We start from the raw sequence: 72,089 nt of genomic DNA, 5'->3' as shown, positions 1-72,089 counted from the left end.
TGTTACGGTGTTTGGTCCACGGTAAACAGACGGCTGGTAAGTGATAGGAGTCTGGAAGTGCATACATGTATGTACACATTATGGTGAACATTAAATTTTGTGTGGAGTATATAATGATTAGACATAGCCAGCACTGGTAAACATATATGTTCACATGTACACATTAACATATTTATAAAAATTCATAGTAAGCGCGATGGCCTAGCGCAAGCGTACCAAAAATAACCTGGATTAATCGAAAAGCCTTGGCGAGTACGGTGCCTGCATAAAATTCTATGTAATCGACCGGGACTTGCTGAACGCAATCAAAAAAGGCGAAGGCGAAAGTGCGAAGATGCGACGGCCAGAGTGCGAAGTTGGGAAGGAGCGATAGTAGTATCACTCCTTCGCCTTCGCACTTTAGGCATCACATCTTCGCGCTTCGTCGTAGCATCTGTGCACTTTCGCTCCTTCGCCTTCGCCTTCGCACTATCGCCTTTGCAACTTCGCATCTTCGCCCTATATTAAGATCGGAGTGGCCCTATCGGAACACCATAGATATATGTAAATGTAATTGTTAAAGGGGCATGGTCACGATTTTGGTCAAATACTATTTTTCTGTTTTCATTATTTACAATGCTTTAGAAAAGCATTTCTACTGATCAAATGAAATTTGAGGGTCAGTTGTAAAGTTATAAGCAAGATACAGGGCTCACAATTCTTTGTCATGTAAACAAGGCTCGTGCCCTGTTGTTGTTAACATAGGTTCAATATACCAGTAAAAAATCTTTTTCAAGCTGATTTGTCTATCTTCTTATTCATTTTAAGCACAAATAAACAGTTCCTTACGTTTAACACATTTATTAGGGTTCACTTCAACATTCAAAATGTAACGAATGACACTCAAATTTTGGTTGCCTATTAAAAATGCTTACTAAAGCATTGTGAACATTAAGATCGGAATTTTTTTTTTGACTAAAATCGTGACCATGCCCCTTTACATGTAAGATGACAATCATACCCCGATGCAATACGTCAATGTCTTGTTATAACGGAAGGATTTTTATTTTCTAAGCTATACCCCTTCTTTTACTTTAAGTTTATTTGAATATGAATGATAATTTCTGTTACTTTCTGTAAACTGCAGCAGTAAACATTACAATAAGACTGTTTCACAAATACTAAAAAATATACTGAAAAACTTTAATCTACAAGGGGGTCATTATTTCTTCATGTGGAGTGTGCTCATTTTTATGAAAATGACACTTATTCTTCAGGCAAAGGGGTCACTTTTCTACGTAGAGTAATGACCGGGGGTCATTTTTCTGCGTTGAATAATGACCGGGGGGTCATTATTCTACGTAGAAAAATGACCCCCGGTCATTATTCTACGGGGGTCATTATTCTTCATTACACCGGCCGATTTCAATGTATCGTTCCCCCTTTATAGAGTGACCATAATTTCTGTCACTGCATGTGACCTTAAAACCACTTTCATCCATAAACTTAAGTTGTCTTGCCGTCTTTCGTTTACAAAAATCTATATATGCCTGGGTATACAGCATATTATATTGGGTAAATCTGATACCTTTTGGGCGGCTCACACGTTTGTACGTATGGTTCACAGTGGCGTAGCGTACTATAAGGCAAAAAGGCAATTGCCTACACATAATTTTGTAAAGCAAAATTTAAAATTTGTGTACAATTTTAAATTTAAAACAAAGTTGACATTAACTTTGATTAGTTAAAAAATCATAAAACAAATCGAAAGCAGTAATTGTCATACTTGCACAGGGTCGGTTCTTTAATTAGCATTAGAATTATACTTCCGATTTAATTTCCTTGAACTCGAGGGAAAATGCAAAAAATTAACGATTTTTTTCATCCCAAACTTAAATCCTTGGTGAATGAAACTCAGAGTCAACCAGTTACCCAGAGTGCTGGGCCCTTCGAATCTATCAAGATTACAACCCCATACAAAGACCCGTACTCTCTGAAGCCGTTATCCATGACTGATACAGAAAAAGTTGAGTTTCTAACAGCAAAAAGGGAACCCTTTGATGTTTTATTCCCGGCCAAGTATGTATATATTTAGTATATTTATGTTAAAATTCACACGCACTTAGTTTATAACTTAACTTTTCACATCAAACGTAAACTGTACATTATCAAAATGGGCGGATCCAGATATTTTTCATGGGAATGGGAGTGACTCTCCAGACATAAAATAGTTTTCTAAAAAGGGGTCGAGACCTCAACTTCATCTCCCCACTAAATCCGCTCATAGATTTAAACATCGGGAACAATGTCAGTTGTTTAAAAAAAAAATATTAGATAGGCTTATGATAATCAAGAATATTTAAAATATCCGTATTCAAAAAGAAAGATATGTGATGGTTCATTTCTTTTGTTTGCATGTTTTTTAGGTGGAAATTATATGGGGGTTTAGTATGGTTAATGATACGGTGTATATTTCAATAACGAAACATATGTTTGGTTTGCTTTTATTTCGAAATGAATGTAGTGACTGAGAATAGGAAAAAAAATATTTTAAAGGACTATATATGATAAGGGCCTAAAATGGCCCCCTAAAATGAACATCATCATTTTACTATCATTCTTTTTTTTCTTAGTACAGATATGTATGTGATGTGTTTACATAATATTCATTTTGGTTCAAGTGCCCACAATTTAGAAATATGACATTGTAAAGACAACCTTTTCCCGCCATTTTTGCATTTTTAGCGTAAAACAGCTTGTTTTTAAGCAGTTTTTCCTTTCGAAAACATAGAGCGCATTCTTGAACAAATAAAATATTTTAATCAGAGATGTATCTAGCCAAGACTAATAAGTGACAAAAAATTTTTCCATGTTCAAGCATGCGCTCTATATTTCCCATTCGTAAATATATAAGAAAAATGTCAATTTTTGGCTGATTTTGATTGAATTATAGAAATGCTGTCACTTCTGACGTCATATACTGCCAGTGAGTGCAAATAAATCAATTAAATAGATGAAAAATATATTTTATATGAACTCTTCTAAAAAATTTGTTACCATTTTACTGTACCCGAAACACTTAAAAAATGGCGAATTATGGGGGCCAAATTTTACTCTTATCATATATGGTTCTTTACATAATGTTCCATAAAAACACTCATAACTAATTTGCTACAATTTTTTACTCTCAAAAGTGGTATTTTTGCGTCCTTTTTAAAAAAATTTCTAGGGGGAGGCCCCCTTAAACCCCCCTCCCCCCTGCAGGGGGGGGGGGTACCCCCTCCCGCACCTACCCCCTTTCGCGCTTTGCGCGTCAGTGAAGCCTTTGGTTTCAATTTCTGCCTACACTTATATTTGGGTCACGCTACGCCGCTGGTTCAGTTCTTTCGAAAGGGTCCTATAGATGGTTTTTACAGAAATATCCTCTACAAAACAAATAACAAATTCAAAACACACAAAAAGAGCTAAAAGTTAATTATATTATTATGAATTATTGATAATATATAATGTTTTTCAATTAACCTATTTAGCATGTTAGAATCGCTGAGATGGATTGAAAACACACTTCTTATAACTACAGTTTCAATCCAATGTTTACTCAGACGTCCGCGTCGAGTTGTACCCGCCCATTTCAAATGTTTTGACTGAACACAGGTGAAATTGGCGTAAGCTGTATTATTTTCAATGTTCCGCGGTCTAAGTTTATATATAAAATTTTGTAACAGCATTTATGAATGCGATTTAAAATAACTAAAACAAGTTTTAAAACATAGGTACCTGAAACAGGAGAGTATCTTTTAATTCTATCTTGTTTTTCTTTTCCGGTCATTGTTGGCGACTCTTTTTTAAAGAATTCGATCATGTTTACATCTGGAGGTGTCAGTTTGGGACGACCATTCAAATGTCGTGGTGTCTCCTGTACGTTTCCGTTGGACACATACCTTTTCCACAGCTTTGAAGAAGTCATGGATGAAACTCGAATTTATCAGCAACAATAGTAAAAATACCCTTGGGAACATCACCGGTCTCCAGGTTTCCTTCATGTTCTATTATTTCTACAAGTCGCAAGTCTTTGCTTGTACCGACGCCGTTCTTGTATTCTCTACCTTTCGTGTTCTTTGTAGTTACCATTTTGTATCTAAACCGAACTTTTATACATCACTAAAAAGCGTCAAACAGCTTTGCATAATTAATATATTTCAGCGCGAAACTCTGGAAGAGTCCAATATCTTTTATATATCAGTGAACACTCCTCTATAATATAAACCCCATATCTGACTACGTAAAAACTTGTTACAACTTAAATCAGAATCGCCCAAACTACATGTCTAGAAACAAGATGGAGGAGATTCAAGTGCAGGTGGAATATGGACCTGGGAAGAAAATCAAGTTCAATGTACCAGATAAACCTTGTACTTATGAAGGGTTAAAGTGTGATATACAGGCAAGAATTAATTGTTTGAAGAACAAGGCTTTTTGAATGCAATATCTCGACGATGATGCTAACTGGAAAATAGCAATCAGCAACACGTGCATTGGCTAAGCATTCAGGTGCGCCGTTCCTGTCGCCGGATCGTCCATGCGTCGGATCAAAATGAGAACTTTTGACGGATGTTCCCCCCAGCCAGTATCCTCGCAATCTCAGGTAGCTACCAAAACTCTGAAACCGAAATCATTATTTGTTGAAGAGCAACATGATTCACCTGATATCACTATCAATGTAGATCTTCATGAACATGACCTGCGCCAATTACCAACACCTATCTATAAATCACCACTACAAATTTTGATTGATGAATTAGAAGATGACGTCGGCGTAAAGTCGGTAGAACTTGATAGCGCACGGGACCATCTATCTCATCTAGGGAATAAGTTTAGTAACCCAAATGTCAAAATTGATAAAACTAAACTCCAATGTGGAAACTGTCACTTTAGACTTGGACACACAAAGCGGAATTGTTCTTTAGGGCCATAGTATAGCGGAGATATTGAGAAGCATGACTACGAAAAGAAACAAGTTATTGATGCCCAAAGTGCCGTGAAAGTTTTGTCAAGAGATTTGGATAAGTTAAAACAAAGTATGGCAATGAAAAGAACCGCCTTCGAAGAAACATGCGACACTTTTTTTAGCAAGGTTTTGCCTTATTTGGTTAACACAGACATCGACAAGTATTACCCCGTAGGATATTCTGAATCGCGGGCACTTGCAATGGGTGCAATCCATCCAGATATTGCTGTTCTTGAAAAGTATTTCCGAGGTGTGATACCTAAAATTTTAGAAGATGCATCGAAAACATTCCAATACATTCTAAAATCTCAAAAGTCGACGCATATTTCATTTGAAAATAAAACATGTGAATCCTGTAAGACGCCTTCGTGAGGAACAATGAGGGCAGTTTCCAAATTTCAGCGATCCTACCAGTACCCCGATTCACTACAGTAGCTCACAGTATCCAACACATAATACCATGCCACCAAAGAAAAGAAGACTTTAAGAACCAACCATGCATAGCCATACTAGTACGCTGTAAAATTGTCATTTGGATTTTCAATTTTTAGCCAAAAAGTCTCAATTACGTTATGTGAGAAAATCACTTCTTTTTAATGTTTTTTTTTTGTACGTAATACTGATTTTTCTATCATTAAACATTTTGCAGAATAAATAATCGTTGTTACATGTATATAGAATCATGTAGTATATTAAACACTTATAAAAGTTGTTAATATTAAATAGAAGACATTCTAAATAAGATTTACTGACTGAAAAAAGTGAACTTTTAAGTCATGAGTTCGAATCCCGCAAGGGTTTTTAAAACTTTAATCTCTTCAAATATTTTAAAAATGTTTTGTTAAATATGGTAAAATTTTAAAATTCTAAACCGGTGAAAGTAATTTAATTATAAAGTACTTTAATCCACATTAATATCGACAGATGTCCCATTCCACCTCAAGTACGGACATCCACGGGAAAAATTGGTTCGGGGGGTAAATAAATGGCAAAAATCGTTCTTCATTCAGTATAAACAGAAATCATTATGAATTTTGATTGAAATATATGCTATGAGTTTACTTACCCCAAAAATCATGCTTCAAAACCATTTCGTAGTTCTTAATTTGATGTCTTATTATATGCATTAAGCATTGTTTAATTTGCTTCAATTAGTGCAGGGGAAAAGCAAAGTAAAATATGCGTTTTACAGATTTGTTACATCAGCAATTTTGTCAAAATTCGTGAAATGAAATTTTAATCCAATGTTTTCTCCGACGTCCGCGATGAATAAAAACCGCTTTTTTTGTCTGCTGTCCACGTGGCGCTATTTTTACTGCATCGCGGTAAAAATAGATAGCACGCTGATGTTATGACTCCGCCTACAACGATCTGATTGGACACAACTCAGTCAAAACATTACGTAGAAACTTTTCTGAAGTTACCGCCTATTAAACGCTTCAATGTAGTTTGCTGTAAAAAACCTCACAAGCAACAAAGGCATTCTCTTTCCACATGTTAAAGTTTTATGGATATTTCCCGAACAGTATCCGAAAACGTTGGTGTTTGTTTTATATTTGGGTTAAAAAAAAATGAAAAAGAAACAAAAACAAAACAAAAAAACCAAAACAAAAACAAGAAACAAAACCCTGTGATCATGAAATCTATTAATTAATATTAATAAAGTAAAAGTGAATACTCTTTAAACTAATAATGCATTGCAAACCTCTTTATGGTTAACGCTATTGGTCTAATGTTCGAATCTCATACTGAGTCAAGGGCTTCGATGAAATCGGATTTTCTTTTGGAAAACCCGTTAAAACAGATGAAAGTCTTGAAAATAATTAAATTTTTTGCAGTTCTTTTGAAGAATTTTTTTATTGGATTGACAAATATGTGATTGAGAAAATCAAATTTTCAGATTTCATATACTATGCATTAACATTAAACAACTACAATTTAAGCAGTGTTTTGTGGAACAAAAACTTCTGTAGGATTTTGATAACTTATTGGTTATTTTTAATTTTAAACAACGTTAAACAACTACAATTTAAGTAGGTAAAAAAAAAAAAAAAAAAAAAAAACTTCTGTAGGATTTTGATAACTTATTGTTTTTTTTTACTCTTAAACAATAAAATGCTACCCTCCTCGGCCTTCCCTCGTTAATAGAGAGCATTCGCAAACCAACGTGTATACATTTGCAGTGAGTCATCAGTTTTCGTAATAGTTAATTTTTACACGATTGAACATACAGGTAGATTGTAGAACTTGAAGCTCATATTTCCTTGTTGGCAATTCATATAAACACGTGTTTATTTTTCATATGCATGGATATTTCATGCGAGTAGTGTGACCAGGAAACATAAATTTTCGTTAAAATATTTATGTTATAAATGTTTTAATACACTAATCTTTTCTTACAAAGCATGCGATAGCTCTCTTTTTATAATATGTGAAAAATATACAAATACGAAACAATGATGATTATTTATATTCACGCATGCACTCCTCAATTTTCGACTGTGACTAAATGCATTTGAATGATACGAAATATCTAAAATAACTTTTTAAACATTAACAAATCCAAGTTTACGTTACAACTGCTGAACAAGAAAAGTCATACAAACTAGTATGGGGGTTTAAACTTGTAACCTATAATAGTACAAGTAAGTATACCTATAACTCTTCTAAATTTCTCTATTGTCAAAGAAAGATCTAGAAGCTACGAAACGCTTTTTTGTGATAACAGACAGCAAGCTTTTTATCATAAAAATAGAGTTGGGAATTTACCGGGGTATTTCAGAAAGGGGTTTCCCACCATTAAGGAGAGTTCAACTTTGAAAATTTATTGTCATTGCCAATCATCGTTTTGTTATAATCGTGAGTAAAAATATGATTTTTTCTTATCTAATTCATATTACTTAATCAGTATGTCCTCTGTTGTATCTTAATATCAGTGAGATTGCTTGTAATACATGTAACTTTGATGGGTCATATCTGCGTTGTTGAAACGTTGCCTAAAAACATTAATTTTTTGGCCAAAGAACTATATAAAATATATATATGCAATAGTATTTAGTACTTAGTCTATTTTTTTATCATTCAATATATTTAATGTTATTAGATAAATGTTTGATATGGTGTATATCAGGCTTGGGGCGAATTACATTGTAAAGTAATGCATTACATTACCATTACTTCATGAATTTGGGCATTAAATTACCATTACTTGATTTTCTTGAAGTAATGCATTACATTACCATTACATGAGTAAAGTAATGCATTACCATTACCAATACTTTTTTTTTAAAGTAAAGCTAACACTTTAAGACAAAAGATTGCTGTTGCACTTTATGATCGAAGTTTCAAAGGGTTCATCTTTTAACTGCATTCATCTTCCGGGCTATACTGAATAAATGTTTTACAGGAGCAGTAGAAGCTTGGACTGGAAAATACTGTTTGATGATCTTTATCTTAGGATAAATTCAGTGCAATAATAGATTAAATACATGAATCTTGTATTTTCTGTTAGTCCAAACTAATGTACAGTGTAATTAATATACAAGAGAGAGAGAGAGAGAAAGAGAGACAGACAGACAGAGAGAGACAGACAGACAGAGAGAGAGAGACACAGAGAGAAAGAGAGAGAAAATAAGTAAGATTATTTTCAAATGGGTTATAATATTGGAGGTGATATTGATTTTCATCATGGATGGACAGTGCATTCATTTTGCTTTTAAAGGTGCATGTTTGTCTCCTATTCTATTGTGACATAGCGAAGGGAAGGGGATTGGGGTGTTTAGCACTTCTTCTAACAATTGATTGTTTAGATTATCCTGGGGGCATAGTGTGTTGTTGACACATTTCTTATTGAAGTGCAAACTAATATGAGTAAATTGTTTAAATGATTAAAAACTCTTAATAACAACACTCTTAAAAATGTTATGAAATTGTGCTGTTATCTTAAGTAATATTAACAAATCAAAAATGAATTTTAAAAAACCTTTTTTAATAATACATGTACAATTAAAACATTTTTATCTCAAGAATTATTTCTTTCTTTTTAAAAATAAATTTAATCAAATTCAATTTCAACTATTCAATTATTCATCACATTTTTTAAATTGAACATGCATAAATATGCATAGTAATGCAAAGTAATGCCATGTAATGCCAGCATTACACTAGATTTGAGGAAGTAATGAATTACATTACCATTACTTGTAATGCTAATTTTGTGGCATTACTCATTACTAGCATTACTTTGAAAACATGTAATGCATTGCAATGCATAACCATTACATTTAGCATTACCCCAAGCCTGGTGTATATATTTACAAGACTTGCAGAGTCAATATAACAATTTCAACGAGTTTGATAGAGCATATATAAAATCACAAAATTATAGATGTTATATTTATCTATACAATTTAAATTATAATAAGAAGTTTTTGAGACAGCCCCTAACTTGACAAGAGTTGTTTTTTAGGCTAATCGATAATGCAAGTTAATGTCGAGACCTTGCGCAACACACGCAATTTCGGAGATAAATATAGCAGTTTAAAACTGAAAAGACATTGAAATAAGTATTGATCTCTCAATATTTGTTTTTTCCTAAAGCTTTTAAAATCACTTAAAATGAAATACTTCCATAGTCAAGCCTGTTGACACATCGTTGGTTCGAATCAGGAACAGTTGTTAATGTCTTATTTAAAAACAAATACTAATGGCTAAAGGTATTGATTAAGAATGCTCATTGGTGGCGAAATATAAGACTTGGGAGGCATGATTTCCTTATACAAAATCAACCAACTCGTTCTGTTTTTATCGCGTCGTCAAGATTACCTCCTTAAAAGCTAACATGATTTGCAGGTTTATTAACTTCACACCTATGTGTTTTCCTTCATTTTTTGTAATTTGAATCTTCGACAAAATCCATTTTCCATTATAAATCAATTTTGATAGTACAATAGTAGTAGAAAAGTCAGAAAGATTTTCTACAGCTAGCCAGCTGAAACGTGGAAGCAAAGGGCTGTGTTAAAACTAGTTCTGACCAGAAGTATTTGATAACGCATCACCCGTTGATAGAGCAAAAGTTTATCACACGGGTAATAAACACCACACGTATGAGGTGAATTTAAATAAGTTGTTTAATGACGCAAATAACGTACTGTTGAGGCGTATGCGTGGTTTGCAGAATTATATGAAATGACAGTAACGTAAAGGGTCTATAATTTAATATTTTTCAAACAGTTACTGCAATGTACATAAAGATAACAAGAAATCATTTGCATTTTTACCTGTCATGAGCTTTACTTGCGTTCTTGTGTCTGTCAGTCCGTCTGTACTGTATAAACTTTTTTGTTTTCCGAATTGATAATTTTAATTTGTTTAAAGGAAAAACCAAGCCCTCTTTTAAGGGGAAATACTTAGGAATTAAAATATTATTGGTATTTTTCAAAAACCTTCTCCTCAAAACCATTTGGTCAGAAAATTTGAAACTTGTGTTAAAGCAACCTCAGGTGGTGAAGATTTGAGTTTGATCAAATCATGATCCCTTGGGGATTGAGTTTGGTCACAATAAGAGGATAGGAGTTTATAAAAAGGAATATAAACAGATAAAAATTGAAAATCGTCCTCTCAAAAACCATTAAGCCTGAAATTTCAGGTAGTGTTAATTCAAGTATGTTCAAATCAAGATCCCCAGGGGTAGGGTAGGGCCACACTTCTATAATACTACTTAACCAGAAAAGCTTGTTAGAAAACTTGTTAGGAAGCATCTACAGGTGAAGTAGATTCCGGTTGATTCAAATCTTGGGGTAGTGTAGGGGCGCAATCTTTTTCGGGGGGGGGGGGGGGGGGGCAACTTTACAGAGGAATATCGAGTGAACATTTTTAAAAATCTTCTCCTCAAAATCTAGTGCGGAAGTATCATTAGGTAGTGTGGATTCCAGTTTGCTCAAATCATGATCCCAGGCGAAGGGTGGGCCCCATGGTTGGGAAGGGTTACTAACATTTTACATAGCTATGAAAAGAGAAAAAAAAAATAAAAACCTTGAAAAGTTGTGACTTTAATGAAAGCAACTTTAAATAGTGTAGATTAAAGTTTGTTCAAATCAGGATTTCCGGGGGTAAGGTGGGACCCACTTAAGATGTAAAATTTTACAAAGGAAAAAATTAAACTATTTTCAAACACTCTAATGTTTGATACATAGGATTACTTATATGCAATCATGCTGTCATATTGTTGATTCCTAATTGTTAAGACTGTGGCCTCTGGAAAAATCTAGTGCTCTACATTGGATTAAAAGTTTGATGTAAGTTTATATGATTTTGAAAATTACAATGCTTAAGTTGTTAGATGTTAATACCTCTTACATGAGGTATATCCAAAGAAAATATTGAAAATCAATCTACGGTAACAGAAAATTTATTCTACTTTATTGTCCAGATATTTTGTATATGCTTCAATTAAGCTGGTATCATGACTGTTGTTGCTCAGGTGAACAATGTAGCCCATGGGTCTCTTGTTTGAATTTTGAGGGGATGATTAAGAAAATTGAGGTAATCAAACTTATTATTAAGCAATGAACATGCCTCTTTGGATTCGATCACATTATATTTCTCGAAGAATGATTCTTTTCAACTTAAAAAGCGAAACTATAAAATTAAAAATATTGCAAAGCATGAAATAGGTCATCTTCTTTTCTATCAAATCAATCACCAAATGACCGGAAAACATTTTAAAAATCACTAGATTTCCAATGGTCATAGTTGATGTAGATATAATATTATAAAAAAGAGTATGTGTTAAAGAATATGTAAGTTTTAACATAAACAATGTAGATAAAATACTGTTTCAGTATATAAAAAAGCTGCATTGTTCTATGCAACAAAGATAAGATTTTTATGAATTTTCTAGATTGGGAAAGCTTCTAAAATAGATATTGAAAGTGGAATTAATATTTTATCAAAATAATGGCAAAAACCAAAAAGAAAACTACATCGAAGGAACAAAACCGGGAAACTACACAGGTAAAGAAAAGAACAAGTAGTCAACTCAAGAAAAAAACCCCAAAGCAAACTCCACAGAATACGAAAAGGACTCCAAAGGCAAGAGGACGTACGGGTGCAAAATATGGAGCCGGTCGTAAGTACTTTTTAGACGACAATGCATTTGTCATCAAACAGAATACAAAATTAAAATGATAAAAACAAGATCAGTTAAATATTAACAATGATCTTGAACGAGGTCATTTATAATTGTTTCCCATGTTTATCGTCGTTTATATCGTTGTTATTTTGATTTGTCAATGCAGTTGCTCCAGCTAGAGAGAGGATGATAGACCCGACAACACAAAGTATCAAAAAAAGGCCGAAACCAGCAAGTCCGCCATTACCTCCCCCACCACCACCCAGTATCACGTGATTCTACGGTGATAATAACCAACAATAACGATGAAGAGCAGAGGCTATAAAATTTCTAGTATCAATTGCTTGCTTTATATTCACTTTTATCTAAACATAGCAGCTATCATTTTTTAAATTTGGATGAAAGACAATATAGAACTCATGCATATTTTTATTTAACAAATATGATGTTGTTTGGTATCTTGAAATTAAATGAACGATTTCTATTTCGCAGAATTTTCAGGCATGCTTATTTGTAAATCAAATGAGGTTTTTACAATTGTTCGTTCTTTGAATTAAAGAGTATTGCTATGACTTGAACGCTACTATTTTGAATGTTTCTTATCGGGATTATCGACATCTTCTAAGCGAACCCTGTAGAAATAGTGATAGTGATTGTTTGCTTTAAACATTAGTTGAACACTCTTATCATTCATTTGTTATTGCAGTCTAAAAGTTTACTTAGTGCAGTTTTATGATAACAATTCAAGCAATTCGATTTAATTCAAGTATTCGGCTGCTCTGCCTCAGCAATTAAAGAAATATGTAAATATACTATACATTTCTCAATCAAATATTTTAATCAATAATCTTTACAATATCCCACACTATAATGGACCGTGCGCGCTTTATATCAACCTTAACAGCTATCACAAGTTCATACAATAGCAAAACAAGTCTCGAAAGCCTTATTCAGGCACATGAAACTTCTCCTAATTCCAAGGGTTTGTCTTCACCTATTACGAAGTGAACGTCTTCCACTTCAGACTGCAACTGACTAACAACCTCCATTGTAGCCACTTAAATATATATACTCTCAGAAGCCACGTGATCAACGCGGATCGAAAGGGAGTAATAAACCTGAAGCGCTTATTACTCAGCTCCAGTAAACAGAATGAGATAAATGATCTCGATTCCGACATTTGTTTCATTAGCAACGCCTCAAGCAAATGCGTATCGCATTTACATCACTAACCTGGTCTAATTACCATGCACTGCACATAATAAAAATGAAGACTATCACAAAAGACTAAATCCAGACGACTTTCAATTATTCTGAATAAATCAACAAATTATTGACAGAGTGTGCTCTTTGAACAAATAAAATCAGCAAAAAGAGTCATTGTTATAAAAAGTAAACCGTCATATTACAAATCAGGAAATGATTTATGAATAGCGCAAATGCCGCTGTTTTAAGATCACAAAAAATGTTTATTTCAAAAGATTTTAGTCAACAATTGGCAAAACGTTTTCTTTAAAACCATTTATCTTCCTCGTGCATTTTAACGACTGTTTTTCCGTCTCTTTGATAAGTCTCCTGCACTGGATCAAGTTTTCGACTTTTGTGTCCTTCAGTGTGCGTACTCACATCTTCAAACTGCCTATTAATCTAGCATCGACAATTAGACGCTGTGTCTGTGTATTGGCATCGCGTGTTAGAGATAAATCCGTTTCAATGGATAAGCGTTTTCTTGGTCATCGGGTGTCGAAACAGGGAAGGAGCGCGTGGCGTCAGGAGATCCTGAGAAATGTTTGGCTTTATTGTTGGCGCACAAACAGGCGTCGGCCTTGTCGGTTTTTTTTCGACAACTTCGTCAACCAAGGGCTGCTTTGATGTACTACCACATGTAACTACATCCGACATATTCCCTGGGTCCAGTTGCCCCCAAACATCAGTGCCGCTATCAGCGTTTACTGAGACAGTTTCATTATGTCGAGTGCGGCGATGTCTCCCTATGTCACTTTTCTTGTTTGTGGCATAGTCACAGTCGGTGCATTCGCATTCAAATTTCTTCTGCCTTCGCTTTCTTTCGCATTCCACCACATGCTTTTCCCACTCGTCCTCATTTGCAATCCTGCCATTACACATTGGATACCGATGGTCTTCCATCCTTGGTGTTGTTTTAGTTTTAACCATTATCTACGAAAAGAGAAAAAATGTTATTATTAGTCTAATTTCAAAATTTCAACACCTCATTCATACATTTTTACTTGTACTATCAAATATTTAAAGCTCTAAGCGCTGTAATCGACTTCAAAGTCCTGCAATTATTTAGGAAAGTTTTGATTGCGCTGCGGTCTACTGGTGTCGCATGCTCCACTTTCTTCTTATAAGTCGCATGGTCCATCTGCAACCAGAACATTGTCTTGATATTGTTCCTCAATAATATGATCCTCGTCTCTCTCAACCAGGTCTACCTCAGTTTCTACCTGAAGGATATGAGGTTGACATTTTCTCATTCTATCACAATGTATTACTGTGTTTATTCCTCGAGAGCCGCATGCAACCGTGTAAAGAACATCAGACAGTTTCTTCTGTACTTTGAAAGGTCTCCTCAAAAAAGATTTTAAATTTGAACTTCCTTACTGAAAAGTATACATAAACCAAACCCGCTGCCTCGAATGACGACCAAGACTACTTAGTAGCTAAAGCATGATATTTCTTCTGTCGAAGCATTTCACCTGGCATATATTTTCTCTCACAACTGCATGCGCGATTTCTAAGCGCTCGCGCAAAACCCAGACCCATTAATGCGCTGGAATGTCTTTCATCTCTATTGGCATTTCAAACATTTGATCTAGATGTGTTGTTGCCTCTTTTCCAAGCAATAGCATATTTGGAGAAAAGTTGGTACTCTCATGAACTGTTGAGCGATACGCCATAAGGATCTAGGGAAGATGCAAGTTTAGTCCCAATCCTTGATTTTCTTGAACATAAGTGTTCAACATTGATATCAGCGTTCAGTTAAAACGCTCAACCATCCCATCCGATTTAGGATGGTAGATAGTAGTCCTGGTGTTTGCTATCCCCAACAACCGACACATCTCCATAAATAGTTTGCTTTTATACTGGTGGCTCTGATCTGAATGGATTACGCCAAATCTTACTATCACTTTCTCCATGATTGTGCGGGCGATAGCTTTCGCCTCCATATTCGGTAGAGCAAACACCACGGTCCATTTCGTGAAATAATCTGCCACGACGACAACATGGCGATCTGTTTCGGGTAATTCGCACAGAAGATATCTGAGGCCAATCTTTCCATTGGCACACCAGATGCTAGAATCTGCATTGGAGTCCGACGCTTAGGGATTAAATTCTTTCGTCTACTACAAGCATCACAGCCTGCTAGGTACTGATGGACGTCCTATCCTGGTCAATAATACATCTGTCTAATTCTGGACAATATCTTTGTAAGACCTAGATGACCTGATGTCTTTTTGTCATGGTACATCTTTAATACATTCCTCCTCTCTGAGTCTGGTATTATGACTTAAATTGGCTCTCGGTTAGAGGGAAGCAAAATTCATCGCCTTACTAGGAATCCATTTCGAATGCTCAATTTAGTTACATAATGACGTCACTTCATACAGTACCGATCAGACCAAACCTAACAGAAAGTAAACCCAAACTAAACCATGGGTTTACTTTTTGGGTTTACTCTTGGTTTACTAGAGTGGACCCAGAGTAAACCCAAAGTAAACCAAAATGGACACAGAGAATATACCCAAATCAGAAGTATACCCCTGAAAGCAGACGCTACATGTGTATTCGGAATATAGAGGGGCAGGATTTACAGGCTGTTAGGTGGTAAGATAAAATACAGGTCTGCTTCACACTTCAGTGTGTACAGTTAACCCCAAAAGCAATTCCCAAGTTAACCCCAAGTGGACCCAAATTTTCAAAAAGTAAACCCAGAGTAAACCCAAAGTAAACCCAGAATGTAACCCGGGTATTAGTTAGGGTTTACTCTGGTGTTATGTTGGGTCTGATCGGTACTGTAACAATATTGTGTCACATCAGAAAATACTGGTCTTTTGCCATTTCCACTGGCGCACTAGCTGAATATCTTTGTTACCTCCTTGCAATTTCAGGAGATATCCGTTTTCTTCCTAAGAGTCCTCTTTATGGAGTTTTGGAAACGCTTGCAAAGTTTTCACTAATGGAAGAGGTGAATCTTCCCAGTTAGAGACATCTCCACATTGATTGCAGGGTATCCTACTAAGCGCGTCCACATTTCCATGTTTCTTACCTGGGCGATGCTCAATCGCCATGTCATACGTGATGATGACCTCGGGCCATATAGTCAACTGGCCATCTGGGTTCTTGAATTCAAGCAACCACCTAAGCGATCCATGGTCTGTTCTAAGGAGGAACTGCGTCTGCCGTACATATTATGGACGCAGTGTTTAATGAAGTGTACTTTAGCCAATAACTTTTTTCGAGTCACACAATATCGTTTTGCATAAGCTATCACACGCTCCTTTCCATATATTTCTTGAGAAAGCATTGCGCCCATTGACCACTTGCTAGCGTCTCTGTCAAGTATAAATGGTTAAGATATGTCTGGCAGTGTTAATATTGGTGCAGAAATAGCCTGTTTCGAAGACTTTCGAATGAATCATATACCTTTTCAAGGTAACAAAGCATATGGTCGAATGATTTGCCAATAATGATAATATCATCAAGATATACAATACATTTGTCCCTTTGTAGACCTGCAAGGACCGTCTCATTTCGAATGTCGCAGGCGCACAGGTAAGACCAAAAGGTATTACCTTGAACTGGAATAAACCTTTGCGAGTTACAAATGCTGTTTTACTCTTATCATTATCTTCCATTGCAACCTGCCAGTAGCTGCTTATGAGGTCAAGCGTAGAAAAAAAGTATACCCTGACATATGATCAATGCTTCTTCAGTTTTTGGAAGGGGGTAAGCGTTATTAACTGTGACTTCTTTGAGTTGTCTATAATCCATGCAGAAGCGCATCGAACCATCTTTCGTGCGCATGAGAACCATAGGTGAAGCCCAGGGGCTATTAGAGGGTACCTCTTTCTCCAAATTTCGTTCACATGTTTATCAACTACTTGCATAAGATGCAAAGGAATTCTTTGTGCCCCTTGTTTAATTAGTTTCTCTATATGCACAGTGTTGATTTTTTGTTTAACCACTGAGGTTCGACCTAAATCAAAGTTCGAAGAAGCAAACAAAAGCCGATACCTTTGTAGGAATTTCTCGGCCTGCATAGCTTGAGCATAAGATAGATTTTTCTTACATCGATCAAGCAATTCTCGCAAATTAGTTAGTAGTTTTGAACTACTTACTACCACTGTTTCTTGCGGATTCTCTTTATCAACAGCCGTCATGTTTGCAAGCAAAGTTCCCGTGTATATTTGCTGAGCAACGTCTGTAACATTCATTAGAAATACAGGCACCGTTTCACTGCCCTTAATCAATGTCCTATTTACGAAAGCACATCCCTTCTCAAGAAATTTCTCTTCCGGCTTGACATATAATCTGAGGCTCCAAATGTAATCTGTCCTGGAATTTTAGCTTCTATAATCATTTCACCCCTAAGAGGGATACAAATAGTGGTGGCCGCAACGACACGAAAACAACGCAAGTTCCCCTACAAGAAATGAGATGTCGTATTGTAATAGATTTGAGATCAATAATACTCCTGCTCTTCTTAAAAAAGTATAGACCAAGGATTCCATCGACCGTAATATTTGTAACTATCGCTGGGATAAATGATTCAGACTTTCCATTTTAAAATATGATATTCTGCTTCCATAAAGAGAAAGTTGGTTTCCACTTGCGTTAAACACTTTCTGTCCATTCTCCTGTAGTGCTGAGCGTTTTTCGTCTGTTATTATATCATGCATCCTTTTTTAGATCAACGTTAATGATACACCCATAACAATCAACATTTTTGACCGTACTCTATTTATCTCAGCTTCAACAAAAATACCAGATTCAAAGCAACCCCTGTGCTTACTACAAATCCGCCGCGCAATACCATCTTTCTTCGCTGATGCATCACTGTTTTTATTTGCTTCTTTATTTTTAAGTTTCGGACAATTCCTACGAATTTGTCCTTTTTCCTTGCAATAATAACAAGTTGTCCTATTATCTGTGTTTTCAGGCCTATTCTGTTTAATGTGCAAGCACATATCCAAATTTACTAGTGCATCAATGAATGCGTCCTTACCAAGCGTCTCCCTTAATTCCGATGGTGCCATAGGATAAGCAAGGCACGTCAATCTACGGATGGCCAGTCCTAGCTTGGACATGGTCTCAGACGATTTTGTTTTCTCTCCTTTAACTGCGCCCGGTAACGTTCCGTCTGATTGGATGGCGCAAATCGTTTTTCAAGAGCTTATATCAGGTCATCATGCTTCAGGTTTCTTTGGGAATATTCCCCATTACGCCCTGAGCTGTTCTTCTACTACTGTGCTCAAATTCCTCTCGTAGTCGATTTTCATTTATCAGATTTCTAATTCCAGCTCCCAGGCTATGCATTTGTATAAAATCTTCCACTGGGTTGCATGCTGACTGACGTTTTTCAAACTAATATTTGGACCATAATAAATCACATATTGTCTACGGACTTTTTCGTGGTTTTTTTTTCCGATTACGACAATGATTTAAAACACATGGCAGGTGTGACCGGTCAGCAGAGGATGCTCACTCCTCCCAGGAGTGTTGGCTCAAGGTTTATATTTTGACCATCACTCACAAACCAAATCATCAACGTATTGTTTTTCCCTATTATGACATTTTCCCGATTTTGACATTCACCTCGATAATGACATGTCCAATTCTGACAAGGAGCACATGGCGGGTCCGACCGGTCAGCAGAGGATGCTCACTCCTCCTAGGCACTTGATCCTGCCTCTATCATTTTAGAGGTGGTCCTTGCTTTGCTTTGAATTTGTATTTCGTTTTATGGATTTTTGAGATGGCTCACTGTTATTTGTAATTTTTCTATCATTTAGCACATTCGCTAATGAAGCAGAAGCATTCACCATCGACGGCGCCGGTGCTCTCCGCTGTGCGCTCACCATAACTGGATGCTCATCACTCCTTAAGCTATACACGTTAATATACAGCGCATCTGCAAGTTCCGTTTTACTTCTGCCATTCTGTGTTGCGCTTTCCGCACCGTAACATGTTTATTGGATTCTCCTTCAACAAGGTTTCCATTTTGCTCATGTTCTTATAGTACCACTGTATCATCAGTTGCATGCCTCTGGTCCCAATCGCACCAACCAAAGTCGCTATGCCCAAATCGCGTGCTTGCGCTAGTCTATCTAATGATGTAGGGTATCTCTCTATCTCCATGAGCAATCGCTGGTAATTGCTATCACAATCAAAATACCGAAGAACTAATTGGAGTTGATTTTATCGATGGTTATTTATTTTAAAATCAATGATATGTTATTTTACATGACAAGTACAGGTAGTTTCTAATGTGTATTCGAATTACGCACATTTTTATAATATGAATTTTTGGACTTTTTTGACACAAGAATGTTGATAAAACCCCATATGAATCATGTAATGTAATATTTAAAGATAGAATAAATTCAATCAAACTATGTATCAGTGATAGAAATATTTCTGGAAAATTTATGGATCCAAGCAATATTGAACTCTCGTCTCGAGCTCGTTCAACCAAACGCTCGGATATCGCCGTTAATCTCCGACAAGCAAGAGAGACTCTGCTTGTCAGAGATTAACGGAGACAGCCGAGCGTCGAGTTGAACGAGACTATATTGAACTCTGGCGTAAGAATACATACAACTACAAAAAATATCTTAATTGTTCGTACCATTAAAAATCTGACTATTTTTAAGGTATTTAAAAATATGTTTCTTTCTTTGAAAAACAATGCTTTAGCATATATTGTTTCGGATTTATCAATTATTCTCAAGAACTTATTCTTGTCAGCGGTGATGATTTGACCTTTGGTCCAAACACTGTTTCACTTTCGGTTTGTCAGAGTAACTGCACAGGAGGGTTGATTAAAATCAACTCCCAAAAATGAAATTTCTTCATCTTTTATATCTTATATTGTAAATACTGATTTAAAATGATTAGTATAGGTTATATCTCTTGTCCAATAACGACGCTGCCACCAATATTATGTAACGTTTCTGGGTTCAGGTATTTGGCTGCTCTGCCTGAGCAATTTAAGAAATATGTAAATAAACTATTAAGTTCCCAAACAGATATTTTATCAATAATATTTACAATATTCCAATTTGTTACGGAGCGCACGTGCTTGCTATCAACCGTGACAACTATCACAAGCTAATACAATATCAAATCAAGTCTCGAAAGCCTTATTCAGGCACATAAGACTTATATTTATACCAAGGGTTTGTCCTCACCTATTGCGAAGTGAACGTCTTCAACTTCAGACTGCAACTGACTAACAATCTCCGTTGTAGCCGCTTAATTACATACTATCAAAGCCCACATGATCAACGAGGATCCAAAGGGGGTGATAAAACGGAAGCGATTATTACTCAACTACCGTAAACAGAATGGGATAAATGATCTCGATTCCGACATTTGTTTCAATACGATCAGTTTATGGGATATGTATGATCATTGCACGCCATGTTTCGTAATATTTAGCTATTTGATTCATTTATTAATCAGTGTTGTATCGTCGTCGCCTTTTTAAGCGCTAAGCATGATCTTGTTATAAGCGCCACCTTGTGATCATGCTGAGCGACGCTCGAATTCTTAAAATAGCAAGATAATGTTATCCTAAGTTTCTATCAAGTAAAAATTCTCAAATTCGAGAAATGTATATATGCAGACTCCGGAACCCAAGGACAGTCAGTTTAATAACTTCGAATTTCTTAAACGAGGTCGCTAATTCATTCCCAGAATTCCAATGTACAAAAGCGCAATCGAATTTTCATCCCAACTTAGTTGTAAGTTGGCTGACTAATCATTTAATATACAGTACAAACTCCTCTCTTCAAATTGATTGAAATGGTATGGTCAGGATCTCATACATATGTTGCATTTTCATGAACCTGGTTTTTTTTTCTTTCTGTATAGTAATGACTTTAAAATATTAACAATGGTTTGAAAAAAGTAGCATTGAGGCTGGCTTAGCGCTTTTCAGTACTTTGAGTACTATGATTTTTTAACACGAGGATTGTCATTTCTGCCAGAAATTGGTACTTGTCTATGATTTATATTTAGCAACCCCATATTCACAGCCTTCTGAACATCATGAGTGAGTTTTCGACAAAAACAACAACTGTTAAAAACCTTTGTTTTAAGAGCTTTGTTGAAATTCGTTTGGAAAATTAGAGATCAATTTTTCATAAAACTTGTTGGTTTTAAAACTTCAAGTTTCAGTGCTACTTTAAATAATACAAGAAGACTATGATACTGTGGTCTCTCGTAAATTTGATATAGGAGGTATCTTGATTTGATTAACAGTTACATCATATTTTAAGTAAATTTTATGCGAGTAATAAGGGGACAGATGAAGCAATGCGACCGAGCTACTTCTTAATCGCTTAAATATTACTGAACATAATCTAACTTACTTAGAAAAAAAAAATCACTTTATCATAGGCTGATCAAAAGTTCTTTGCCAGTCAAATATATTATCTCTCTTTTGTTCACGGCTCTCTAAGCTGTGAATCGAAAATGTGATGTCGCTATGAACATAGAGAAAACCCTTAACGATTTCAAACATAACTTAATAGAATATTTAGCGACTGCTGATTAGATAAAATAGTGAGATGTGTTCTAAAACATATGATTTGTTTTAATTTACATTGAATTTTCAATATCAAAAAGTGTTCCCTTTAAAGTGTATTGTTATAATTTATAAACACATACTTTAATTTGAACACAGTGTACAATTTAGAAGAAAACTGTAATGTGTTGCGTGTATATACATGTTCATGTTATACCGACGTATGCACATTGAATACAAAATGTGAGGATACATGTAAATTAATTAAAATTTAAATAAGATTGATGCACAATATTGCAATAAACGTTGAATTGTACCTAATAAAGACTAACCAACTTACTCGACTTTGTTAAACACATATCGCCGTGATAAGAAACTCAATGGATGGTTGTACCCTAAAGTGCAATGTCTCTCTTTCTGTAATTTTGCCGTGTGGTAAGTATTAATATTACAATTGCATTGTCTATTACTTTCAAGGCATAAAGTCAATGTTAATATTTAATGGGAAGGGGAATGGGTAACATCATTATAGTTCTTATGTATGTGTTTCTTTTAGTATTTCCTAATTAACGCAGTATTTTATGTTACTTCTTGATACAAAACTAATGTTTAATAATTCTCTAACATTATAAAAAATATTGGGATAAGTGTACATGTTTTAGGATTCACCTAAAATCATGTCTATGGGTTAACAAAGCCTCACTGAAAATTACATTCACAGTTTGTTAAAGTAATTAAAACTAATTTCAATTAAGTTGTGTTTAACTGAGTTATCTGCAGCAGCCAAGTATATAACATGTAGTCATCTAATATCTTAAAAGTAAATATTCATTGGACAGCTACATGTAACTTATTGGACGGTTGCAGGACAATAAGAGATTTTGTGGACTCGATTTAGAAAAAGATGATGTCACAATAATGTTTTTTATGATATTTCATCTTAGCTACAATATCGATATGTTTTATGTGAATATTTTTCCTGTAAGTATTTTCCAAACAATCCTTATTAATAAATGTCTCATTTTCTTCTGAATTTGACTTCAACATTGAAAGCAGTACTTCGTTTGCTATCTCGGGTCAAACTTTTTTTAAGGTAGCTGATTTTAATCTAAATAATTGACATCGCTTTAAATCATACCGATTTAGCTTGTTGCTAAATATGTCAAAATCAGAGGTGGCTAAATAAGACACATACATGTACACGATTTTTTTTATTATGTGTACAGTGTTGTCATAAATTTTGTAAAAAACAAATGCACACCAAAGACGGCGATTTATTCGTATGTAAATAATATCCCTTATAAAACTTATCGGTCATAAACTTTCTGCGCCCTCGGTGATTCTAATCTTCCATTTTAAAAAGCGCATAGATTACCGTACTATGAAATATATTTTAAAGGTTTTTTTTAACACATCTGAAAAATTAGCCAGTCATATAGATCTAAAAACAAGCGTTAAACTGATCCAATAGGGTAGACTAGATGTTTTTTCGTTGCACGAGTTACCTATCATTTAAATCATTTTGTACATATTTGGATTTCCCACTTTCGGTTTCTTAATTTTAAAATGGCCGATCATATACACTGGGCTGCTTTGGTCTTCAGCACTTTTGTTTTGTTTGTTTGCGATTGCGTAAGTATAACCATTATAACGATTACTTATTCCACCCACTTGATATACGTTTAAAACTCTTAAATCTCGTGTGAACAACATTGATCAAAGTTTATTATTCCGTGTCAAAACATCAGCGTTAATTAGTTTACATCATTACATAGAAGAAAATGATATGGAGGTGACATTATTATTTCATGTAAAATATGGATGCTGCTACCGTGCGCAAGAGATACAAGTTGTCAATGTTTTAAAAGACGCAAAGCTTTAAATGCACATGGGTGACCAATTCAAACTAATTGACAACCAGATGTACCGATTGCACCGAAACTGCACATTTACAAGCCTAAGTTATCTCGTCCGAGTTGTTTTTTAATGGATTCATGCTACGTATTAGTTTATTAAGGCTCACACTTTTTTGAATTGAATATGTTTTAGAGCCACGGAAAACCTGTAATCGACTGTCATACAATCTAATTAAAGCTAAATATCATTCATAAATAGACACAGTCACATCGGTATATATACCTTTCAATTTTGTTACACCCGATTGCACATCTGAAACTGGAAGCCGACGTGTAATATCCATTTCATGGCTTAAGTTTTTGTGCATTTATTCCTTTATTTCTGTGCATTTTCATTTTGGTAATAATGCATTAACCTGTATATTTGATATCCACATGGCTTCAAAAAGTGCTTAAAATTTTGATGATATGGCGACCGAGTAACACGATGATGTAATTTATGCGTCCACACATCGAAATACTTTGAATTGTTAACGCTGACATAAAGTAATAAAAAAATTTGGTCGCCATACTAGTTTTGATTGCTCCTCAACTGCTTACTGGGGTATATATAACGGTCGAGAAAGCTACGGTCGGTTGCTTTCTAATCGAGTCATTCAGGTTGCTCGGACTTTTATTTACATGAACTAAACGTTGTATTCATATGTTTTTTAAAAAAGGAATAAAAAAAACTACAATCAAATAAACCATAAAAGAGGGTTTATTATTTGAATGAATTATCAAGGTATTCGTAGTATCCGCATTATATATAGTGCTACGTATACCTTACACCGCTTACACATCAAAAACGTAAGTTGAAATTGTTCATACAGTATGCATGACGCAGAACCCAGCCGCACTACATCCAACACTGCAGATAAAAATGATAGTAAATCCGGGAAAGTAACATCGTTTTTATCAGTTTCTATAAAACACTCAGTTTTTAAAGTCCATGATGTCACTGCATGGTATACTACAGTTTTGGATTTGCGCATTTGCAACACAGCAAAACGTTCTACAATGACCATCGATTTTTGTGAAATATGTGTTCCTGGATTTCATTTTGTTTTGTTATGTCTTTCACTGGACTTTCCTTACCAATGCAGTGGCTGTCAGTATTTTTGTTCAAAACGCGTTTCTACAAAAACTTATCATGTTCAGGTGAATGAAATACATGTACCTAAATGCGGTGAAGATGTTATCACTGTTATTTGTAATTTTTGCATTTGTCTATCATTTGGCTCATTCGCTGATGAGGCAGAAGCATTCGCCATCGACGGCGCTTGCGCTCTCCGCTCTGCGCTAACCATAACTGGATGCTCATCACTCCTTAAGCTATACACGTAATTAAACAGCCCATCTGCAAGTTCTGTTTTACTTCTGCCATTTCTGTGTTGCGCTCTCCGCACCGTAACATGTTTATTGGATGCTCCTTCAACAAGATTTCCATTTTGCTCATTTTCCTGTAGTACCACTGTATCATCAGTTGCATGACTCTGGTCCCAATCGCACCAACCAAAGTCGCTATGCCCAAATCGCGTGCTTGCTCTAGTCTATCTAACAGTGTAGGGTATCTCTCTATCTCCATGAGCAATCGCTGGTAATTGCTATTCAAAAAAAAAAAAAAAAAAAATGAAATGTTTTCATCTTCTATTTCTTCTATTGTAAATACTGATTTAAAATGATTAGTAAAGGTTATATCTCATGTCAAATCCCGACGCTGCCACCAAATTTATGTAATATTTCTGGGTTCAGATATTCGGCTGCTCTGTCTGAGCAATTTAAGAAATATGTAAATAAACTATTTATTTCCCAATTAGATATTTTAATCAATAATATTTACAACATCCCAATCTATTACGGAGCGCACGCGCTTTCTATCAACCGTAACAGCTACCACAAGCTAATTCAATATCAAATCAAGACTCGAAAGCATTAATCAGACACATAAGACTTATCGTTATACCAAGGGTTTGTTCTCACCTATTACGAAGTGAACGTCTTCTACTTCAGACTGCAACTGACTTACAATCTCCGTTGTAGCCGCTTACATACTATCAAAACCCACATGATCAACGAGGATCGAGAGGTAGTGATAAACCGGAAGCGATTATTACTCAGCTACCGTAAACAGAATGGGATAAATGATCTCGATTCCGACATTTGTTTCAATACGATCAGTTTATGGGATATGTATGATCATGGAACGCCATGTATCGTAATATTTAGCTATTTGATTCATTTATTAATCAGTGTTGTATTGTTGTCGCCTTTTTTTGAACACAAGGATTGTCATTTCTGCCAGAAATTGGTACTTGTCTATGATTTATATTTAGCAACCCCATATTCACAGCCTTCTGAACAGCATGAGCGAGTTTTCGACAAAAACAACAATTGTAAAAAAAACCTTTGTGTTAAGAGCTTTGTTGAAATTTGTTTGGAAAATTAGACCGCTAAAGATCAATTTTTCATAAAACTTGTTGGTTTTCAAACATCAAGTTTCAGTGCTACTTTAAAATGATACAGGAAGACATTGATACTGTGGTCTCTCGTAAATTTGATACAGCAGGTACCTTGATTTAAGTAACAGTTACATCATATTTTAAGTAAATTTTACGCGATTAATAAGGGGGTAGAGGAGGCAATGCGACCGAGCTACTTCTTAATCGCTTAAATCTTACGGAACATAATCTAACTTACTTAGAAAAAAACCTCTCTTTATAATAGGCTGATCAAAAGTTCTGTGTCAGTCAAATATTATCTCTACTGTTTACGGCTCTCTAAGCTGTGAATCGAAAATTTGATGTCGCTATGAACATAGAGGAAACCCTTAACGATTTCAAACATAACTTAATAGAATATTCAGCGACTGCTGATTAGATAAAATAGTGAAATGTGTTCTAAAACATATGATTTGTTTTAATTTACATTGAATTTTCAATATCAAAAAAGGTTTCCCTTTAAAGTGTATTGTTATAATTTATAAACACATACTTTAATTTGAACACAGTGTAAAATTTAGAAGAAAACTGTAATGTGTTGCGTGTATATACATGTACATGTTATACCGACGTATGCACATTAAACACAAAATGTGAGGATACATGTCAATAAATTAAAATTTAAATTAGATTGATGCACAATATTGCAATAAACGTTGAATTGTACCTAATGAAAACTTACCGACTTACTCGACTTTGTTAAACACATATCGCCGTGATAAGAAACTCAATGGATGGTTGTACCCTGAAGTGCAATGTCTCTCTTTCTGTAATTTTGCCGTGTGGTAAGTATTAATATTACAATTGCATTGCCTATTACTTTCAAGGCATAAAGTCAATGTTAATATTTAATGGGAAGGGGGAATGGGTAACATCATTATAGTTCTTATGTATGTGTTTCTTTAGTATTTCTTATTTTGGTAACGCGGTATTTTATGTTACTTCTTGATACAAAACTAATGTTTAATAATTCTCTTAATTAAAAAAAAATATTGGGATAAGTGTGCATGTTTTAGGATTCACATAAAATCATGTTTATGGGTTAACAAAGCGTCACTGAAAATTACATTCTCTATTTGTTAAAGTAATTAAAACCGTTTATAGTTTGTGTTTGACTTTTCCAACGAATCCCGATAAGCAAATTTAACACCTTCTGCATCTCTGTCCGTTTCGATCAATAAACAAATTAAAATAGGTAAATCATTATGCAGTAGTTCTTAAATTTATTTCTGCAATACGAATTCCTCGGACAGTTCCTCTGTACCTGTTTCTAATCACTTTATTTTGAAATTTCCAAGCTCTGTGACTTTAACTTCAACGAAAGTAGTAATATTGAGCTGAGTTTTCGTCGATTTTTTTTAGTTAGTACGGGTGTTTTTTCTTTATATGTCGCTATGAAAATGTTGTCTCTCCAGAAGTAGTGCGATATTTATCTATAATGTTAATCAAATTCTTGCAACATTGCTGAAAAATGTTTTTTTGGTTACATCATGTTTGTCGAAGCGGCTTTCTAGGTCATCACAAAAACAGAAAGTATGAAGCAATGTTATTGCCATAATTTGCGACAAATGCAAATATAATTATGAACAGATTTTACAATCAATCTGCTATATTTCATTTACCTGGCACTATCCAATAAGTTGACAACAAGCATAAGGCCAAAATAGACCATTTTGCATTTGGGGATGTTAATAAACGTAATGTTAAATACATTAACACTTGGCAAGACGATGAAGAATGTGTACATAAACAAAATGTTTTTTTTTGCATTGGTTAAATTACTCCGCATTGCACCATGAAAAAGCATGCGCAAAGGTGAGCAAGCCTCGAATTCCCTATACACTGGTCATTTTTGTAACAAACTGTAGGATTAAATGTTAATACATGAATCTTTGAATGCTCGATTTGATTTAGAAATCTTTTGCGATCCAATTTCATTCAAAAGAACGAAGTTAATTGATCACTTTGATCTGAGTGAATTTGTTTTAAAATTCGCTCAAAAGATTATTTTAATTTTGCCATAATTTTCTTCGTGGGTTTGTATCTGTATACTTCAATCCTCGTTGATATTCTTCACAGTTTGCGCGTGAAAGCTGATAAACTCCCGTGTAATTGTAAAAACCAGTATTTGTGTTGTTTCTCTTTTCAATGTTATTTCTGTGAGTTTGTGTTAAACTCATTTATCTGCAGCAGTCAAGTACATCACATGTAGCCATCTAATAACTTAAAAGTTAAAATTTATTGGACAGCTACATGTAACTTATTGGACGGTTGCAGGACAAAAAGAGATTTTCTGGACTCGATTTTGCAAAAGATGATGTCACAATTTTTTTATGATATTTTATCTTAGCTACAATATCATTACTTTCAAAGATATGTTTGATGTGATATTTTTTCCTATTGGTATTTTCCAAAAAATCATTATTAATAAATGTCTCATAATCTTCTGAATTTGACTTCAACATTGAAAGCAGGACTTCGTTTGTCATCTCGGGTCACACCTTTTTGAAGGTAGCTGATTTTTAATCTAAATCCTTGACATCGCTTTAAATCATACCGATTTAGCTTGTTGCTATATATGTCAAAATCAGAAGTGGCTAAATAGGATACATACATGTATAAGAATTTTTTATTATGTGTTCAGTGTTGTTATAACTTTTGTAAAAAACAAATGCACACCAAAGACGACGATTTAAACATATATAATTCATATCCCTATTAAAACTTACCCGTCATAAACCTTCTGCGCCCTCGGTGATTCCAATCTTCCATTTTAAAAGGCGCAAAAAACTTTTTATAGATAACTGTACTATAAAATATATTTTAAAGGTTTTTTAACACATCTGAAAAATTAGCCAGTTATATAGATTTGAAAACAAGAGTTTTAACCTTTTTGCACTTATACATTAATGTTTGATCCAACAGGGTAGACTAGATGTTATTTCGTTGCATGAGTTACATATCATTTAATTCATTTTGTACATATTTGGATTTCCTACTTTCGGTTTCTTAATTTAAAAATGGCTGATCATATACACGGGGCTGCGTTGCTCTTCAGCACTTTTGTTTTGTTTGTTTGCGATTGCGTAAGTATAACCGTTATAACGATGACTTATTCCACCCACTTGATATTCGCTAAAAATTTCTTCTATCTCGTGTGAACAACATTGATTAAAGTTTATTTTTCCGTGTCAAAACATTAACGTTTCAATTTCGTTACACCTTATTGCACACCTGCAACTCGAAGCCGACGTGTAGTATCTGTTTAAAAAAAATTATAATACCATTTGTTATTTCCCACCTCATGTTTTAATTTCATTTCTCGCTATCCAATTCATCTCATACATAAATTATTTTCACTTGCCTATAGAAGGCGCTCGGTTATATAATATAAAAGTAAAAAATAAAAGTAAAAGGCAGTTGTGCTTTTCTATGGAGCTTTATAGTTTAACCAGACGCTTTGTCTACGCAATGCATCTTTGCCGAGATAGCGTGTAGTTGAACTAAATGTTCCCCAATTGTGAAAAAAAATTATATAACAGTTTTTGAAGATGGGTAAATAAGGCGTGTAAACTGCCCAATTTAAGGATATATAAGATACTATAAAATTAAAATATGAACAAATCTCATAATTTCTTTCTAAATTATTGAAAACAATGTATATTTACCATAACATCCATTTATAACCATAAATATGTTAAATATTTAGAGTAGATTTAAACTGGCGTATGCGTGTCAAAACCTCCAAATAGTGTCATTTTTAGAACTTCAATGCCTTTTCTATAGAGTGGATCCGGGCTCCATATTTTGTCATAGTTTACATAAGGTTTAAAGTAAATCAAACCGATTTCAATCAACAAAAACGTGGAGAGATGACCCATTATACTTTATAAATGTCATTTTGTATCCCAACAATTGAACGTTAATTCGTGGTTGAAGTTGCATTTAGCATTTAACAACGAAGTTTGTTGTGACTGAAATGGCTCAATGGTTAGATCACCAGACATTAAGTAACATTATGGAGCTAGGGTTTTTAGGTTGTTGGTTCGATACCGCCAAAACTTTAGAATTTTTTTTTTTCTTATCGTTTGTTAAAATATTCAAAACTGAATATAATTAGAAATCGTGCTTTTGTAAACATCATATAGTATATTTGGCCGGAAAAAAATAAATTTAAATTGTTGTTTACGACAAAACCAAATGGGAATTTGCGCTATCTTGTTCCCCCATCTTCAAATTAATTAGTAAAATAAATAATACATGTATTGTGATTATTTGCATTTTATTAAAATTCAAAAACAATAGACTGAGGTAAATGACCTTGTCCATATGTCTTTTTTGTACTGCAAAAACTCGATCTTTTTTTCATTTCAAATATTTTGTTTAGAAAAACGAATGGTTTTGGGGCGTTCTTTTGACGCTTGTATTGCCTTTTTTATATAAATAATCATACGAAAGTACAACATAGAATTATTATTGTCTCTGTAATATTTTTAGAAACCATTGGACGGCTACAAGTTTATGTTGTATACAACAGAATCTTGTCCAAGAAATCAGACAGAGTGGAGCGAGAGATCATCTGCCATCAACTGTACCGAGGGTAATGGCTACCTATGTCTTCCAAACGAAGACCTCACAGAACTCTTAGAGTTCTGTTACTTTGACCATCGAATACTGATTGCAAAAGGTAGGCATTCTTAAATGTTTAATATGGGACTATTAAAACTTTTAAAAATGTATCGTTTATGTATCGAACCATCTTGTTTGTCCATAAGTATGTTTAAAAAGGAAAATTTAATGTTGATGCAATAATTATTGACAGAAAGAGTAAGTTGTACATTCATTTGTTAAACAATAATCAATACATTTAAAGGACCAACAAGTTCGCCTGTTGATTCACGTTTGGATAGTCAAACAAATTTTATAGAGTACGGATGGGACCAATAAAATGCTTTAAATTTTATATAAAAATAATACATATTTAATATATTTTCAGGTTTATGTATGTTCTTAAGAAAACGAGATTCATATATCGATGATTATAGCTGTCGTAACTTTGTCGAAGGTTGTCCAAATTCTACCTACCGAATAAACGAGGCCTACAAATGTAAGTAGCTAACCGAATACGTTTTGTTTTGTCCACAAAATTGTCAAAGGCGCCTGTAATTTAATTTTTTTTCCGGGACAATTTATTCCTCCTTCAGAAAACAACTATGAAAAATACTACTAATATTCAAAAATTTATTTCATTATGGTTTGACCCTTTACCGTGAGGCCAACCACTAGGTGTATTAGGTCAAGGTGTTAACTTCATTGAGAAGGCTTAAATTAACATTGCTTGCTCCTCATCTATTCATGTAAATATATATTTGCACAATAGAATGTGTTTAAATCATATCAATGGGTTAACTGCATGCCTTATTGGGTCAATAGATGAAATTAGAAATCGATACCCGAGTTAATAAAAGATAATCTAAATGATGCTATAAATGACGTTAAAATATATCACTAATATAATGGTACATTGTAGCCCTTGTATTGTATTGCTATTATACAATTAAAAAATCAGTCAATGACCGCATTTTATGATAGAGACCTCTAAATGTCTATAGAAATAATCCGTTCTAATGTCAACCACTGTTTTTTTATTTTAATAATTATCAACTAGAAGTACTGTTAGCAACCTATAAAATAATAATCCCCACTTAGAGAAAGTATAATTACATGTACTCTATTTAGCTCATAGCTAGGACATATTTTAGATCACAGGCATTCTTATGACAAATTTAATCTTCTAATCATTTTCCATTGCAAGATGTGGCCAAAATAGGAATCTTTGGGTTTTTTTTATATTGATCTTAAACTTCCGGAAATGACCTTGGGGAGAAATCATGACACACTCTCATGGCATAAGCAATCTTTATGTGAAGTAAGAACTAATAAAATGATTTTCGAAAAAAAAGTATAGAGCGGACACAAATATAACACTTTTTCTTTCAATGACCTTAAACTACGTGACTATATGACATCGGGTCAAAATCATGATAAACCTCTTATCATAAGCGATCTTTGTGTGATTTGAAAACTACTTTCAATGGTTTTTCGTAAGGAAGTTAAAAACCGGACAAGAAAAAATTATCCCTTCCATTGACCTTGAACTTGCCCAAATGATGTTTGCTGATAATCATGACACATATTGAGGTTGTTAACAATCTTTGTGTGAAGTAATATATTCTAATGTTCTACCATAATTAGGAAAGATATGTACAGGACACTATTGAACAGACAGACAGAAAGACGGACAAGTGATTCCTATATACCCATAATTTTTTATGCGGGGGTTATAGTAATACATGTAATACTTTGAAGACAGTAAATCATTGTACAGCCCATCACATATATATGTTTGTGAAAAAATGGAATACTAAATTTTGAATTTAATTTATTCCAAATTCCCTATATCATTTTTTCTAAATTTTACCCAATTTTGATCAAATATTATAAAATAACTTACTTATAGGAGCTCCAAACCATTAGTTATATAAAAGTATTCATATTGTCTTTTTTTGAATTATTAGAATTTTATAAGGTCGATAATCAAACTTTTGAGACATACTGTAATAAGTCGATACTGTGTATTTTATTATATAGATTTTTTCTTTTGCGTGTAAAACGTGTATTGAAGTAATACAGGATATCGTACAATCACACAAATTGTAAATTGATACGAAAAACACAAAGAAACTCAAATTTGCCATTATGTCACAACAAATAAAAAAATATGTAAAAGAAGAGGCTCATGGACCACATCGCTCACCTGAATAATAGTTCTTATATCATTCTATTTCAAAATGCTTAATAATGATACTCTTTAAAGATACCGTAAAACTCTCATTAATTCCAAGATTTGACAATACATTAAACAATACATAATAAGAAGCCTACTTTGTGGACGTCATATCCTAAGATCTAAGATACATTTACTGTCCAATTTTATTATCTAAGGCCTCAACTCATGAAAGATACAACATTTTAAAATGAATTAAAAATATTTATGTTTACATTTTCCTGTCTATGATAACACTAAGAAACTATTTTGTAATGTCCAATACATTTCATCAATGACTATTTTAATGTTAAATCTTGCAATTATTGAAACTATATAAATATTAGTAATAAGGAATCATTCTGGTATATTATTCGAGGTCATCAAGTACTTTCGGGTGCGATCAAATGTATCATATTAAGGCCCTTCGGTCTTTATTGGATTTGATCACTCCTGACGGTATTAGATTTCTTCATACTAGTCAAAGAATAATTCCTTATTCCTTAGATAAAATGTAAAAGAAGGTCAATGTGCCGAAGGTACTTCAACGATTAATTTTAGAATCCAATTCCCTTAAAAATGTTTTTTAAAACGTTTGAATAAATTTGGACTAGAGAAAAAGCGAAAAATGTTGAAATTCTACAGAAAGACGTAGGAACAAAGGATCATAAAAGCTCACCTGAACATTCGGTTCCGGTTAGCTAAAAAGAAATGAAAAACTAGTCCGAAATTGTTGTGTTTGAATATTAATCTACTGTTGACGTGCATATCTTTCACAAGTAACAAAAATGTTTTATCGGTATAAATATCAAAATCAATATTTGTCTATCGTATACTTATTTTTTACAGTGTATCGGTGCGTCCAGAAAAAATGTCTTCCATGATCTTTTTAAGTTTTTCCATTTCATCATTATTAAGCCATTTAAGTTAAGACAAGTTTGTGTTCCAAGAAACTATTATTAATTATAGTTATTGTTTGATTATTTAATGATTGTCAGGAGAGAGAGAGAGAGAGAGAGAGAGAGAGAGAGAGAGAGAGAGAGAGAGAGAGAGAGAATGTGTTAGGCTTAAGTACATTTTACTTGTAATTCACATAAATAAGATTGTGTTTTGTAGTTTGCTTATATAATGAGCACTTCTATCGTTAAATTGCACATTAAGATACAATCATGTCAGAGTTCAGTGCCTCCCCTGTCAATCGAATCAGCCGACGAGTTTTACAACGTGCTTCTTTTATGACAAGAAAAAAAAATGTGGAATCATTGTTTTTTAAAGAAAATAAAAATATGTTTAACTAGAGCCGAGCTCGTCGCAAGCAACGAGGAGGTCTTCTGCTACAGATTCAAGTCAAGAAAGGATTGTCAATCAGTCTTAATAAAACCACCCCCTTCTCCTTACACTTGTCAGGGTCTTACAGATATTGATAGGAGGTTTTTTCACACTACCTTAACTTCTGACCAATCAGGGCTTTAGAAAATCAATTTTAACTCTTGAAAAATTTGTTCATGCGTATTTTCTATATATTAATGTAACCCCCAGACTGCAGAGAATTGAAGAGTTAGATCTCTCGTAAAACAGATAAAGGCATGTCTGTGATAAGTAGGAGATATGTGTAGACAAGAGAAGTATTGACTGCGACTTTAAAACACTATTACGCACAGGGAGTTATTCCCTATAAGCAAAATGAAAGCGGGTACGCATGTCTTCATGTGAAGCTTTTAGCGCTCATATTAGGCAATATCCAAACAATACTATATTACAATTAGATTGATAAGATAATGAATAACAACTTTTAAAGCGACATCAATATCATATTATTTGTTTTTTAGTTATAAAGCAAAGACTTTCCGGGCGCCTAGATCCCTTATTGAAGGAACCAGCCCCTTTTTTCTGGTCTCGCATGAAAGCCCTTTAATTTACTGTTGTTCTATATGCAATTAGAAAATATTTCAAACTAAAAAAATACGAAGCAAAAACATGAGTTAAAATAAGCAATTTTTAAAACATAGATTTCAATTATATAATTCACGAAGTACAATTATCTTTTTGTTTCTAAAAAACTATATCTAATTTACAATACACCCTAAAAAGGACTATGTGGGGTATGGTCAAATATCTGCCCCCAATTTTAACCAATTTTTAAATAGTGTCCAATAAAAATCAAATCTTCATAAACCATTGTACAGTGGATGCCTATAACTAAAATCATGATTTTAGTCATCATTGCTCATTCGCTATTTATCTATGACGTCAACTAAATGACCTAATTTCTTATCTTTTTGTTTCTAAAAAACTATATCTAATTTTCAATACACCCTAAAAAGGAAAATGGGGGTATGGTCAAATATCTGCCTCCAATTTTAACGAAATTTTAAATAGTGTCCAATAAAAATCAAATCTTCATAAACCATTGTACAGTGGATGCCTATAACTAAAATCATGATTTCAGTCATCATTGCTCATTCGCTATTTATCTATGACGTCAACTTAATGACTTAATTTTCTGCAAATTTGTAAACAATTGAAAATATTTACAATTTTGTTTTATATTTTGCATTCGGAAGTATAGAGCGCATGTCTGCTCAAGTACGATTTTAATATATGTTTTTCTTCTGATAAATATACACATTATACTAAAAAATGGTACTTGAGCAAGCCTGCACTCGATGTTTTCCAGTCGAAAAAACAATCGGAAAACACCCATATTTTGCTACAAAACATCAATATATCAAAATTAGCTAATCTTCATGACGTCATTTCTACATTATGACGTCACTGTGGTGCACCCTTATTTTAAATATGATTCTAACTATCTTCCATCTTATTTTTAAAACTCTTTATAAAACTTTAAATTTTTTTTGGGGGGGGGGTGCATAAAACCGCAAATAGTCCTTTGAATGAAATCAGATGACAAACAAACAAGTTATTAAGGTTAAAAAAACGTCTAGAAGAAGAATAAAAATAATGAAGAATTACCATCAGAATCAGTACAACATCTTCCTTTGGAAACGGAAGACCAAAACAATGAAGTATTTAGTTTTCGTAATGTTTAGATTCTTTATTCTTATACTGCATATATACGAATGTTGCAATACTGGGTTTTTAAAACTCTCTGTTTATCTTTCTCTTTCTCTCTATCTCTTACCTGAGTGTATGTAATTGCGTGCAAACAATTTTGAATTATTAAAATTTTATTTGCATGAATATAATTCATTTTTTAGACTCGATTTCAAAACAATTGCTAAAAGTTTGTACAGTTGACGATGTAATCAGATTGTTCGGTTAAAATTTCGACACTATTTCAAACCACACATATAAAATTGAACATTGGCCAGGCATGCTGTAACTTGTGTGGAATCATCCTCAGGTAGTGTAAATTCAAGTTTTTTCAAATTTGTAACCTGAGGGTAATGTGGGATTACAATGGGTGTTTTGATTTTTACAAAAGAATATATAGAGACCAATCTTAAAAAAAAAATATTCTCAAAAGCTTAATGGCCAGACAAATTTAACTTATGTGGAATCAGGTAGTGTAGTTTCAAGTTTTAAGATCCTCTAAGTCATTCAGGTAACCTATTGCGATCTGTTTTTGTTAGTCGTCGTTTGTCGTTCGTCGGTCGTAAAACATTTAAAGCTTCTTCTCTGGAGCCACTGAAACAATTTCAACTAAAGTTTCCGTATAGCATCTATGGGTGAAAAGAAGTACAATTTGAACTTCATGGCCCCTGCCCCTTGGGGTCTGAAGGGTGGGGCTACAGCCATCAACATTAATGCAATCTTTAAAAAAAATCTTTACTCCTGGGCATCAAGCAGTCAAACTGCTGGCATGATTGTAATAAGCATTGAGCTCTCTACCAAAAATTCTGAAATTCATGGCCGAAGTGTCAGGGGTTCTGGCGCTAGGGTGGGGCTCAATGATTATATAGTAAAAATGCATTAATTCTTAAAAATCTCCTCCTTTACACCTGGGTACTTAACTTATAGACTGGGTGTATGATTATGATGAGCAGGAATGCCTCTAAATCTTCCAAAATTGTGAATTTCATGGCATTGTGTCAGGGGTTCTTGTGTCATGGTAGGGTTCTAATGATTATATAGTGCAAATGCATTCTTTGATAAGGAATATTAAGCAGATGAAGTATAGGTACATAGTTCATTGCCCCTGGGTCAGGTGTTAAGGTGTGAGCTCAGGGCTCTAATTGGGATTTTATAGGGTAGGGTGATGTAATTTCGACGGATTTTTTTTGTACTTAAAGACCGGGTCTGGGGTATAAATAGCAGCCAATGAGGAAAATGTAGGACATTTCAATTTTCTTGGCACCTTTCACTTCAGAGGAGAAATTTCTGAATTTACACTTTAATCAGCAAAAACTATAAATTAAATTTTGTCATGCAACTAAAGTAAATTGAAAGGCATCTCTAGATAGTAAAATAATTATTATTGATGCATTACTACTTTAGAAATTTATATTCAAGAGTTTGAAGTGATCCAGAAATTCAAATTTCCTCAGATTTGATTGACAGATGAGAAATCGGCTTTTTGTTTACATTCCTACCGGAAATGCCTATTGCTAGAGACGCACAGTAAATGGCGGGACAGCTTGTCTTACCTCCAAACTGAATAACACTAAGTAATCCTTCTTAATTGATTTATTACTATATCATCACTGGTAATCATAAACAAAAAAAGAACACACTTGTGTAGAGATGGAGAGTCAGTCCTGCAGCTTCACACTGATAGTATCAAGTTCCCATATATCTGTTTACGCATGGGGCCTCACAGGTCACAGGTTCTAGCAGTTTTAAATTATAAACATATAGGTCATCACATTAGTTGAGAAATTTTAAAAGCAATCCTATGCACTGATGCCACTGATCATGCTGATATCATTATTCTAGTGAAAAATCCAACTTTCCCACAGATGTTTTTGGGTCTAGAATACAGCTCTGTAAAACCATATTGTCAAAAGTTTATCCCTTCAATAAAGTCTTATTTCTTTCCAAAATTTGATTTCCACCATATCGGACAGCTTCTAATGGGTCTGCATAAACAATGGGGACATTCCTAAGTTATTGCTGTTCTGACAGAATCGTGCAGAATTAACGTTCAACAAACTCCCCTGTAAATCATCAGGCTTCATCTGTCTCACCAACATTTTGCACTATCGTAGATTACTAGTCGATAATTCTTCTACATCCCAATTTATGAGTTGAAAAACTTAACAATTTCTCTTCCTTCCAATTCAACCTGTTTGATCTTTTCCGCCCATAATATGGATCATAAGAATGTTTTGGAGGGAATTTTATTAGGACAGAGGTAAACCAAAAGGAAACTTGAGCTTGTAATCTACTACATTGAACTACAGTTTGTAAACTAAACATCTGATTTAATAAATTGTAGTATGTGAATATTTTTTTCAAATATTTCTGATAATTAAAGTTCAGGCCCACTTGCAAAATCATCAGGTAAATATAGTTTTTCCTCTCTGGAACCTCTTTCACTAGCTGCAATAATGTAGCCCTCTCCCGATTTTTTTTTATTTTTTTTTTTTTGGGAGAGGGCTACAACTCCATAGGATCTCCGTAATGGTGCAAGTGCGGGAGTGATTCACTCCCGCAATGATTTCGTCTCAAATCGTTTATAAATGACAATAACATTTGCATTTCTTACCTGAACTCAAACGTTGTAGATGTCTATGGCATAAATTAATCCAAAAATATCAAGTATAGTCCATATATCGGTTACTTTTCGTGTATGTCAACAACGAAAGTTGAATTTGTCCGCCATGTTTACTGACCTTGACCGGTTTTATTTTGGGACAGCCAATGAGAATTCAGGAGCGGATCTTGAACTGAATATAGGAATTCCCCTATTATAAACATAATTAACGCGGTAAATATGAATTTACCGGTACCATTATATACCATTTCCTTAATTGATGTTTTAGTGATATAACGAGGTAGGGTCGATTATTTACACTGACATTCACGTTATCAAGCCCATCAAAACTTCAAGCGTACATCCCGTAAAATCACGCGAGAATTGTCATGGCTGCTGAAAATGACGACTGGTAAACATGCTGATGTGTTTTATCTGGTTTTGATTTATATACGGTTAATTTGTTCAACCTGAATTAAAAAATCATTTTATCTAAAGGAAGTCAAATATAAAATCGATCTTTTCAGACCGAAGTCAGCTGCAGTAAAAAATTAATTTTGCACCATTACGGAGATCCTGTGGAATTGTAGCCCTCTCCAGTAAACATCAGATATAAAAAATCGGAGAGGGCTACATTATTGCAGCTACTCTTTCACATTTGCAGATTTGGAGGCTGATTTATTGACATTTGGCGGGGGGGGGATTCCCCACTGAGTTATGAGGGCTAGTTGTGCTTTAGCCTCTTGTACCTAACCCACACTGTTGTTGATAAAAATTATTCTGACCAGTGAATTTCTTGGGTTTATTTTTAAGTTTAAAGTATTTTCTAAATAATTACATGTATGTGAAGAAATGATGCTTACTATGATAGATGTTTTAACAAAGCTCTAGATACAAAAAACAAAACAACAAAAGGGATGCTTGTATTGGGAGTGATCAATTTAGAAGTACTTGCATGTGTTGATGCTTATTACTATAAAATGAAAATCAGGGAAAGGAACTATGCACACCGTTTCATGTTTAAATGACCATTAAAATTATGTAGTTCTCGGATCAGCACGTGCTTCTGGTATGCAGCAATCTATTAATAGATTCACTCTGCAGTGTTATCAGTTTGGAGGAGGGGCCTGCTTCCTCATATGCTTAATTGCCGTCCTTGCGGATATTCAACTAGGTCAACCCCGGTCTTTAAGATTTGTTAAATTATGTCACTGTATGTTATTCTTTCAATATATTTTTTTTTACCATTTAGAGAGTTAATTGGATTAAACAATCCCGAAATATTAAGAATTATTTAATTAGACCTGTAATTATTATACACATTGATATGCATTGAAAAAGCCACACTGCAGTTACTCAGATGGCCTATAAGGCCAATGGGCCTCTTGTTTCAATAATGATCCCTGGGGGTAAGGTGGGGCCATAAACGGGCTTTGAATATTTACACAGGAATATACAGAGAACAATCTTCAAAAACCTAAAACCAATTGGCCATAAAAGCTGTAACTTGTGTCGAAGTTTCATTAGGTAGTTTAGATTCAAGTTTGTTCAAAACATTATCCCTGGGGGAAGGTAGGGACTCAATAGGGGATCAACATTTTACATAGTAATGTATAGAGAAAAATCTTTAAAAACCTTCTTCTCTTAAACCACTTGGTCAGACAAACTGTAACTTGTGTAGAATCATATTCAGGTTATGTAGTTTTAGGTTTCTTCAAAGCATGATTCCCGGTGGTATGGTGGGGCCATAAATGGAGTTTAAATCTTACATATTAGGAATATACAGAGAAAAATCTATAACAATCTTCTGGGGTTTCTTCCCAATAATGATCCCCATGAGTAGGGTGGGGCAACAATGGGGGTTGAACTTTTACATGGGAATATACAGAAAACGATTTTCTTCTAAAAAAAACCAGTTGATACATGTAATTATACAAGTTGTTACTTGTGTCGAAGCTTTCTTTAGTAGTGTAGTTTTAAAGTTATCCAAATTATGATTCCTGAGGTATGATGGGGCCATAATTGGGGTTTTAACTTTACATAAGAATATACAAAGAACAATCTTCTGTTCAAAAACCATCCGACCAGGTTAGCATGTATATTCAGCTTTATTGATAAAGCGTGTGCCAACATATGGTAAAAGGCTGTAACAAAAAATAAAACACAAGTAAAGGCACCATTACAAAACAATGTTATAGAATACACACAGTCACATGCATTTATATTCTAGTAAGCTATCTTTAAGAATTAATAGAGAGAAAATACATATTGAGAAAACTTAAAATATTCAAGATCTATTAATAAACCAGAAACTTTTAAAACAAATTGTTGATACATGTACCAAGTATACAGATATAGGACATTTAAATAAGGCCGCCAAAGTATCTATAAAAGTATTAAACCGTGTTCGATTAAAAAATTGTTGATTAAAACATAAAAACCAATCTAGGAAACAGATATATTCATAATTATGAGTTTACATAATCAGTCATACATTTTAAGCAGGCTAGGATGGCGTAAATCAAAGAAACGAAGGTGGAACACCTCGTGTACATCAACAGGGCAAACCGTTTGACAACGAAAACATTGAAAAGTTCCAAAATACAAAAACATTAGATAACTCGAACAACAAAAGACAAAAAGGGGCATAACAACCAGACAATTTGTAACTTGCGTGGAATCATCCTCAGATAGTGTAGAGTCAAATATGTTCAAATCATGATCCCTGGGAGTAGAGTGTGGGCCACAATGGGGGGGGGGTGAAGTTTTACTTAGGAATATATACAGAAAAATCTTTAAAAATCAATACAATAAAGTGTTAAAGGTGGAATGCAACACCATTTTTATGGATTGTGTAAGTATGCTTTTAAATCATAATTTTGTTGTTCAGAGACGGATATATCCTCTTTATTATTTTATATGCTTTTTTGCATTTTCTCTGCAAGCAGTAATATGGAATCATTAGTATTTCAGAATTTTCAATTCAACCTGAATGTTGTGTCCTCCTACGTAAAACCTTCGCCACGAATGTGTGTTCACCTATATACTCCAATAGTTTTATATTGTAGAATTCAAATAATTTGACCATTAAGACACATGTTACTTAAATGTGCAACACAATATTCTTTTATATTTTTATTTAAATATGCTGCTTTAAAAATTGATGATAGTCGACAAATACCATACAACGGTAATGACCATTTTAATATATACTATTTTTAAAAGAAACGGATTAAAGGCGTTGAGAAAGGATATTTCTAATACATATTTGAATTGATTAACATATGTAGAGTGTATCATGAAAGTAAAATACTTGAACATCCTTGCAATGTGTTGCTTTCTTATAGATAGGAGTTGTGTGTCTATTGGCAACGGATGTTTTCTTGATGATCCAACCTGTGTCAGGTAAACAGTTTTTCTTTATATAAAAAAAATTGAGCTGTCAATTATTTATAGAAAATATCTCTGACGTATTTTTTCTCTCCCTTTGCATTTTCTGTAGATTCTTCTTCTGAATATTTGATAATTTCAATTTTCTTTCGTAAAGAACCACAGCAACGTACAAAGTGACATTTAGTTCAAGAACGACAGCTGCAGTAGTATCACAAGAAAAAACAAAACATGAAAGAAATGATTGGGTCTGGATAATAACACTTCTTGGTGTGATTGTTTTGGTATTTATACCAATCGTCATGTATCGTATTAAAATTAGGGGTAAGTAAAACATACATATCACTTTTCTGTTTAATCCTATAAAAAATGAATATAACATTTAGGGAAGTTATTTGGGGTGTTATATATATATATATATATCTCATACGTGTGGTGTATATTACCCGTGTGATAAACCTTTGCTATATCAAACGGGTGATTCTTTATCAAATACTTACGGTCCGAACTATCGCTTCAACGCTTCAGTGACCTATTTTCGAAGATTTGCTAGTACTTTCAACATAACTATCTGTACTACAAAAAAAATATAAAATTGATTTTGTCAAAGATTTAAATTACATATATGAAGGAAAACACATAACTGCATAGCAGGCGTCGGAACCGGGGGGGGGGGGGGGGGGGCTAATGTGAGTGTGTGGGGGGGGGGGGGTTAGCCCCCCTTTTTTTTTGCAAAAGTATTCATAACCGTAACCACAAGATCCTGTTTTCTTGTTTGTCGAGATTTTTGATAATTTTAGCTCACTTCCAACTTTCAATTTGCTTTGTGAAGTTTATAAAAGTGCAAATTACGTTAACTATCAAGGAGTTTATCCTGACGACGCGAAGAAAACAGAGCGCTCCGGTTGTGTTTATATACAAGAACTTACCGAAATAATGTTTCGTAAGACTTTTATTTCACCACCAGTAAACATCCTTATTCCATATTTTCAATTTTGAATCATAAGGCTAGCCTAGCTAGTGTTTGTTTTTATTAAACATCAACAACTGTTCCTCGTTCGAGTCAATTCAAACTAACGAGCATTCGCAACTTTGTGTATGTCAACAAACTTGATTATTCAAGTCTTCGAAATATCCATTTAATCAAGTGATTAAACTCGTTAAAATGGTTATATTCGCTCGGCAAGCCTCGCAAATATATACACCATTTCAACTCGTTGGAGAAAGCAAATATAAAATCACACAATATAGATATCCTCTCTCTCTCTTTCTTTCTCTCTCTCTCTCTCTCTCTCTCCTCTCTCTCTCTCTCTCTCTCTCTCTCTCTCTCTCTCTCTCTCTCTCTCTCTCTCTCTCTATAAAGCATAGGGAAATTCTTTTCATAAGAGCTCCACCTCTGCCCCGGCCGGGTCTTAAACTCACGACCTCTATAACAGTGAGCGGCCACTGCGCTTAACACTCAGCCATTTAGGCTTAACAAACTATTTGACGAACGGAACACCTAGCGCGCTGGTAATGAGCAACTAGCGCGCTAGATTCCGTTCGTCATTGAAAACAAGATTTTTTGTTTTACCTATATGGCTGGGTGATCGGCCACTAATTGTTAGAAGAGTAAGTTCAAACGGTCATGAGTTCAAGCCCCGGCCGGGGTAGAGGTGGAGCTCCAATAAAGTGAATTCCGCTGTGATATTTTTTTATTTAAGTAATGATTTAACCAAACATGAATCCTACGAAAATAATGCAGAAAGCTCTTTATTTGGAAAAGGAATAAAGGAAGACATCGATGCTGCAGAAAACAGCTTGTGTCAAAATAAATTTGACAATTTATTTTTAAAATTACGTATTTATTAAGCTAGAATACAGTATGCTATTATTGAACTGGAATACATGGTAAACAGATTTTTGTCCATTTCGATTGCTCGATAATGTATCGTTTTAGTTGATTACCTTAAGAACTAAAAGGAATACAAAAAGAGATAAAAATGTTGACAACATAATAAAAAAAATGTTTCTTACCTCTATTTGTAGCTTCCATTAATGAACATTACATAGTAGTGGATAGGTCACAAACAAACAGTTTTTATGTTGATGTAAATGAATGTGATGAGAAAGGATTCAATCCCCTGTATCATGCCTGCTTCAATGGCCACGAGAGCACGGTAAAATTTTTAATTGACAACGGTGCAGATGTTAATCTATGTACAAAGGAAGGAACGAGTCCCTTCTTAGTCGCTTGTCAAAATGGACATGATAGCATTGTACGACTATTGCTGAATAACAGTGCAGATGTTAATCTATGTACAAAGAACAGAACGAGTCCCTTCTTAATCGCTTGTCAAAATGGACATGATAGCATTGTACGACTATTGCTGAATAACGGTGCAGATGTTAATCTATGTACAAAGGATGGATATACACCTTTTAGCGCCGCTTGTCGGAACGGACATACCAGTATTGCAAAACTTTTGCTTAACAAAGACATTAATGTAAATGTTTGTGATGAGGTAGGATTAAATCCCCTGTATAATGCCTGCTTCCATGGCCACGAGAGCACGGTAAAATTTTTAATTGACAAAGGTGCAGATGTTAATCTATGTACAAAGGAAGGAACGAGTCCCGTCTTTGTGGCTTGTCAAAATGGACATGATAGCATTGTACGACTATTGCTGAATAACGGTGCAGATGTTAATCTATGTACAAAGAACAGAACGAGTCCCTTCTTAATCGCTTGTCAAAATGGACATGATAGCATTGTACGACTATTGCTGAATAACGGTGCAGATGTTAATCTATGTACAAAGGATGGATATACACCTTTTAGCGCCGCTTGTCGGAACGGACATACCAGTATTGCAAAACTTTTGATTAACAAAAGACATTAATGTAAATGTATGTGATGAGAAAGGATTCAATTTCCCTGTATAATGCCTGCTTCGATGGCCACGAGAGCACGGTAAAATTTTTAATTGACAAAGGTGCAGATGTTAATATATGTACAAAGGAAGGATGGAGTCCATTCTTTGTGGCTTGTCAAAATGGACATGATAGCATTGTACGACTATTGCTGAATAACGGTGCAGATGTTAATCTATGTACAAAGGATGGCGAGACACCTTTCAGCGCCGCTTGTCGGAACGGACATAACAGTATTGCAAAACTTTTGTTAAACAAACGTGTACAAAAGTAACACAGAAACGTAATAAATCGTTTAATATTTGGTAAGAGTATGTCTTTCGAATATTTATTTAGAAACTAGCATATTGCGTTTGTAATTCTTAAATTAACTTTTAAAGATTTTTGCAGTAAAACTTTCTATATCTGCATTAATTTTTGCCTTAAAATTCATCAGGGCAGGCCTGCACCCCAAAAAATGATATTTTGATGGCTTTTGATGAAAGGGTTATACTAAGAGAGGATTTTTAGGGCCCTCGTGTCCTAAGGTAGAAATTTGCAAAAACCTACAAGAAATCTAAAACTTATTTGTTTTATAGCGGTTAATAAATGAATACATTGTACGTGTTACATCTGTAGGGTTTACAATGTAAATAGCTCGGTTGGTTTCACTTACTGCGTATCTAAAAGTGTTTAAGGTCTTCCGTTTCCCACTTGTTTTTCTATGGTTTCTTTTTAGGGTCTTGTTATTATTCAACCGATTTTCACAAAATTTTCAGGAATGATAGAGCATTATCGGGGCTACATGTTGATAAATTTTCAAATGATGACGTCACTTCCAGTTTCATATATTGACGATTTTGTAAATTTTTAAGAGTCATTTTGTCCACGCATCTCCTCCAAAACTTATCAAGATAGAAGCATGAAATTTTCAGGGAATGTATATAAATGTCTGTAGATGTACCTCCATGCTTTCAATGACGAAATTGCACAAGGCCTCAAAACTTTCCTGCAGAATTATGATAAATTGACGAAAATAGGATTTTTACAAAGAAAATCACACTTAAAGCACATTTTGTGGTTATCTTTACACAGCTATGAAATTTGCCTAAAAATTTCATACAATACCAATCTAATTAAAATCAGATTCACAGATAAATAAATCGCTTCGCAGATGTCTCATTGAGTCAGACAGAGGGCTGATGTCCGTATGCCTTCGAATACTATGGACATTCTCTAGTTAATAAAGTTGAGTTTTGTCTTTGTCTTCGCGATTGACAATTTAAGGCATTGTGAAAAGAAAACAAAATATGCAGGACAATTTATAAGTGTTTTATTCTACATGTAGTTGGACATAAGAGGTATAAACAGGACACGTGCTATTACCAACTGTTGATTGTGATGCCTTGTTAAAAACAGTTGACATTATCAACAGCTTATTATAGAATACACTAATGCTACAACAGTCTTCTTTTTCTTGTTTGCAAGAATCATTCGTAAACTAGGTTGAAATCACAGGTTAAACTTGCTAGAAAACATCAGAGAGGATATTAAAGTTTGTTTGGACAAGGCTTTTTATTAGACTATTCTAGATCGTTGTAAATCAGGTCGATTAAACATCTGATTTTGATGCGCCAAAACCTTCGTATTTATTTTTTTTTTTACCTCCCTGACTTTATACATTGTTTCAAGTTATACATTTTTAGACCTGAATGGAGTTAAACTATAGTTTCTTTGTCTTGTATATTAAGAAAAAAATATCATTAACAGTGCTCTTTTTGTGCTTTCTGAAAAAAAAAAGAAAAAAAAAGTAAAAGTAAAATGAATAACAAATCTTAAATAACATAAGTAACTGTTAGATCGCTTTTCCGTACATGGTCTGTAAGTCTAGTCACGTGGAATGTTAATTTATGGATCTCGGTGAAAAGCTTTTCGCTTCTGTATCTGAAAAATTACGTTGAGTGGCATACAGAGAATGAGGAAGAGCGAGGCTGTGATGGAAAGTGGGGAATTCAACGATTTGCTGCTGACGAATTACTGCTATAAATGCGTGTGTGCAGAATTCTATCAGGGACACTTCGTACAAAGTAGAGGTACTGTCAACATTCTGCACTATTCTAGAACTTTTGTTATAGTAGTGAATATAAACAGAAAAGCACACACGGTTTGTTTGATTTTTTTTAAATTTTGGACTACGTTTGATTAATTGAAAACTAAGAAAATATACTAAAGCTGTTAAAAAGGGAGTATGAGTTGCATAGTATGGGTTTGAAAAAAGGGGGTTACGTAGTTGAAGTTTTTTGTTTTATACAGAACTGTAAATAATTTTGTGTTATAGACATAACATCATAATTTTATCTATTCAATTGAATTTCTATTACACATGTATTTTTAGATAATAAAGATACGGAAATGCACTGCTGTTTGGGTATTTATACTAACAAAAACATGATCAGCTTTCTTTATCTTTTTTTTAGGAAGATGGATTTAAGGTTGGTACGATTAATAAAATAAGAAACCTTGCAAACCCAATTGTAATCAATTAATCATGTATACCTCTTTATTTGAAATTAATTTTTTTTTAATATTAAGCAATCCAAATTATTTTCTATATGTAAATGTATTAAACATTAAATTACCGTTTTTATTGTTAATCATCATTAGTATTCAGTAACATTGTTTTCAGGTCCAAATATTCCATCATGTACATACATATACCCAAGCAATGGCTTTCATTGGCTAGAACTACACATACATGCATATTATTCAGCTAGCTGAAAGTTTACTGAAATTTCTGAAGAGATAACGATATGGCAAAATTTCTTTATATTCTTTTCAAATTTCAGTCAGGTGAAGAGCAAAAAACAAACAAACAAACAAACAGAACTTGTGTAAACCACAAATTATACGTATTTATTTAAGTGATTGAAATTTTATGTGGTTTATTTTTAATAGGGAACAGTCGCACACATACGGTAAAAGAACCCCCCCCCCCCCAAACATGTTTTACAAATGTCTGGCAAAATCAATCTAACAGAGGTGATTGTTAGTTCTTTTTTATCATTGCTTTTGCTACGAGGATTTGAATCTTTAAGTAAATATGTACACCGATGATCGTGTATTATTATTTATATCTATGTATTTAGGTCTTTATCCAGACGGAGGATTCAGGGGAGCTCCTCCATCACTCAAAGAAGCGAAGAAGTTAAAACCAAATACTTATAAAGAAAGCAAGCCCATGGCCACACATGGCAAATCAAAACCGGTTAGCCTACCTTGTGCTCCCGAACCACCACCAAGCAGCACGTGATTATAGGAGACTGATAGGCCAACAGCAACAGTTCTAAGGTAAAGAAGATTTTACACAAGGATGTTACCTTGTTTACATTTGTTTTAGTTATAAGTATAGCTTGTAGTGTTATAGTTAAGATGATTAGTTCTTATCTATATCAAAGGAAGACTGAAAAGCTATTAACTATAAAAGATCCGACCTAATTTGATAATTTTGTATATAAAAAACACAATTATTTTCTTCTTATGGTGGATTCTTTGTGCATAATTTATATTTTGTTGTTTTGAATTTTGAATACTTTGTTGGATATAATTAAATTAATCTTGGGTTCATTGTTTTGCTTTTGGTTTTCTGCTGAGTTTAACATGTAAATATTACAGCAAACTTTTTAGACATTATAACAATTTTTCTTTTCACATAATGATGTTCTTGAACATACATACATGTATACATTTCCTCTTGTGTTGCGAAAACTAATAAATAAAAGGACTAAAGGTTTTATATGTTGTTTCTGAAACAGGAATCCGAAAATAATGGCTTTAAAACATCTAAAATAAATTTGCATAAAAAAGTTTTATAAAAACTCGCTTTAATAAGCATGTATGGTATGGTAACAATTTTCATGCATGAGAAAATAACAAACACTAAAGAAATGACACCAAAAACGGTAGCTGCGCTTCTCAGTAATCGCGTTGAAAGTTGCAAATGAATAACCAAAAGTGGAGCTTTCTAAAACCAACGCTAAGGCATTAATTTATAAAGAAAATCGGAAATGAATTTGTTTAGTGTCTATCTAATGGATAAACTATAAAAATAGGAAAATTAACTGACATTTGACGAATAGGAAATGCAAAAGAAATAACATGTATATTCTAAATTAACATTGTTGAATAAACAGTTTCTTGTTACCAAAAGAAAAAAGAAAAAAAAAAGATGTATATCTGACTATGCTATCCATCTCAATTGATTTGGATTCAGGTAGAATATGACATGTTCCTTGCTGTACTGATTCTGACTTCTTTAATATGTCTGAAGCATATGTGTTTGATTCTTTTACCGTACCACTGTAAAAAGACCACGAGTGTAGTTTTTACTTTTCTTCAGTGAACACATTTAAGTAAAAAATAGTTTATAATAATTATAATTATATTTAAATAATAAGACCAGTCATGTGGATTTCTTTATGCATAATTTATATTTTTTTTTATTATAAATACATTGCTGTATATATCATGTAAGTAAGTTTGGGTTCGTTTTTTTTTGGCTGACTTTAACACATTAATATAACAGCAAACGTTTAAGAAATTATACCATTTTAGATTTCACATATTGATGTTTTTGAACATGTGTATACACTTCCCCTTGTGTTGCTTAACTAATTAATGAAAGGACTAACACCAACAGTAACGGTTTCATTTGTTGTTTCTATAAAAAAATACAACCCGGACATAATGACTTTCAAAATCATCTAAAATAATTATGCATATACAAGAAAGGTCCGTAAAAACTTTTTGATATACATGTATGAAAACTGTTTTGATGCATAAGGAAACGTTAACTCTAGATGAATGACACCCAAAACGGTAGCTGCGATTCTCAGAAATTGCTCTAAAAGCTGTACACGAAAAAACGAAAGTAGAGCTTTTTAAAACAAACACTAAGGCATGAGTTTTAAAATATCATATTTTAATTAGTTCAGTGATTATGAAATGGCTAAAATACCAAAATAGGTATATTTTTTCAAAGAATCTAACAAAATATATTCCATAGATTCTTTTTGTTCGTGGTTGTTACCTAACCTTTTTTTCGCCTGTTGCATAAGTTTTGTTTTTTTTAATTTCTTTATTTTTGCATGCTATATGTATGTTTTATCTCCCCCCCCCCCCCCCCCCATCTTGAAGGTGTGTAATTTCCCATTTTCCGATTTGATGGTTTGACCATATGCAATGTCTACATAGGTGTTTTATCTGTTTATTTTTTTTCTTTATTATCCATTTTATTCATTACAAAATGACGTGGCTGTAACTTTGATTATAAATATATTTTTAATTTCCTCCCTACTTACTGTTTGCAATATTAGCTTTGATCGGTATGACAGTAAAGTTTAGAGCTTGTGTGTATCTTCACCATCCCTCTAAGCCCAAGAAAATTTATAAAGTATGATTATCTTTGGGGTCACAGTTTACACTGAAAAAGCGAGTACACGCAGTACAGACTCTAAATTTATCGCGGGAAATATAGCGCAAGATCAATATGACGTCATACATAAAATTGTTTTGCTATGTTTACGTTTCTCGACATAAAACAAATGAATGCAAGCGTGACTGCAGAAATACCTTGGTTCCCAGTAATTAAAAGCTTGTGCGATGTTCACAACGTGTCTTCAAACCCCAAGATCTCATATCTTATATCGTTTATTTGTACCACGTGAATTTTGATTGACAGTAATTGACATGTGCTGAACAAGTTTTTCGCCCGACTATGATTATCATGGTATACGATGTAAAAGGGACTCTCTAAACGGAACACATGGTCATCATCACTTTCTCGATAATTTATTAATGGTTTACCAATTTCAGTTTATTCTAAAATGAACTGACATAAATATGCAAAAATATAATCCCTCAAGGCGCCTCACTTACAAAAATGAATTGAGGTTGTAGCAACTCCTAACGTGCGAGTACCCGTTATTGTCGAGTACCCATTATTGCCGAATGTTATACAAACAGCAAGATTTCCGCTATCTATTCGTTGGTTTAGCTACAAACCAAAATAAATAAAAAAATAAAAAATAGAATTTTTAAGACACTATATGGGTTGGGAATGAAGAAAATTTACTGCAAACCTCTCGGACATCACCTTAACCAAGGTAAGCCTATGGAAACGTATCGCATTTGTATCCGTGCGATGACACATGCCACTGAATATTTGACTTGTAATCCACTTTGATGACAGGGCATTTTTTGTTTAGGTCCAAATTCTAAGAATACTTACCTCCGTGTTATGATATTTGGCAAAAATAAGCAAGATATCATTTCTACTACACAATATTTTAAAAGAAAACTGAACATCTGCTTGCTTTTTGTTTCCAACCTGAGGCGGATCAAAGATTTTTCACACATTTATTTATTTCTTTTACTGGACACACTAAAACTTATTCTATAAAAGCTTTTGAATAAATAAACAATGCATTTATTTAATATTAATCATTTGTCCCCGCACATGTTCCTCCGTTTGTGTGTATTTGGTCACAGGGACATTTAAAAGAAAATTGCTTAAAATATGATTGAATAGCGTTTATGATATAATTTTTATGTTATATTCTTACATTTAATCTTATACTGTAAAATTCTTTTAAAAGTTTGACCTTTTTACCAATTAATTACTGGAAAAAAGTGAAAAGATATGAGCGGCAATAATGGGTACTCGAACTTCCTGTAAAAAGTTGATATTGATGAGAATAAACTTAAAAGTATTCCTCAAATTAAATAAATGAACAGTGCAGAGATTTGCCCAGAAATTTTTACATGACAGCTTACATGAAGAGAGTAATAGAAAAACAAATTTGTGTATTTTTCTGCAATAATGGATACTCGCACGTTATGATAACACGCAAAATACATGCTTACAATATAACGAATGTGGTCATTTTAAAAACTTTGAGCAATTATTACCTGAAAGAACTAGAAAAGACATATTTCTATCAACAAACATGTCCAAGGAGATCTTCGCGAGCCCTGCATGTGTTTTGTTTACAGTAAATACGCCTGTGTAATAGAAGGCTGAACACCGAAACACGTTGCGATTTTAATATGTATGGGTTGTTCGTAACTATTAATTTTAATCATAATAAAATAATTAGATTTATTTGATGGAAAAATTTGTCATTTTCTGAAAATTTATGCATTTATGAGTAGTACAAAAATACCGAACCCGGTCGGAACATTTATTAAGTCGGTTTTTTAATAAGATGCGCTTTTTAAATACCATTAATTTTTGGCATAGCACTACGGGAGCTAAAAGGCATGCTTGGATGCTGCCAAAAGAATTTTCTTGATGTATCTGTAGGTTTAACTCGTTCTTTTTCTCGTGCACTGGAATTCGCCGTTTGCAAAACCATGGCGAAAAGCTCACGCTTAAATGATGCAATGGGATGAAAAATGTAGATATTTGTTAATAAAACGGCATATTCATTGATTATAAGCAATGATTTAACAAGTGTTCATTTCAAAACGTTGCAATAAAACGTTTAATTCGTCTGAACTACACAACTTTGCTCAAACGCGAAGTAGACAGACAATGCAGAATACATAATTAGGCTATCACTATAACATATAAAATCATTTTGTAATTATGTAGAGAAACTATTAAAAATATGTATTTCGTGGTACTTTAGTTCTGACTTATTTCATCTATTACCGTGGTTACATTAACATTTGTAACAACAAACAAATTCCTCTATTTTGTTTTAACGCCGTTTTATTTCATTAGCCAATATAAAGTCAAATATGGCCAAAATGATCATATAGTGCTTATGAACATAATTTAAACAAATCCTCTTCACGTTTACCGACACTGAATATAAACTGGCAGCATGTTTTAATAAAACCATAAAGCTGTCTTCATAAATAAAATTTCATGATACTTAAGGCAGGAGTTCTGCCGGGAGGGGGGGGGGGGGGGAGGTGAGTGGGTGGTTATTATGTTTTAAGATCTTTTTCTTTTGTTCTACTGTTGAGCTTTATTGTGGAGATAAATACATATCTAGAAATTAGAATAAATAAAGTTGTCTATTAGAGTTAGATATCAGCAAAGCCTTTGGCCCATGGGACAATAGTTTTGTCATTGGGAGAGGGGTGTAATCAATCTTCCCTTGCTTGTTCATAATAAATAAGTTATCATTGTAAATAATTTAATAAAGATAATAATAATTTAATTAAGGGGCCAAAAAGGGAATTGTTTACTAGGTAAAACGGGCATTCTGGCCATTTTTAGTTTATAAATGAAAACATAAAGACGTAAAAGCTATTTTTACAGTAAAACAAATATGGGAAAATGTTTTCCTGTCATTAGAGTCTTGCAGCTTTCTCAATATCCGATATTGAGTTTTTCACCAAAATTATAAATTTTATAATCCTTGTTGCAAGATTTTACGGGAGAGGGATGTCTTTAATGTTTTCTAGATTTCTACTCCAGAATAAAGCTAAATTAGATGCATATATACAGGTATGCATGGGCTAATGATACTCATATGACTGTTAAGGACTGTGGACCACTTGTTTAATTTTGGAATTTATTTTTGGAATTTTATAAGACGTCCACACAGCCATACACAATATGTAGTTACATAGTAAGTTATCAAAGATATATGACAGAATGATTCTGTTTTAGGAGGGATGGTGGACAAATCAATCAAAATTATTTTTCTTCACAGCCCAAATGGTATTGAACTTGTTGATGTTGTCATTGTTTTGAAAAAAAAAAATAATTTGATCTATATCAAATTTTACCTTAATATGCAGTAATGCAACCACAAAAGATGGTAATGTATTTTTTTAAGGTATTCCTATACTCGGCACTAAATGGGCTCAATCATTAAAAGCTTAGCTTTAAATGATAAATATACATTCTAGCAATACATATACAAAAGAAAATATGTATGTTTACATGCTAGTTTGTTTGTTATCACCTCACAGACGGGTGTATTCTCTTGCGAAAATTATTGACAATTATGAAATTTGCCAGACGTCCGTTTTTCCTAAAAATAATTACCAATTTTGGGAAAATTAGAACTGAACATCGTAATAGAGTATAAATATTTATTCAAGCCATATCTCATCAATAGTTTTGCGCAAATTTTTGTAAGTAAGTACGCTTTATGGACCTGATGTATCAAAATAGAATACAAATTAAAGTACTGAGGAACTGACGGGAGTTGATTTTGTCGATGTTTATTTATTTTAGATATGTTATTTTGCATGACAAGTACATGTAGTTTCTAATTTGTATTTGAATTACGCACATTTTTATAATATGAATTTTTGGACTTTTTCGACAAGAATGTCGAGAAACCCCCATATAAATCATGTTAAATAATATTTGAAGATACATTTAATTTAATCAAACTATGTATCAGTAATAGAAATATTTCTCGAAAATTGTATGGATCCAAGCAATACTGAATTCTAGTCTCGTTCGACCAAACGCTCGGCTGACACCGTAAATCTCCGACAAGCAAGAGAGACTCTCTGCTTGTCGGACATTTACGGAGACAGCCGAGCGTCGAGTTGAACGAGACTATATTGAACTCTGGCGTAGAAATACATACGACTACAAAAAATATCTGAATTGTTCGTACCATTTAAAATCTGACTATTTTCAAGGTATTTATAAATAAGTTTCCTTGAAAAACAATGCTTTAGCATACATTACATCGAATTTATCAATTATTTTCAAAAACTAAGAACACTGTGCCGGATAATTATGCCAGTGCCAAGGTGGCATTTTTGCACCCGTATATGCTGCATATATCGAAAAATTCATTGCTTAAAGAGATAACATTCACCTTTGTTATCATTGTATCTCACCTGTCAGGTGAGATATTTACCTTTCAAAAATAAATTCCTATAGGAAAGTAACTTTTCCCATAGGAAAAACAATATTCCTATAGGTAATTTGAAAGAACTATATATGATATTAGTCAAATTTGGCCCCCAAAATTCGCTATTTTTAAAATGATTCAGAAACATTAATTTGTTGTGTTATTTTATAAAAGAGTTGACATGAAATATGTTTTTCACTTATTTATTTGATTTATATGCACTCACTGGCAGTATATGACGTCAGAAGTGACGCTCTTTTAATAATTTAATCAATATCAATCAAAAATTGAAATTTTTCTTATCTTTTTTCGAATGGGAAATAACGAGCAACTCTTTGAAAAAGAACGAACTTTTTGCCACTTTTAAGTATTGGATAGATACATCTTTGGTGAAAATATTTTGTTTGTTCAAGCAGTCGCGCAATGTTTCCTTAAAGAAAAACTACCTAAAAACAAGCCGTTTTATGCTAAAAATGAGAAAATGGCGGGAAAAGGTAAACTTTATGATGTCATATTTTTAAATTGTGGGTACTCAAATCAAAATGAAAATTATGAAAAACTTCAAATGTATATTTGTACAAATAAAACGAAGAATTACAGTAAAATGACAATGTTCATTTTAGGGGGCCATTTTAGGCTCAAACCATATATAGTCCTTTCCTATCGGAATACAAGAACTTCCTATATGGATTTTAATTCCGATAGGATTTGATTAAATCCGATAGGAAAACTTAATATCCTATAGGAAAACTACATGTCTGAATTAAATTCCAACAGGAAATACCATTCTCCTATAGGAAATATAATTCCTATAGGACTTTTAAAAAATCCTACATGATTGTCAATATTTCCTGTAGAAGAATCAATTCTCCTATGGGAATTATCATTTTCCTATGGGATATTAATTTTTAAAGGTAAATATCTCACCTGTCAGGTGAAAAACACTATAAACATAGGTGGTTATATATACTCTCTAGACAATGGTCTACCATTTGGTATATATGGATTTTTCCGAAACTTCATCTTAAGCGGATGCAAAAATGCAACCTTGGCACTGGCATAATTATCCGGCACAGTGTTTAAGTCTTGTCAGCAGCGATGATTTGTGCTGAGGTCCAAACACTGTTTCACTTTCGGTTTGTCCGAGTAACTGCATAGGAGAGTTGATTAAAATCAACTCCCAAAAAAGCAATGCTTGTATCGCGTTTGGTAATTTTTTTTACTATTTTATGGACTCAAACTTAATTTCATGGTGTTTATTCTATAGATTGGCATCTTAGAAAAAAGATTTGGTAAAATAAATTATATGTTGACGGATTACTTTTCACGCTATAAGCTCTAAACCAAGTAGACCCTGACGAAAAAATCCGTAAGAATCACATTTTGCTACAATTTTCTGCCTATATCTGTCAACAATGTTAGATATCATTTAAACAGTCATTAACTAATTGAAGATTTATTAAATTCGAAATAGCTTCTGTCTCTAAATTTAAACCGGTTTTAGTAAAAGAAAAATAAAAATTCGGGGGGGGGGGGGGGGGGGCATCAAAACAAAGAAGATATAAGCATACCTGATATCCTGGTGAATCAGAAACTTCGTTTTTCATTTTACTTTAACAGAATCGAGTTTCTCAACATAATCATTTCTATCTCTCATAGAATACATATATTACCGTTGTAATTGCTTATTATTGCCATTGTTTACAACACCGATGTAGAGCAAAATCAATACCGGGTATCTAAAACGCTTTGTAAATGTCGAACCAATATTGTAAAATCCGTATTATGACGTAGTGCGATACTCGGACTACTTTAATACATAAATATAAAAATCGATTTTTATAAAATAATTGGATTTGTAACTTAAATTGAATCTACTGTTGGACATTCGCCAAAAATAATATTAAATACATTAAAACCAATTCTATGTGAATTTTGTTTAAATATGCTTGCTTAATTGGTTCCATAATAGTAATTGGTTCCATAATAGTAGAACATCCTCACAATATACAAAAAGCATGTTTAATATTCGCGAAAATGAAATTTACCCAAAAAAGAATAAATATCTTCATCAAAAACTTCAATTTTTCAAGGTAATTTTCTATGTAAGGAAAGTTAAATGAAAAAAAAAATTAATTAATAACTAAACTGTTACATCAATTTTCCGTGCAGGGTTTTATAAATCTTGTCACGTGACTGGTTAATTTTTTGGTACATTGAGAACAATGAGGTTTTTGCATTTGTATTGGATTAATTACGTTGAGGGCCCTAGTTATAACAAGATATATCAGAGATAACAAGGAAGTGAAAGGCTGTGATAGAAGACGGGGGAATTCTACGATTTGTACTGACGAATTGCATGCTATAAATGCGCGTGTGTAGGATGCTATGACAGACACTTAGTACCAAGTAGAGGTACTGTCAATATTGTACACTGTTCCTTAGCCTTTGTTATACAGTGTAGTAGTGAAAAGAACCCAAAAAGTATATTTGGTATGTTCATTATTATTTTTTTGTTTTTTGTTTGTTTTTGAATACGTGTGACTAATTGTAAACTAAGAAAATATACCAAGGCTGTAAAAAAAGAGTATTGCTTGCAGAGGCACGGTTTGAAAAAAAGGGGGTTACATAGTTGAAGACATAGTTGTAGACATACTATCAAAATTTTATTTTATCAATTCAATTGAATTTGGAATATTTTTGGATAAGGAAGATAAGGAAGTTGTAAAAGCTCTCAGTGCCCGATGGGACAGTGCAAGTGCCATTTTGCTGCTACACCAATGCTGTTAGGGTATTTTTACTTTCAAAAACATGATCTTGTTTTTTTTCCGTTTTAGGAAGATGGATTGAAGGTTGGTATAGATAATAAAATAAGGAACCTAACAGCCTATATTGTAAACAATTTATCATGTATATCTATTGGCTATTTCTTTTCATTTGAAATGAACAATTATTTAAAAATTATGCAATAAAAATATTTCCTATGAGTATTAAACATTAAATTAGAGTCTTTATTGTTAATAAAAATCATCATAAGTATTCATTAACATTTTTGTCAGGTGCATATATTCAATCACGTACATACATATACCTAAGCTATGGCTTCCATTGGCTGGAACTACACATACATTCATGTCATTCGATAGCTGAAAGTTTACTGAAATTTCTGAAGAGATAACGAAATGGCAAAATTACTTTATATTCTTTTGAACATATTTTCACATTTCAATCAGGTGATGCGCAAAAAAAAAAAAAAAAAAAAAAAAAAAAACCCCAAACAAACCCGTGTATATAAACCACAAGTTATGCGTATTTATTAAGTGATTGTAATTCTATGTGGTTTATGTTTAACAGGGAACAGTCGCACACATTCGGTAAAAGAACCCCGATAAGATTATTTACAAATGTCTGGAAAAATCAATCCGACAGAGATGATTGTAAGTTCTTTTTTGCCATTGCTTTTGCTACAAGGATTTGAATCTTTGAATAAAAAAGTAAATGTGTACATCGATGATCATGAACAGATTTATAGTTATTGATATCTAAATATTTAGGTCTTTGTCTAGACGGAGGATTAGGAAGAGCTCCTTCATTCGAAGAAGCGAGGAAGTTAACACGAAAATATTATTATAATAATAATTATAAAGAAAACAAGCTTATGGTCACACATGAAAGACCAAAACCGGTTAGCCCACCCTGTGCTCCCCAACCACCACCAAGCAGCACGTGATTATAGGAGGCTGGTGACCGACAACAATAGTTCTAATGTGAAGAAGATGCGACAAATTTACACAAGGATGTTACGTTGTTTACATTTGTTTCACTTAAATATAATTATGATGATTGTTTAATTATCTTTATCAAAGGAAGACTGAAAATCTTTTAACTCTTTTAAATTCATTAGAAAAGATCCGAATTAATTTGATAATCTTTTATATAAAGAACACAATTGATTTCTCTTTATGGGGGATTCTTTGTGCATAATCTATTTTTTTTTTTTGAATTTTAAATACTTTGTTTGACATTACATGACATTACGCTTGGATTTGTTGTTTTGATTTTGTTTTCCTGCTGAATTAAACATGTAAATATTACAGCAAACTTTTTGAAAATTATTCCAGTTTTTCATTTCATATATTGATGTTGTTGAACATGCACATACATTTCGTCTTGTATTGCGTTACCTATTAAATAAATGGACAAATAGTAAAGGTTTTATATACTGTTTCTTGTTACAAAAAGATGTATTTCTGACTACTTTGTCCATCTTAATTGACTGGGATTCATGTTCCTTACCGTATTGATCCTTACATCTTCAGTATGTTTGAAGCACATGTGTCTGATTCTTTTACCGTACAACCGCAAAAAGACCACGAGTGTATTTTCTACTTTTTTGCAACGTACAAATGTACGAAAAAAAATAGTCCTTATCAATTTATAATCATATTAAAAAACAAGTCATATGAGTTTCTTCATACATAATTTATATTTTTTGTTCTTCGATAATTTAATATATTGCTGTATGTATTATGTAAGTAAGCTTTAGTTCGTTTTTTTCTGACTTAAACACGTTAATATTACAACAAACGTTTAAAAATTATACCAATTTTAGATTTCACATATTGATGTTTTTGAACATGCATATACACTTCCCCTTGTGTTGCTTAACTAATTAATGAAAGGACTAACACCAACAGTAACGGTTTCATTTGTTGTTTTTATATTAAAAAAAAAGACAACCCGGAAATAATGGCTTTCAAAATCATCTAAAATAATTATGCATAAACAAGAAAGTTCCGCAAAAACTCGTTTTGATATACATATATGGAAACATTTTTGGTGCTTGAGGAAGTCTAAACACTAGAGGAATGACATAAAAAAACGGTAGCTGTGATTCTCAGAAATCGCGTTAAAAACTGTACATGAAAAACCCAAAGTAGAGATTCCTGAAACCAACACTTAGGCATTAATTTTAAAATATCATAAATTAATAAGTTTAGTTTTTATGTCATGGATAAAATACAAAAATGGTTAAATAAATAGACAATCAGGGAATAGGGCATGAAAAAATATTAACTTCCTCATCAAACATTATATAATGGAAATAACAAGTATTCCTTTTAAAGGAATGATCGGCAATAATGATATATTGATAGAACGAAGCATTCAACATGATCAGTTTGATGTAAAATAATTTAAAAGGTACTGTATTTTTAAAACATATAGAATATTTTGAATCTGTACACCATTATTTCATCATTATAAACTGTCAACAAATTTAATTTTGAAATAAATTTGGGGAAAGCCGTTCGTAAACTCCTTGTCCAGTTTTATATCTTTAACGTAATTATTAAATGTTAATTTAATGTATCTTCTTCTTCAGAATACAGAGTAGGGCTCTAAAAGCACTGGCGTCGGAAGCAACTTGAAAGTGTGGGGGGGGGGGGGGTGGGGTGGGGGGGGGGCTAGACTTATCCTCAGAAATATTGAGGGAAAAAAGATAATTCCCAAAATCATGTAACTCCTAATCCGTGGGGGGGGGGGGGGTGTATACCTATACTTCCCAAAAAAAAAATCTTACCTACCAGAAATTTGTTCCCCCCAATTCATGTAATTCGTAATCCGTGGGGGAGGGGGGGGGGGGCTATAACTCCAACTTCTCAATCTTTTAAGGCAAATTTAGGAACAAATATCTTTCCTAAGCCCCCCCCCCCCCCCCCCCCATTGCCCCCCCCCCCCCCCGGTTCCGACGCCCATGAAAAGAGCATTAACACGCATACAAAGAAAGAGTTGTATTAAAATAATTTAATGCGACTGAAAAACATTGAATGCCATCATAACTTGCTATTATATACTGACTGCGTATATAGCCTCTCCCTTCTTTAAATTAAAGAATTATTTCTAAAAAAAAAAAGTAAACTAGTAAACTAGCTGCACAACTGTAGCTTCGTGGAAATTTTGGGTTGACGGATCGTAGGGTTACAGTTTTATCCAAACCATGGCCAAATACTGTATATTTATTGCGCACAAATTGTTGCGCACGAGTTTGGACTTACTGAACTCATTTAGGAATTTTTTTTTTAATTTTTTTTTACCAAACATTCCTGAAACATTTTACTTTAAATTTTAGTGTTTTTTTTTTTACCTCTGAATATCTTTTAAATCCCCATACAGCCCTGTAAAATGAAACAGTGGGGTTTGTTTACAAGTAAAAATGGCGACACTTGATCCCGACGTGAATTTAACATACCTCATTTTCTGAGGTTTGTAAGAGTGTTCAGAACGTCTCGTCTTAAACTGACTTTAAAGCGTACATGAATTTAAAAAGCATTTGGATGTCTTATTAGTTTCGACCGCTCCTCAACTGATACTAAGGTGTATATACTGGTGTAGAAAGTTACGGTCGGTTGTTTTCCGATCGTGGCATTCAGACTACATATACTTCTAAATGTATGAACTACACATTGTAGTAAATGTTTTAAAAAAGAAATCAAGAAACTTGCAATCAATAAAAAGAAAAGAGGGTATATTGTTTGAAAGAATGTGCAAGGTATCCATTCCGTATTACCTTACACGGATACATGTTGTGCTGCGTTACTAAGCGTGTATATCGTCCACGTGTGTCGTTCATTTTGAGTGCGTAACGACAACATGTGCTAAGGACAGGACCGACCCCCTTTATATCCCCTCCCACCCCAAGTATCGAGACTTTCGTGACCTTAGTCCCTTTTCCTTAAATTTTCCTATTATGGCTTATTTTAAACTAATTTGTACGTTTTTGCAGAAAATTACTTGTTAATAAATCAAAAATTTCTTTAAATAATCATACCATCTCTATATATAATACAAGAGGGTTGCTAACTTTGTCTGCCGGCCAAAAGGCACTGCCGATGAATATTTGTTGAAATGTACTATCAAACTACAACTGCCAGTAAAAATGGTGACCTCATCCTATTGTGGACGCTGGTCCCATCACATATACATCCGACCCAGTAGATACATGATGGTATATTCGTAAAAGTAACAACGCACATGTAATATAGATTTTATCAGTTTCTACAAAATCAACCTGTATTCTGAAGTTCGTTCGTTCACTACACGATCTGCTACAGTATGTGGTTTGCGCATATGCGATGATATATATGCGATGATATAACAGATGATATAACAGTACGACATTGGACAATGATCGAGCATTTTTAAAATATGGATGTCAGTACGTTTTGTTTTGTCTTTCATTGGATATTTCTTTAATTAGTTGCTAGGGCAGTAGTAACCATTGTCATTTTCTTTAGCGTTTTACGAATTATTTGTCCAATGCGACGTGTTCAGATGAGTGAAATACCTAAATGAAAATCATGAACAGTGGTATCGGATTTATATAGGGGTGTGAAGCGATGAACGTTACAATAGGAATCTTAAACTAATATGTCGTGGATCGGTAGTCGGAGATAAAAGGGAAATAATGCGTATTTATAAATTCATGTCAGCTTCAACATACTACTCGATTAAAGCTGGTTCAATTCAACCGCATGACTGAACAAACTTGAAATTAAAAGCTATTTGATTTGAAAACTTTACACTTTCATACTGCGTATGAATTTACTAGTAATTTAACGAATGAAGTTGTTCCCCAAAAATATAATTGTTAAAACACCATGTTTTACAATTATTCATCAATACATTTGATTTGATTGTTGATTGTTTGGACCATATCAAATATAGTCTTTTTGCTTTTCAAAAAAACAGTTGATTTTATTGTTGGAAGCATTTCAAGAGTTATTTTTCATGGATTATATTTTCAAAGTTAATTTATGTCACTAATCTATGTAAACACGGTTTTAAAAATATTCACTTCTTTCGTGATCTGCAATTTATACCGATTTTATTTAATAAAATAATTGATTTTATCAATAAGGGAATGTAAGTATAAGCATTAAATGAATTATTTTTAACGTCTTCATGTCGGTTATTGCTAACGCGCGTTATTCAACTTGTCTGCTCAGATCCGAGCAGTTATTGACAATACGTGTCAAAATCAATTATACAATGGAAAAGTAATCAATTTTCCACCTGTTAATATGAGTTTACTGCATGGTACCACATGGGCCGCAAAACGGTTTCCATTGTCCTGTGACGTGTATGCTCATAATGACTGCAATCTCGACCTCACCCCGTTGATAATTTCTTCAGCTGTAGAATGGAATCCAATTTTGTTTTATCTGTTCTCCAAGTTCCTTGGGCTGATGTAGGGAAACTCTGATTTGAAACGTTTTGTCCTTAAAAATTGTGATTAATGAATGTCTCCTACATGTACATGTAATGGTATCTATGCGTGATTTATTTTCAAACATGGAGAAGTCTTTGAAATGTCTCTGTATGTCGTATTTCTCTAATGTGATTAGTTTATATATTTGTCAGTTATACATCCAGTGCTTATACCTCCTCATCTAGGAAGCAAATATGTGATTCAAGGATCTTAGGAAGATTATCTTGTTAATTCATCTCTGTCGCTTGTGTTTCGCCCCGATAACTTCGATATGCTTTCTTTTTATTAATGTGACTTTTAGCTCTATAATTTGGTCATTTAAGACTACTCAGGACAAACCGCTTTTTTTTTTTTTTTTTTTTTTTACATTTTCTTTTTCTGCTTTTCCTGCAATTCAGAAATAAAATATTCAGAAAATTAAGTATTTCTTTCTTCTTTTTTTTGAAGATTTTCTAGCCTTTCATGATTTCTGATATCGTTTGTTACTCCATTAAAATGTCGATCCTGTCCATCTATTAGCAAAAGTATATAGAAAGGTCAGAGTACTTGTATCCAGAAAATCCCTTTATGTTCCTTTGTTATTAAGAGACAAGACGACTGCACTAGATTTTTTGATGAAAATAGAAACACATAACATAGTTGAAGATGAAAATAGGCCATTTATTCAAATAAATGACGAATATCTAAAAAACAGTAAATATTGAGGGGGTCAGACGGGACTAGAAAAACACCGCTGATACATTTTCAAAATATTTGGCAACATATAATATAGCATCTGACCCCCTACATAAAAAACATAGAAAAGTATGGCCCTGATAGGCCAATCATCAAAAAAGGGTGGGATATACAAAATATAAAAAACGCAAACATAATTAAAGTTAAATTAAAACATAAGGTGGAAGAAAGGGGTGGATGGAGGGTTTTTGTCGAAAATAATTCTAAGCCTATTTGAGCGTGGCTTCTCCTCTAATTTACAAACAAACAACAAAGTCACGTGATATGAGAAGCCACGCTGATTGGTCGAATCCTAACAAATTCTCAGAATCGATTTAAAAATAGAACATTGACCCAGAGACAAACAAATACGCGACCTATGGGGCTGCTCTGATTGGTTAAAATTTTTGCATAACACAGGACAGTTAAATTTAGCAAATAAGACCAAGACTTAGCACCTGCTATTACGTAACACTTGTCGTCCAAACATATCCAATGAACAAACAAAAACAATAAACCTATAATAAGATTTACATGTAGATAAAAAGACATACATAAATAAATTCACACGTCACATAAAGGGTATTATCATTTGGAAATAATAATAACTATTTTATGTTCCTTTGTTATTAAGAGACAAGACGACTGCACTAGATTTTTTGATGAAAATAGAAACACATAACATAGTTGAAGATGAAAATAGGCCATTTATTCAAATAAATGACGAATATCTAAAAAACAGTAAATATTGAGGGGGTCAGACGGGACTAGAAAAACACCGCTGATACATTTTCAAAATATTTGGCAACATATAATATAGCATCTGACCCCCTACATAAAAAACATAGAAAAGTATGGCCCTGATAGGCCAATCATCAAAAAAGGGTGGGATATACAAAATATAAAAAACGCCACAATCCAATTGCAAATTGGATCCCCCCACCCAAAGGAGTTTTGGCTAATAATAACGTTAAGAAATAAAAGTTGTTTGTTAAAACGAAATAAAGTAGGAACATATATACAAAATTTACAGACCCAGGAGTAGGGTTATACAAAACAAAATATTAGACATATAGGGTATATCTTGTAATTAAAAGTAGTAAGAAAGTACATATAACTTGAAAGCAGAATATTTCTGTACCAACAAGTAGTCTTTGTTCTTTGGTTTACAATAATTTATACTACTACAGGGAAGTTCATGTAACATAAGACATAAACATATTCAAAGGATTAGCAACATCAAAAGTATATTTCATCAGGACACACAGTTCTAATAAATGGCACAGTATCATGTTGACAGAAAAACGATACAAAGCATGTAAAATACATTGTCATGTCAGTTCAATCTCACATTTTGCAGTTTTTGCTAAACGTGATGGCTAGCAAAGCCACATCGCTAACAATGTCCAATTATATACCGTACATAGTATAAACATTTATCATCACGACACAGTGTTCTGATGAATTGACACTGTATCATGGTGACAGAAAAATTATAAAAAGCATGTGAATTACATTGTCAAGACTAAAAGCAATATCATATTGTACAGTACATAAACGTGGCGGCCAGCAAAGCAACATCAGTAACAAAATGATGGGGGAAAATGTGTCAGCAGAAAACTTCTGTACTGACTTGATGATGATAATGAACCTAACAGGGACAGCAGAAAACTTCTGTACTGACTTGATGATGATAATGAACCTAACAGGGACAGCAGAAAACTTCTGTACTGACTTGATGATGATAATGAACCTAACAGGGACAGCAGAAAACTTCTGTAATAAAGAACCTACAAGGGACAGCAGAAAACTTCTGTACTGACTTGATAATAATAATAATGAACCTACAAGGGACAGCAGAAAACTTCTGTACTGTAGATTTAAAATACACTGAAATTGAGGTTTAATAAAATGATCAGAGTTTAAATGACTGTATCCGAATCTAGTGTTTAAAAGCATCAGAATTCCACCGACCTAATTTTTGAATGACTTGGTCTGAGAAACCTAGAGAAGCTGCATGTGTTGCTGCCCCAATTCTGAAACTATGGCCCTTAAAATGTTCCGTGCTAAGACCAATAAATTGAATGGCGGATCTAAGATGGGAGGTAATCATAGAGTATGTGATTGGTAGGCCATCCAAAGTTTGAAATAACGGGCCTGATGTGTGTTGAAACAATTGCAGGTAATTGTGTAGTGCTTTTACTGGGCAATAAGCAGAATCTGGACCTGCTTGGATTGAAATAATAAGTGGGGATTTATGTTTATTTGTTTTGTAGTCCCTCATAATGATTTGTACTTCACTTAATGAACTTTGATTGAATGTGACATCTGACCTCTGCAATACTTGATGTTTGGATTTTAGAGATTTAACTGTAATTTCTCCTAATCTGAGGAATGCATGGAAAGCTAAGAGAAAAACTGCACGGAGCAGAAGCCTGGTGGGGTACTGTGAAACAGTGTGTTCTAAAGCGGAAAGTAATTTTTGAAGGATGGGGGCAGTTATGGGCAATCTGGTATCCTTTCTCTGGCCAATGGCCTGACAACCTTTTAAAATTTTTTTTGTCACAAAGGCTTGTGTTGGGTCAGGTAAATTGAAAATTTTGTGTACATAACTGATGGCTGATATATGTGAGAAAATGGTGCTGGGAGAATAGTTATCAATAAATAATTGGCCAATAAAGTTACATACATCAACTACTGAAATTGGAAGTGAAAGTTGAGGTTTCCAACCCAATAAAAGATTCCAACTTCTGCGATATGCCATTGCAGAAGAGGTGGACAAAGCAGATGCTAAGAGCTTTTTGCTAATTGGTGTCAAATGACTAAAAGTCTGTGCGGTACTTTGGTCTGTGTAAGGTTGAGGTGTGGAGCTACCTGGAAAGCTTCCTGAAATTTAAAACGTGACAAGTGATCTGCCAATGTATTAGATTTTCCTGCGATATGTTTTGCCCTAAACAGAATGTTGTGTGAGAGTGCTTGAAGTACTAACCGACGAATAAGTTTCATGAGAGCTTTATCTTTACAAGTTTGTTTATTTATGGCATGTACAATGGCCATATTGTCTGTCATAAATAGAATTTTCTTATTTTCCAAAACTGTGCCCCAAAGTTCCAAAGCTACAACAATAGGAAACAACTCTTTGATTGCTATCTGACATTTTGCTAAATTTAGTACTTTTTCCCAACTTAACGCGAACCATTGTGAACCTAAAACTGCTGCAAAGCCTAGAGAACCTGATGCATCAGTGAACAACAGTTCCTTGTCCGAGGATGACCAAATCTCTGGTAAAAGAACAGATTTCCCATTGTAGTTCTCCAGAAAATTAGACCACATATCTAAATCTGCCCTTGCCTCACAATTCAGGTGAATGTGATGATGAGGCTGTGAAATGCCACAGGTCAAGTCTATGAGGCGGCGTAAAAAGGTTCGACCAGGAACAACTACTAAACATGCAAAGTTTAAAAGGCCTATCAAAGATTGCAGTTCTTTTAAGGTCATCGTTCGTTTTCGTTTAGCCAATCGCAAACACTCGCGCATTTTAATTAGCTTAAGATCAGGCAAACGGCAGATTAAAGCCACAGAATCAATTTCAATTCCATAAATGGTCAAAACCGTAGTAGGTGAAACTGTTTTTTCCGCTTTTATAGGTATGCCTGATTTCTCACAGATCAATAAAAATGTATCTAAATCAGACTGACATTTCAAAGAATCTTTTGGCCCAATAAAAAAGAAATCATCCAGCATGTGAGACATTCCTGCTGTTGCAAACTTTTCACACATAGCCCACTGTAAACCACAACTCAGAAATTCAAAAATCTGACATGAACTACTAGCCCCCATAGGAAGACATTTATCATAGTAAAAACTATTTTCCCAAGAAAAACCCAAGAGTTTGTAGTCATCAGGATGTATTGGAATGATACGAAAGGCATCTTGAATGTCTGTTTTTGCCATTAATGCACCTTGACCAAACTTTCTAAGAAGAGCAGTTATATCATCTATTGAATCATATGTGACTTTAGAATTCTCTTCTGGTATCATTGAGTTTACTGAATTACTCTTTGGAAAAGACAAATCATGAATGACACGGAATTTTCCTGGTTCTGATTTTGGAACAACACCTAATGGCGAGGAAACAAATTGAGTAAATGGAGGGGAGGGAAAGGGGCCAGCTATTCTGCCTAATTCTCTACCTTGAGCTATAAAATCTTGTATGACTGAAGGATGTTCAACTGCGCTTTTATGATTACGGGAAACTTTTGAACTTGGGAGATCTGTACATCCTAAATGAAAACCATATGAAAAACCTTCTTGTAACACCCTAAGTTTCTCTTCATCATAACCTTGAAGAACTTCAAGCAAATTTTTTACCTTGATTGGTGTTGGGAGGTTTTGCTTGAGTACTGAAATTGAGCTGCTTAGATGATTCAAAGCATTTTGATTTTGGGTGGTTTCCCCTACATTGCATGCAAGCATGTCGAAAGGAACAGGGATTTCTAGTGCAGCGTTCTCCCCTGTTGTATTGAAAACAGAATCTACTCCGAAAGGGCTGACTTGAATTTTGTGTAAATTTAGGGGAGAATGTTCTAGTATTTGTTGCAGCTTTTAAACGCAATTCTTGGATTGTGTTCTGCCAGGGAACATTTAGGGACTCTTTAAGTTTTCGAAACTGTTCGTCATATGACCTAAAAGCATTATCACCATGAAGCTGGTGAATTTCTCTAATTGAGTGCCCATATTTAAGTAAATGGGGGGCCTCTGTTGGGTATTTCTCAATGTAAACGGCTGCGAATATGAAAAAAGCATCAGTCCATTGAGTAATGGAAATTGGGGTTTTAAACTTAGGACCCTGATGTAGGTTAATGACACCCGAAGAAATTGAAACACTTAATGGTTCTTCTCTAGTACTCAAAAGAGTGCGGAAATCAATAAATTCATTATTCCATACTTTTGATTTGATTTTGATTGACACAGATGAAGATAAAGGAATACCATCAGAAATGATGGCAGCCGGATTTGACAATTCAATTGGCCTTGCTGGCTCACCTGTGAATACACTGTCAAGAAGGGCGTTTAATCCTGCAGCAGACACATTGGCCGTCTGATCCTCTGGTTGGACAGATGAAGGGCCTAAGATGGCTGAAGTTTGATTACCGGTATTGGCCGTAGCGGTTGACTCTCCATTCGCAGTGTTCATTGGTCGACCAGTCGATGGGACTTCCTGCTGCACTGAGTTTTCTACCTCATTCACTGGGGTGGAGTGTTTAATAATAGCCAGGGCCAACTTATCATAGTCAATAGCTGAAGGTTGGGGTTGTACGGCTGTTACAGTCTGTATGTCTGTGCTTTCTCTGGTAGGATTGGCCAACCTCCGTCTTTTGTTTGCTGGGGGGCCAAGGGACTTCTGTCCTCTCTTTGGTGGCATGATTAATCTGAATATAGAGTCGAAAATTAAAATATTTGATATATATTTAAATTTACAGACCAAGAGAAATTCTTTGAAACATATTGAGACGTTCCACAGACAGTTCAGGACATATCTGAATTGGGCTGTATGTCAATCAATATGCAGTACACAAATTAAGTATCCCAGATATAATTGATTGTAAATTTAATGGAAGTCAATATAAACAATCTGCGCTGAGATCAAAGTGTGGTTTTGTGATAACCAGAGGAGAAACACTCTGCTAAGTATTGTACATAAGGTGCAGGGTTCTTAGTATATTTGTTTCATTGCAAATACCCCATACTTAAGTTGCATGAAAACTTAGACTCTGATGCTGTACAAAATAACAATTTACAAAGATATGCAAAGCCATGTAATATGTGAACACTGGAGATGCGTTTGGTCCCGCAAAAAACAATTGTAATAATGCGTATGGTCCCGCACAAACAAAAATTACACCATGATGCGTATGGTCCCGCAACATGTAAACATAGTTATGTAATTGTTGCATATGGTCCTGCAACATTATATACACTGCGTATGGTCCCGCAACATGATGCCAATGCATAAGATCAATTGTAATGAGTAAAGTCCCTCAATACAAAGAAAATTGTTACCCAATGGCTACTATATAGCTTTCATTCCAACAGTAAACATGAACTTGTTATTAAAGAGGTATTTCATAATATAACATTACCCTGATTTAATGCAATGAAAGAAAAGTTTAGAATATAAACATATTACATAAGACAATACTGGCCTATAAGTGCCTGTGTTGTAGTATGGCAGAACGAACACTCCGCCAAAAACGGTGCATGGGAGAGGAGGTCACAACATGGAGCGTTGAAGTTGAGCAGCGAAGGTGCACCCCGTCACGGCACAAAAATGACAAATCTTGCCAGAATCCACGATGCTGCCAGAAGTAAACCCCATCTAGTGATGACGTCTGGGTTTTTAACTTGACATTGATGGCCACAATCCTGTTGTTAAAATCCGACGATGAAGCCCAAGGTTGACGCCGCAGTAATTGTCCGATGATCACTGTCCTTATCCCAATACCAGAACGAATGAACGACGCAAGAGCAACAATGTCACGTACGATAGTGTCCACATTAAATGACAAAACGTCGTTCTCGCCAATTTGTAAAAAACAAATATCCGGTGTCACCTCAAAAGTCAATAAATCCCTAGAATGTGCCAAACTTGCTATCCTCAAACCACCACGGGCCCTGATAATCACATCGTACTGTTCACGATATAAACGAAAGTTCATCAGGTCAGGATGGGAAGTCAAATATCGTCCCAAACGAGAAATAAAAGAATGTCCAAGTAAACAAATCCCGAGGCGATTCGGAGCGGGATCGGCCATGTTGTGACGAGTCACTCTCCCACGGTTTTAACTGAACCGATATGAATCAAAACACAAAGTATAACTCACTGATAAAGGGGAAGAAATCCTTCCTAAAACTGTCTTTAGAAATGAGTCCTACTTGTAGGCGGTTACATTATCGGTATGTCAACTTTTTGTCGAAAATAATTCTAAGCCTATTTGAGCGTGGCTTCTCCTCTAATTTACAAACAAACAACAAAGTCACGTGATATGAGAAGCCACGCTGATTGGTCGAATCCTAACAAATTCTCAGAATCGATTTAAAAATAGAACATTGACCCAGAGACAAACAAATACGCGACCTATGGGGCTGCTCTGATTGGTTAAAATTTTTGCATAACACAGGACAGTTAAATTTAGCAAATAAGACCAAGACTTAGCACCTGCTATTACGTAACACTTGTCGTCCAAACATATCCAATGAACAAACAAAAACAATAAACCTATAATAAGATTTACATGTAGATAAAAAGACATACATAAATAAATTCACACGTCACATAAAGGGTATTATCATTTGGAAATAATAATAACTATTGCATAGTAAATCTCATGTAAAAGTCTGCTTTTCATAATAAGTTCTTTTTCCTGCTGAATTGCATGTTACAGTCATTTCATGCATATCTTTTACAAACTTATGCTATGCTATGGTATGCGATTTCAATGATATGCTATGAGATTTGTATGCTATGCTATGAGATTTGTATGCTATGCTATGAGAAAGTTTACCACAAATATATGATGTAAACATTTATTTTTTCAAATAAAAACATTTAAAACCGCTTTAAAAGAATTTTGTTTGCTATGCTATGGTATGCTATGGTATGATATGACGAATGCGATTCTATGAAATTGTATGCTATGGTATGAGATTCCAATGCTATGCTATGAGATTTCAATGCTATGCTATGAAATTGCAATGCTATGCTATGCTATGGTGTGTGTTGTAAAAGATATGCTTGAACCGACTGTAACAGAATCGACCTCCCAAATACCCCTTTGGCTGGATAGACGAGTTTGACATACTTAACGGTATTAGGGTTTGATTAAAATACACAGAACACAAATGTGAGTATTTTCACTCGAAACTCACGTTCATAATGATGATGACATAATGACTTAAAAAGACATTTTACTTTTTATGAATGACACCGAAATAAGAATAAATATAAGACATTCGATCATGCCGCGTGTGTCATGCAAATTAAATCATCACCTATTCGTACACAATTCGTTGAAACTCACCCGAAATTCCACATGTAAACGAACCAAGTTGTTTTGAACATTGATTCCAGTGCCATGTTTTTGCGATTGCTTTCT

General features: G+C 33.9%; 2 protein-coding genes across 2 annotated transcripts; one reads left to right on the top strand and one right to left on the bottom strand.

The window, feature by feature from the left end:
• Window positions 1-24,623: 24,623 nt before the first annotated feature.
• On the top strand, window positions 24,624-45,047 carry LOC128185284 (ankyrin-1-like). The gene is made up of 6 exons (XM_052854918.1): window positions 24,624-24,692; window positions 30,788-30,977; window positions 31,287-31,397; window positions 42,123-42,180; window positions 42,323-42,489; window positions 44,194-45,047. The coding sequence occupies exons 1-6, from the start codon at window positions 24,624-24,626 to the stop codon at window positions 45,045-45,047; spliced, it is 1,449 nt and encodes a 482-aa protein (XP_052710878.1).
• Window positions 45,048-69,279: 24,232 nt separating this feature from the next.
• On the bottom strand, window positions 69,280-70,748 carry LOC128185283 (uncharacterized). The gene is made up of 2 exons (XM_052854917.1): window positions 70,124-70,748; window positions 69,280-69,365 (listed from the first exon to the last, which is right to left on the bottom strand). The coding sequence occupies exon 1, from the start codon at window positions 70,746-70,748 to the stop codon at window positions 70,140-70,142; it is 609 nt and encodes a 202-aa protein (XP_052710877.1). The 3' UTR covers window positions 69,280-69,365; window positions 70,124-70,139.
• Between the last annotated feature and the right edge of the window lie 1,341 nt (window positions 70,749-72,089).

Source organism: Crassostrea angulata, chromosome 5 (genome assembly GCF_025612915.1).
Source record: "Crassostrea angulata isolate pt1a10 chromosome 5, ASM2561291v2, whole genome shotgun sequence".
Taxonomy (NCBI): Eukaryota; Metazoa; Mollusca; class Bivalvia; order Ostreida; family Ostreidae; genus Magallana; species Magallana angulata.
This window is presented reverse-complemented; position numbering and strand designations above follow the sequence as displayed.

Bases quoted from the DNA above. Each gene is read 5' to 3' on its own strand.
- LOC128185284 (XM_052854918.1), top strand. From the start codon at position 24,624: ATGCATGACGCAGAACCCAGCCGCACTACATCCAACACTGCAGATAAA. The intron at 24,693-30,787 runs GTAACATCGTTT...TAATATTTTTAG, and splicing joins ATGATAGTAAATCCGGGAAA to AAACCATTGGACGGCTACAA. The intron at 42,490-44,193 runs GTAAGTAAAACA...CTCTATTTGTAG, and splicing joins GTATCGTATTAAAATTAGGG to CTTCCATTAATGAACATTAC.
- LOC128185283 (XM_052854917.1), bottom strand. From the start codon at position 70,748: ATGGCCGATCCCGCTCCGAATCGCCTCGGGATTTGTTTACTTGGACAT.